Genomic DNA, 72,089 nt, shown 5'->3' on the forward strand with positions numbered 1-72,089 from the left:
TTGTTATGCTTCTCTACAGACATGAGCACCAGGATAGAAGCTAGGACATCTCAGCCTGGTACAGGTTAATGACAGCTTGACAGTCTCCATGCTCTGGCCCCAGCTTCAGTTACCAAGCCTCTGCCTATCACCTGCCTATTTTCTTTTCAGACAACTGTGTCATTTCTGGGGTCTCCTACCTGAGATTTGACCTTAACCCAACTGTGCTTACCTGACATGGATGTGAAATCCACAAATGATGTAGGTGATTCTATTGTGCACCTACACCTTTTATCACACTGTTTTATAATTGCCTATGTCCTTGTCACCTGTCCCCCAGGACTGAATTGTCTTTAGGGTAAGGACTATATTCACATCATTCATGTTGTATCAGTTTTACCCAGGAGAGTACCAGGCATAATGCAGACAAATCATCCCTGTCTCCCTTCCTCCTCTGCTCCTAATGCCCATAGTGTTAGGTGCTCTTGGTTTTCCCCTCCTCCTCCACACCTCCCTCTGCACACTACAACCACATTTAGACCCCCACACACCATGCTCCTCTACTCCCTATGACCCCATGTGCTCTCCAGTTCCAGTGGCTCCACACAGAAAGATATAGCAAGGGAGTGAGGCTTAGTTGTACCCATAAAGCCAAGCTCCTGTTCTCCATTATCACTAGATGAATTATGGATGTTGGCCTTGAATGTGTTGATTCTGCTCAGTTCTGATGGCCCCATGACAACTCAGAGCATGGTAGTCTCCCAGAAATAAAAATGCCTGCCTGCATATTACATTCAGCTAGGGGCCACAGAGCTCTGCATCACTGTTCTTGGAGCCCTTTCGACTTAGTCACAGTTCACACCTACTGCTTTCTTCTTCTCTTTGTGCCCACTCCGCCTGCTAGAGGAGCCAGTTTACGAGCCAGTTTAAGAGCCATGATGCTGAGCCAGTGGCAGGACACCTCACTTGGACTTTATAATGCATATTTTGACTATTCTGGGAGCATTTTTACTTATGTCCTGCTTCATTGTACTTTGAGTACCTGAGATTACTGGACACATGAACTGTGACTTAGTGAGGTGTTCCAAATTCAGCTATGAATTATGTAATTTTGTGAGATTTTGAATTTTATTTTTATTTAGGTTGTTCTTATAGCCACTGATTATGTCTTCTAGTTTATTTTTTTAATAGTTTCTCATCAGCATTTTTTAGATTTTATTTACTTATTTGGAAGGCAGAACTTCAGAGAGGCAGAGGCAGAGAAAGAGAGAGAGAGAGAGAGAGAGGGAAAGAGAGAGAAAATCTTTGATGTGCTGGTTCACTCCCCAGATGACTGCAATGGCTAGAACTAAGCTTATCTGAAGCCAGGAGTCAGGAGCTTCTTCTGGATCTCCAATGTAGGTGCAGGGGCTCAAGGACTTGGGCCATCTTCTATTGCTTTCCCAGGTCACAGCAGAGAGCTGGATCAGAAGTGGAGAAGCTGGGACTTAAACTGGTTCCCATATGGGATGCTGGCACTGCAGGCAGAGGCTTTACCCACTACACCACAGCGCTGACCCCATGTCTTTTAATTTCTAAGTAACTGCATCATAGTGAGGATCATTGTATATGGTAGCAGTTAACATGATAGGCTTGATGATTTACATAGGGCTTATGCATATCATTTACCCATGAGATTGTGTTCTAGATTTATGGAAACTTTGTAAGTTGATTGGAGGTAGCTTTTTGTTACTGATGAACATTAATGTAGTAAGAACATCTTGTCCTTTAAAAATAAAATCCAAATTAAGATTTATACATGAGTTTCCATCTGCCTTCACCCACCATATTAAACCATTGAACTCCAGTTGATTCTATATTAGATCTCAATGTAATATTTGCCTTTTCTTCATTCTCACTGCCACAGTACCTCTGCGTGGATCCTACTAAATTATCTTTAATAGACTAATATACCCTCTGTCTTTTATTTTCCTTACCATTGTGTCCAAAACCTTTTGTGATTCAGCCCAGTCTCCCTGCCTGTATCTGGTTGTTCAGTGTCTCTTACTTCAATTCCTAGGGAAATCAAGTGGCTGGTAGTTCTTTCCACACACAACACAGAAGATTGCTCAATAAACACTTATTAAATAAATGAATGGAATGCCTTCCATAGCAAGGGTGAACATTTGACCTGTTGGCCTGGATGGTTCCTGTTTATACACTTCAACCCTAATTGTGACAGTCTTCAAATAGATTTCTATTCCCTTGTCTCCTCTACTAGGCAGTTCTTGGGGATCACAACTCTTATTTGTTTGTTTCTATATCCTCATTTATTCATTGAACTAAGAGACTTACTCTGTCCAGATGCTGAGTTAATTTCAAGGCAAATGTGTTTTTTGTCCCCATGAAAATTTCAATTTGGCAAGAAAGAGCAATCTACCCTAAGAATATTACCTGACAGTAAACACTAGTGTGAAGTCAATGGACAAATATTTAAGCATTCCTAATCCAGCAACAACTTTAATCCCATGAACTATAATTGACAGAAGCAATCATAAACATAGAACTCCATGTCATCCAGTTATCCATTTGCATTTCTACTTAAAAATTTTAAAAATCATATGTATATCTAAGATCGCATAAATATATATATATGCTATCTTGATATTAAACATAAGAAAAAATGAAAATGACCATGGAATAATAGCAACTTTGAATTGCCTTCCTTTTTAGACAAGTTATAATCCTATGTTCTCTACAGTGTAGATTATTGTTTTAGGTACTCTTCCTCTCTCTCACTTTTTTAAAAAAAGATTTATTTATTTATTTGAAAGTCAGAGTTACACAGAGAGAAGGAGAGGCAGAGAGAGAGAGAGAGAGAGAGAGAGAGAGAGAGAGAGAGAGAGGGAGAGAGAGGTCTTTCATCTGCTGGCTCACTCCACAATTGGCTGTAATGGCTGGAGCTGTGCCCATCTGAAGTCAGGAGCCAGGAGTTTCTTCTGGGTCTTCCACATGGGTGCAGGGAACCAAGGACTTGGGCCATCTTCTACTGCTTTCTCAGACCATAGCAGAGAGCTGGGTCTGAAGTGGAGCAGCTGGGACTCAAACCAGCACTCACATGGGATGCCAGCACTGCAAGAGGCAGCTTTACTTGCTTCACCATGGCACCAACCTCCCTATCTCTTGTTTTTTTCCCCAGATGACAAATCTGGGGTTTTAGAAACTGAGCCTCAAGACAAAAGAATTTCTTAGACCAATATTATATTTTAGTTAGCTTTAACCTAGACGTTTTAATGATATTGCCATGGGCAAATTCTAAACTCTTTGCACCTCAGTTTCCCCTTAGTGAACTCCTGATTATACTGTCTCCAGAATTAATCCAAGGTGTAAATGCTATGAGGTAAGGCATTTAGTTCCTAGATCTTGCTCCTAGAAGATACTTAGCAATGTTAGTTCAGTATTCAGTTCCCTTCTTTGTTTCTATGCTTGAGGAATTAAAAGATGGTGTAAAATGATTTGAGGAGAACTATAAACATCAGTAAAACACAAATAAAAATTGTATTATCAAATCTGCATGTTAAACTCTACCCTCTACACCTCTGCTAAAAGGTATATTGCTTTCATAATCATTTATTATTTGAAAGAAGTTTCCAGGAACAATGCAACCCATAAGATGTTTCCGGAAGAAGACAGAGGTTATGAAGGAGCCAGGATTTGGGATCAGTTACAGAAGAGAGTACCACACTTTAAGATTTTATTCAGGAAAGAACACCAACTGATCCTTGAGATTTTGGGGTGGGAAGGAAAAGAAGGAGGGATGTGAACAGAGCGAATGCCCTCTGCTGGCCAGTATTTCTCCATCCACGCCACACTGAAGGCCTTGGGGCTTGCCCGCCCGTCTCTAGAAATGCGCAGCCTGGACTCCATTTCCCAGAGCCACCAGGTGCCCTGACGTATTCTGCGTTCCGATTGCCTGTGCGTGTGGACGCGGGAGTACCTGTGCCTGCATTTGCGCATGTCGGTGCCTGCCCTCTGGCGCAGAGTTGAGAACAGAGGAAGTTCATTCACGGATCGGAGTCAGCCCGAGAGGCCACGCTGCTCCTGCTCCCGCATTCCCTGCGGCTCTTGCTCTGCACACGATCCCAGGAAGTCCGCGGAGACACCCTGAGCCGCCACCCCAGGAAGTCCGCGGAGACACCCTGAGCCGCCGCCCGCTCTTCTGTGCCGCTTCATTGCCGCCTGTGGGTCCCACATGCCGGGGACTTCTGCCCCACACTCTCCGCTTTGCTCCCTGAGTGTCCTGAAGCAGGGGGACGGGCTCCCGGGACTTCCCACGGCAAGTATGGAGAACAGAAGGGGGCACAGATGAGTGTGTGGGAGAGGGGAGGGCGACAGGGCGGCTGGCGGCTCCGCCACATGGCTCACTTGCTTCTCAGTGATCCTGGTGGCTTCCCAGGGCATGGTCAGGGCTGGGACCTTGGCTCTGTGTCTCCCACCGCCACTGCCCAGCCTCCCAGTGCCCGGCCGGCCCGCGTGTTACCTGGCTCAGATTTTCCTCAATGTGCTTTATGTGGTGGTTACAAGACAGAGAGCACCGGTCAGGACAACTGCACTGGCAGGGCAGGTGAGAGGGCGGGGAAGGAAGGCGGTGAGGCTGCCACTTTGCTGTATTTAAATAAGCCCGGCTCCCACTTCGGGTGGGTCACAGAATGCCTTCTGGCTGCTGCTTCTGCGGGGCGGGGCTCAGTGGCCTTCAGAGGAGTGCGGGGGCAGCGGGGGTGGGAAGGAGGGCAGACTAGGAGCTGCTCCATGGCCCCCGTTCTGCACCTCCTCGGGCGTTGGATTCCCCACGGACACACCTGGCAGCGGTGGCCCTGCTGCTGAGTTTTCGCCAGAGGGAACAGCGTGAAGGGTGAGCAGTAACTGCGGGTTGATCCTTCTTCCATGATTAGTTAGCAGACTTTTCAATCTGGAGTTTGAGGCCACAGAATCTTAGCTGACGATTTAATTGCTGCTTTTCAATTTCTGTCGTCAGCCCTTCTTCCTTCTGCGGTTAGGAAGGATGTCAACTGTCATTGCCTGCCGCTGACCCCTTTACAAAGTGAGAGCGAACTGTGCGGCCAACAGCTGGAGCTATTTTAGTCTGGATTTGCATGAAGTGGAGAACTATAAACACAAATACAGAAAAATAGCACTTTCTCTGCCCAGTTCTTCAGTCACCCAGTGCTCCACCAGGCTGATTATTTTACAGTCCATACTTTTTTTAAAAAAAGATTTATTTATTTATCTGAAAGTCAGAGATACAGAGGGGCAGAGGCAGAGAGAGAGGGAGAGGTCTTTCATGTGCTGGTTCATTCCCCAAATGCCTGCAATGGCAGAGCTGGGCTGACCTGAAGCCAGGAGCCAGGAGCTTCTTCTGGGTTTCCCACTGGGTGCAGGACCCCAGGACCTGGGCCATCATCTACTGCTTTCCCAGGCCATAGCAGAGAGCTAGATTGGAAGTGGGGTAGCTGGGACTTAGAAAAAATTCCCCCCTCCCTTTGAAAACAATCCACCTGGCAAGGCCCATATTGGATGCCGGCACTAAAGGGGGCAGCTTTACTCACGCTGCCACAGCCCTGGACCCCACACTGAATTAACTAAGAAGTCCAGTTACTGGTCTTATTTTGGGTTCTGTGTTTAACCCATGACATTTTTTGACATAAGATGATATTAGTTCTACATTTTCATAAAGACCATGGTCTGTGGAAGCATCTGTACAAGTTGTCAATGGGAGGAGGGGTCAAAAAGAAGAGGGGAAAGAAAAAAAGTTCACCCTTCCCCCCACAGAGATGTGGAGTAGAAGATGTGACCTTGCAAACTATTGCTGAGTGAGTTCCAGTGTGATGCAGTTTTCACAGGAATAACTGAGAGATTCCAGTGTCCTGATAGAATGTCATTGTCACCAGATTACCAGCTTATGAAACTCAGGTAGCATAATGAGGCCATCTAGGAAGTAAACACAGAAAGTGATTTCTGGATAGAGGGTGTTAGGGTGACAGCATTTCTCCTCTCAACCCCAGTGTGCTGTTTGTGACCTTTTCTCTAGTGCCCTCCCTATCACAGTGCTTGTGAACGGACAAGCATTTTTGTGTTTCTGGTGGGAAGAGCTGTTTCACACCCATGAAACAACTGTAAGACCATTTTCTGAGCAACCATGTTGTCAATATGACTTTGAGAAAGCTGAGAACAGGATGCTTAGACTCATCAGGCTAACTGGCTGTCCTTGGCTCATCATTCCCCTCATGGCTATAGGTTTCTGGCAAGTTTTATAAAATGTGTAAGAGAAATGTTTTCATGAGATACATAAGCTGGTAATGAAGTAGCACCTTGACAGTAGGAACTCCATTTTGGAGCCCCTGAGACTCCATCTTGAGAAAGCACCCACCCCCCAACCATGAGACTGGTCTGAAACTATGATCTAAAGCACCATGCATTTGTGTCCCTTCCTCCTTCTTTCCTTCAATGCTGGAGCAGCCTGAACAGTTAAACTGGGCAGCTCTGGTCATTTTGGCTTTGGGTGCTTGGAAAGCAAGAGGAATTGTTTTTTCTGCAGAAAGGGATTGAGGAGGCAGTAGACAAAGTCAGCACTAGCTTTCTTGGCTCTATCTTATGTCAAATTGAGTCAGAATATTTGTGGTCAGTTTTCTTTTTTTTTTAATTTTTTAAACAGAAAGGCAGAATGACAGAGAGGGAATTTTTAAAATTTGTTCTCTTTAATTTGAATCTTTTTTCTATTCTAAGAGATTTTTGTCTTCTGGTTCACCCCCCAAATAGCCACAACAGCCTGTGCTGTGCTAGACTGAAGCCAGGAGCCAGGAGCCAGATCTCCTGTATGGGTGTAGGGGCCCAAGTATTTGATCCCAGGCCATTGGCAGGGAGCTGGATGGGAAATGGAGCCACCAGGACATGAACTCGTTCTTATATGGAATGTCAGCACTGCAAGGGATGTTTTCAACTAGCTGCACCACAGCGTGGGCCCCTTTTTAAAACTTTTTAAAAGAAATGTATTTATTTGAAAGGCAGAGTTAGAGGAAAAGATACACACACACACACACACACATATCAATCTTCTATCCACTGGTTCACATCCTCAGTGGCTACAACAGCCAGGGCTGCACTGGGTCAAAGCGGGAGCCAGGAGATTCATCCAAGTCTCCCATGAAGGAGCAGGGACACAAGCACTTGGGCTATTCTCTGGTACTTTCTCAGGCACATTACCAGGGAGCTGGATTAGAAGTAGGGTAGCTGGGACATGAACCACAGCCCATGTGGGATGTCAGTGTCACAGGCAGTGGCTTTACATAATATGCCTCAATACTGGCTCCACATATGCTGGAAACATATTTAAGGGTTATTAGAAGGTCAGTTGATTGCCATCAGATGCCATTCAGACCTGTCCTACAGAACCATTTTGAAATAAGAAACATTTCTCACATGATTGAATGTCAGTCTACAAGACTGCTTCCTAAGGGAGAGAGCTTCAGAGGCAAAGAGGGCAGTGATGTAGAAAGGGAGTAGGAGTGAAGGATGAGGGAGGAGGTGGAGGTCAGTAGAGAGGCTGGGAAGTACTCAAAAGCAAAAAGTAATAGGACGCAGGTCATTTGTGTAGATTGCCAAAATTAACCATGTATATATAGCTTTTTAAAATTCAGAGTTAATTTCTGATATAGTTAACTCTCATTTCTGTGTTTTCATATGATAATGTTTATAAGCAGTAGGGAATGGGTGTAATTAAATGCAAAACCATACTCCTATATAAGAAATTTGTATTAGATACCAGCACCGCAGGCTGTATTATTTCCTATGAAATTATTCCCATGTTTCTTGATTAACATTCTCTGTTGGTTTAAGAGGATGGCAGGTTGGGAGACCAGGGAAAGAGCGAGCACCTGTTTCCTGTTCAGTTGTGCTGAGCTGCAGGGAAACAATCAGGGAAGTTTGTGAGCAGGAAACCTGGGGTTGGAGGGTGAGAGAAGGCAGTGTAGAAGGTAAGTAGAGAGGAAATAATTGCAGAACATATACACAGATTAGTTTGGCAATACACCCAAGTGTGATTAGAGACCTAAAAGAGGGAAAGAAAAGTTGAAGACAGAGAGAGAAGAAATGGGAAATTGGAAGCATCAGAAGGGACTTTGACTCTGATCACACACACTTTTGGAAGGTGTGGGGAAACAGGCCCTTGCACTCACATTGGCAGGAGAATAACACAGTACTCTCTGTGGAGGATACTTTGGCAGATCAAAGTTCTTTCAATGTAAATGTCCTTTGCTAGGATTCAACTGCAAATTTATCTTACATATATTTGGTCAAATACATAAAGACCAAGTCAGTTCTTTGTAGTATTGTTGAAGATGGGAATAAAACAGAAGCAACCTAAATGTATATTGACAGAGAATTGGTAAAATGCATTATGGTATATCTGTTCAGTCAAATACTAAATATGTAATAGGTCTGAAAAATTATGTAGGGACAGAGTACTTATATGTAAAATAAGGTACAGAAAAAATGCCCCTTTGTAAAACAAAAGGACACATGCGTATGTATCTCTATTTTTTTTAAAAAAATTATTTATTTACTTGAAAGAATTACATGGAGAGAGGCTAGGCAGAGAGAGAGAGAGAGAGAGAGAGGTCTTCCATCTGATGGTTCACTCTCCACTTGGCTGCAATGGCCAGAACTGTGCTGGTCCAAAGCCAGGAGCCAGGAGCTTCCTTGGGCCCATGTGGGTACAGGGGCCCAAGGACTTGAGCCATCTTCTGCTGCTATCCCAGGCCATAGCAGAGAGCTGGATTGGAAGAGGAGCAGCCAGGACTAGAAATGGCAAACAGATGGGATGCCAGTTCTTCAGGCCAGGGCATTAACTCACTGAGCCACAGCGCCATCCCCAGCCACAGTGATGGCCCCATGTATCTCTTTTTATAAAATTTAATTATTCATTTTTATTTCATTCAAAAGGAGATATTTTCCATTTCTCCCTGTGAATCTGCTGATTCACTCCCCATATGGCTGCAATGGCTGACGCTGGGCCATGCCAGATCCAAGAGCCCAGAGCCCAGAGCCAAGAGCTTCAACCAGGTCTTCCACAAGGGTGCAGGAGCCAAGGATTTTGGCCATCTTTCACTGCTTTCCCAGGCACATAAACAGGGATTTGGATCAGAAGTGGAACAGTTGGGACACAAACTAGTGCCCATAAGTGATGCCAGCATTAAAGGTGGTGGCTTAACCCATTTATGCCACAATGCCAGTCCTCTGCATATATATCTTTATGAAGGCACTTCAAAAAGTTCATGAGAAATGGAATTAAAGATGACATTATTTTGGTGCACCTCTTTTCATAATACACACTACACAAATGTTTTTGAAACATTCTTGTGTGCATGGAATTTGAAATTAATTACAAGGGCCAGCACTGTGGTGCAGCAGGTAAAGCTGTCACCTGCTGTGCCCACTGGGCACTTGTTTAAGTCCCATCTGCTCCACTTCTGATCCAGCTCTCTGCTATGGCCTGGGAAAGCAGTGGAAGATGGCCCAAGTCCTTGGACCCCTGTACCCATGTGGGAGATCTGGAAGAAGCTCCTGGCTTTGGATCAGCTCAGCTCCAGCCATTGTGGCCATCTGGGGAGTGAACCAACAGATGGAAGACCTCGCTCTCACTCTCTCTGTCTCTGCCTCTCTGTAACTCTGCTTTTCAAATAAATAAAAATAAAAATTTAAAAATAAATTAATTACAGCAAACTAGATTTAATCATTTGATTGCATTTTTCATGATACTTTAAAATACTCTTGTATATATGCATATGAAATCTCAGAAGATAATGTAAGAAATAGTTAAGAGTAGTTTGTTCTGGGAAATATGACTACTATAGAATGAAGGGAGTCATGCTTTCATTTTATACTCTTCTGCAGTCTTTAATAGCTAATATGTGCATTGCTACTAAAGATGTGCTTTTAAAGGTAGATAGAGAGAGGGAGAAGTTGAGGGAGTGATTTGTTTATTTGAAATTCAGAGTGAGAGAGAGGGAGAGGTCTTCCATCTGATGGTTTACTCTCCAAAATGGCTGCAACAGCCAGAGCTGTGCTGATCCGAAGCCAGGAGCCCAGAAATTCCTCTGGGTCTTCCATGTGGGTACAGGGGCCCAGGGACTTGGGCCATCTTCTACTGCTTTCCCAGGCCATAGCAGAGAGCTGGATCAGAAGTGGAGCAGCCAGGTCTCGAACTGGCACCCATATGGGATGCCGGTGCTTCAGGCCAGGGCGTTAACCCAATGCACCACAGCGCCAGCCCTGGAATTGAGTGATTTTACCTATAAGCTAATTAAAACAGAACTCTTAGTACATTTTCCATGTAGACATTCAGTACGTGTACACATGTAACATAAACACGCATAATAGAACAACAAAGCAGCTTCTGAAACAGTTTCCTAAGATAGCTGATTTTTTTTTTACTACCATCAACCAATTAGAATTACTTTCTGCTCTTAGCAATATGAATTAACCATACTTTTTAAAGTTGGAATCTGTAGAACATTATTGGCTTTATCTGTTTATGGAACTGTCCCAGAGTATTGAACACAATAGAGGTCAGGGAAAAGGAGGTCCTTTGGAATCTGAAAGGACACATTTAAACAAAGAACCAATAATGTTTTAACATTATGAGCAGAAACTCTGATTCTTAAGGTTTGGAGAATACAAAACTCTGGATGCAGAGGCTTTAAATAGCCATGTTTACAATTATAAACTCATTAACCAACAAGAATAGGCACTTGCTTATTACTTTAATGGCCAGAGTGTTGCCAGGTTGAAGTCAGGAGCTTCTTCTGGGTCTCCCATGTGGGTGTCAGGAGTCCAAGTACTTGGGCTATCTTCTACTGCTTTTCTCAGACCATTAACAGGGAGCTGGTCAAAAGTGGAATAGCTGGGATTTGAACTGGCACCCATAGAGGTTGGCAATGTAACAGGTGGCAGCCTTGTCTACTGCAACACAACACCAGCCCCCCTCTGCCTTTCAAATAAATAGAATTTTTAAAAAAGAAATGAAAAAGCCCTTAAGGTAGTAAAAGTCATCATGACTGAGCATTGGAGAATCTTTTTATGTGATCTATTTTTTAAAAGAATTATTTATATATTTGAAAGGCAGTGTTATATTGTGTGTGGGAGAGAAATTGATCTTCAGGTTTGCTCACTTCCCACATGGCTGCAATGACTGTGGCTAAGCCAGGCTGATGTCACAGCCAGGAGCTTCTTTCATGTCTCTTACATGGGTGCATGGGCTATAGCATCTGGCTCATCCTGTGCTGCTTTCCCAGATGTAGTAGCAGGAAGCTGGATCACTTTGGAGCATTACTGTCTATGATACTCTTCTTGCAGTTCAAGGATTTAGAACCCATCTAGCACAATGTCTCATTTATGTGTGGGCCAATTATGACAGCTTCCAACTGTTCAAGGGTGAGGGAGGTGGGTCCTGAGATATTGTGTTAAACTAGATTTTAAGCTTTAACTCTTGGCTTAAGCTTTTGTTAGCAAAATTTATGTTGCCAATGATAATTCCAGTGGCAACTTTGGGTCTCTGGAATGCAACCAATGAAGGCATGCAGATCAACAGTAATGAGATCAACAGTCAGCACAATGATGTCCAGCTGAACTTAAATGGCTTTTACTGTTTATTAAAAGGATGACTGGTAGTATCCTAACATCTGGACATAGACAGTAGACATTGGAGGCCATCCCCTCTGCCACATGGAGTATGCCAAGTTTTGGCATATATATATTATATATATTATATATTATATATATTATGTATATAATCTTTTATAAATACAAATTTCATGATTTCATAGGTACAGCTTTTGGAATATATCAGTTCTTCCTCCCATATCCATCCCCCCCCCACTCCTATCCCAATTCCTACTCCCTCTCTCATCTCATTCTTCATTAAGATTCATTTTTAATTATCTTTATATACAGAGATCAATGCTATACTGAGTAAAGATTTCAACAGTATGCGTCTACACAGACATTCAAAGTATAAAGTACTGTTTGAAGACAAGATTTATCATTAATTCTCATAGTACAACAAATTAAGGACAGAGGTCCTACATGAGGAGCAAGTGCACAGTGACTCCTGTTGGTTTAACAATTGACACTTGGGGCCGATGCTGTGGAACAGTGGGTTAATGCCCTGGCCTGAAGCAACAGCATCCCATATGGGTGTTGGTTCTAGTCTTGGCTGCTCCTCTTCCAATCCAGCTCTCTGCTAAGGCCTGGGAAAGCAGCAAAAGATGGCCCAAACTCTTGGGCCCCTGCACCCATGTGAGAGACCTGGAAGAAGCTCCTGGCTTTGGATCAGCACAGCTTTGGCCAATTGGGGAGTGAACCACCAGATGAAGACCTCTTTCTCTGCCTCTCCTCTCTGTGTGTAACTCTGACTTTCAAATAAATAACTAAATCTTTGGAAAAAAAAAATTGACACTCTTATTTATGATGTCAGTGATCACCCAAGGCTCTTGTCATGAGCTTCCAAGGATATGGAAGCCTTTTGGGTCCACAAACTCCATCATTATTTAGGCAGAGCTGTAAGCAAAGTGGATATTCTCTCCTCCCTTCAGAGAAAGGTATGTCCTTCTTTGATGGCCCCTTCTTTCCACTGAGATATCACAGAGATCTTTCATGTAGGCCATTTTGCCATAGTGTCATGGCTTTCCATGCCTGAAATGCTCTCATGAACTTTTTGTCAGATCTGAATGTCTTAAGGGCTCATTCTAAGGCCAGAGTGCTGTTTAAGGTGTTTGTCATTCTATGAGTCTTTTTAATTCTATCAATTATCATTAGCAAACATTTGGTCTTATCTGTGTGATCCCTTTGAAATTTATTCCTTTCTTTATGCACTTAAAATGATCATTTTAACTAGTAAGATGGCATTACCTGCCAACTTAATGGTGTTTCCTATATTAAGGAGGCCTCAGTAGCCATGCCCTGATTTTACTGTTCTATATCCGTGACCAAAGTCCTAGTAGACAACATGGTTTGGAGAATCACAGGCTCAAAGTGTATGGGAGACTATATTTCCACTATAGCACAATGAATAGCCTTCTAATTTAATTTTACTGGCATATAGCAAGGTTTCAAAAGAGGTAATTTTTTGCATGACAGCCCTTGAGAACAAATGAACAGTACAGATGATCCTGAGAATTTAGGAGGCATGTGAGCCCATAGAGTTAGGAAGTCACTGAGAATACTAAAGACAGTGCCTATAGAGTTTATTTTGATTGATTTCAGTACCTTTTGTTGGAGGAGGATCCATATAAGCTGCAATTATTTATAGCTGACAGATGGGGACAGTTAGAACTATCACATTTTTGTTAATTAAGTCTAATGCCATAAATTTTAATGAATGTAGACATTGAGTTTTGGGGTTTTGGGGGGCAGTATCTTATTTTAGCTTGTGTCCTTGGATTCTATTTTCTCTAGCCAATTTGTAGCTGAAAAATTTATTTTGTTACTGTATTAGATCATCTCTGATTTCAGTGAAATTTTTTGAGTATATGTGACTATTGGAAATTTAGGCAGTATGATAGTTAAAGTGAGATGTGCCAAGTAAATTAGTTATTTTTCTTCTGATAAATATTTTGTAACTTTTCAAAATTTGTGTTGAGTACCCTGCTTAAGTTTTGTGGGATCCCAAAATAAGAATGTTATTTGAGCCACACTACAGGGAACATCTATGAAATTTTGTGAATAACTGCAATTTTTTTACTTTGTTTTTCTTTAGTAGAAACCTTCACTTTTTAAAAAAATATGAATTTCATAAGTAAAACTTTTGGATTATAGCGGTTCTTCCCCCATATCAGCCCTCCCACCCCCAAACCATCCCAACCCTGACTCCCTCTCCCATCCCATTCTTCATTAAGATTCATTTTTAATTATCTTTATATACAGAAGATTAACTTAATATATACTAAGTAAAGATTTCAACAGTTTGCACCCACAGACACACAAAGTATTATTTGAATAATATTACCATTAATTCACATAGTACAAGACATTAAGGACCGAGGTCCTACATGGGGAGCAAGAGCAAGATCCAAATGCCTTAAGGGCTGATTCTGAGGTTAGAGTGCTGTTTAGGACATTAGTCATTCTATGATTCTGCTGTGTGGCTTGCTTTCCATGTTGGATCATTCTCCTTTTTAATTCTATTATTATTAGCAGACACTTGGTCTTATTTATTTGATCCTTTTGACACTTAATCCTATCTTTATGATCAGTTATAAACTAAAAATGATCACTTTAACTAGTAAGATGGCATTGGCACCTGCTAACTTAATGGGATTTGGAGTCCCATGGCAAGTTTTCAGCATTACCCTTAGGGGTAAGTTCAAGGGAACATATGCCGAGCTATACATCTCCTCCATCTTTTATTCTCTTATCACTCTTATTTTTAACAGGGATAAATTTTCAGTTGGATTTAAACACATAAGAATAATTCTGTGTTAAGTAAAGAGTTCAACCAATGGTATTAAGTAGAAGAAGAAAATACTAAAAAGAATGTCCAGCATTGTAGTACAGTGGGTTAATGCCCTGGCCTGAAGCATTGGCATCCCCTATGGGTGCCAGTTCTAGTCCCTGCTGCTCCACTTCCAATACAGCTCTCTGCTATGGCCTGGGAAGGCAGTGGAAGAAGGCCCAAGTCCTTGGGCCACTGCACCCATGTGGGAGACCCAGAAGAAGCTCCTGGCTTCAGATTGGTGCAGCTCTGGCCATTTTGGCCATCTGGGGAGTGAACCAGTGGATGGAATACATCTTTCTCGGTCTCTACCTCTCTCTGTGGCTGTGTCTTTCAAGTAAATACAATAATTTAAAAAAAATAATAATAAAAAGAATAAAATAGTAAGCTGTTCCTCGACAGGACAAGGGCTGATCAAGTCATTGCTTCTCATAGTGTCAGTTTCACTTCTACAGGTTTCCTTTTAAGTGCTCAGATAATTGTCACAGATCATGGAGAAAATATGGTATTTCCCTTTGGTACTGGCTTAGTTCACTACACGTGAAGTTTTCGAGATTCCTTCACTTTTTTTTTTTTTTAAGATTTTATTTATTTATTTGAGAGGTAGAGTTACAAACAGTGAGAGAGAGAAACAGAGACAAAGGTCTTCCCTCCATTGGTTCACTCCCCAAATGGTCGCCAAAGCCAGAACTATGCCAATCCGAAGCCAGGAGCCAGGTGCCCCCTCCTGGTCTCCCATGCGGTGCAGACATCCAAGCACTTGGGCCATCCTCCACTGCCGTCCTGGGCCACAGCAGAGAGCTGGACTGGAAAAGGAGCAGCCGGGAGTAAAACCCAGCACCCATATTGGATGCCGGCACCGCAGGTGGAGGAACAGCCAAGTGAGCCACAGTGCTGCCCCAGAGATTCCTTCTCTTTGTTGCAAATGACTGGATTTTTTTATTTCTGTATAGTATTCCATATGGTACATATCCCAAAATTTCTTAATCTAATCTAACATTGATGGGCATTTAGGTTGATTCCATGTCTTAGCTATTGTGAATTGAGCTGCAATAAACATTGAGGTGTAGATAGCTCTTTTATTTGACAATTTAATTTTGCTTGGGTAAATTCCAAGGAATGGGATGGCTGGGTCATGTGGTAGGGCTATATTCAGATTTCTGAGGTATCTCCAAACTGTCTTCCATAGTGGCTTTATCAGTTTGCAATTTCACCAACAGCAGGTTAGTGTGCCTTTTTCCCCACATCCTTGCCAGCATCTGTTGTTTGTTGATTTCTCTATGAAAGCCCTTCTAACTGGGGTGAGGTGAAACCTTATTGTGGTTTTGATTTGCATTACTGACAGCTAGTGATCCTGAACATTTTTTCATGTGTCTGTTGGCCATTTGGATTTCCTCTTTTGAAAAATGTCTGTTTAAGTCCTTAGCCTTTCTCTAAATGGGTTGTTTGTTTTGTTGTTATGGAGTTTCTTAATCTTTTGTAGATTCCGGTTATTTATTAAACCTTTATCAGTTGTAGTATTTGCAAATAATTTCTCCCACTCTGTCAGTTGCCTCTTCACTTTTTCTGACTATTTCTTTTGCTGTACATAAACTTCTCAATTTGATGTAATCCTAGTTGTTAATTTTGGCTTTGGCTGCCTGTGCCTCTGGGGTCTTTTCCAAGAAGTCTTTGCCTGTGCCCATATCTTGCAGGGTTTCTCCAATGTCCTCTAATAATGTGATGGTATCGGGTCATAGGTTTAGATCTTTAATCAAAGTTGAGTGGATTTTTGTGTAAGCTGTAAGGCAGGGGTCTTGCTTCATACTTCTGCATGTGAAAATCCAGTTTTTCTAGCACTATTTGTTGAATATGCTGTCCTTGCTCCAGAAATTGGTTTTAGCTGCTTGATCAAATATAAGTTAGTTGTAGAAGTTTGGATTGCATTATGGTGTTTCTATTCTGTTCCATTGGTCTATCAATCTGTTTTTTGCACCAATATCAGGCCATTTTTATTATAACTGCCCTGTAGTATGTGTTGAAATCCAGTATTATGATGTCTCTGGCTTTGTTTCATTGTATAAGATTGCTTTAGCTATTTGAGGTCTCCTGTGCCTCCATATGAATTTCAGCATCATGATTTCCAGGTATGAGAAGAATATCTTTGGTATTTTGATTGGTATCTCATTGAACCTCTAAATTGCTTTTAGAAGAATGGACATTTTGATGATATTGATTCTTCCAATGTATAAAGATGGAATAATTTTCTATTTTTTGTGTCTTCTTCTATTTCTTTCTTTAAAGTTTTGTAATTCTCATCATGGAGATCTTTGACATCCTTGGTTAAGTTTATTCCAAGGTATTTGATTTCTTTTTCTGTAGCTATTGTGAATGGGATTGATCTTAGAAGTTCTTTCTCAGCTGTGGCATTGTCTATGTATACAAAGGCTGTTGATTTTTGTGTATTCATTTTATCTTCTGCTACTTTACCAAAGTCTTCTCTGAGTTTCCATAGTCTCTTAGTGGAGTTCTTTGGATCCCTTAAAGAAAGAATCATTTCATCTGCAAATAGGGATATTTTAACTTCTCCCTTCCCAATTTATATCCCTTTGATTACTTTTTCTTTCTAAAACTTCCAGTACTATATTGAATAGCAGTGGTGAGAGTGGGCATCCCTCTCTGGTACTAGATCTGAGTGGGAATGCTTCCAACTTTTCCCCATTAAATAGGATGATGGCTGTGGGTTTGTCATAAATTGCTTTTATTGTGTTGAGGAATGTTCCTTCACCATCCAATTTGCTTAGAACTTTTATCATGAAAGGGTGTTGTATTTTATCCAATGCTTTCTCTGCATTTATTGAGATAATAATATGGTTTTTATTCAGCAGTTTGTTAATGTGGTATATCACATTCATTTATGAATGTTGAATCATCTCTGCATACCAGGGATAAATCCCACTTGTTCTGGGTGGATGATTTTTCTGAGGTGTTGTTGGCTTCTATTGACTAAAAATTTGTTGAGAATTTTTGGATCTATGTTTGTCAGGGAAATTGGTCTGTAATTCTCTTTCTCTGTTGCATCTTTTTCAGACTTAGGAATTAAGGGGATGCTGACTTTATGGAAAGAATTTGGGAGAATTCTCTCTCTTTCAATTGTTTTGAATAGCATGAGAAGAATTGGAGTTAATTCTTCTTTAAATGTCTGGTAGAATTCAGCAGTTAGTCCATCCAGTCCTGGGCTTTTCTTTCTTGGGAGGGTCCTTGTTACTCTGAATTTCTGTCTTAGTTATGAGTCTGTTTAGTTTTCTATGTGTCCAGGAGTATATCAGTTTCTGCTAGATTTCCCAGTTTGTTGGCATACAACTCTTTGTAGTAATTTCTCTCTCTTTCTTCCTTCCCTTCCCTTTCCTTTCCTTTCCTTTCCTTTCCTTTCCTTTCCTTTCCTTTCCTTTCCTTTCCTTTTCCCTTTCCCTTTCCCTTTCCCTTTCCCTTTCCCTTTCCCTTTCCCTTTCCCTTTCCCTTTCCCTTTCTTTCTTTCTTTCTTTCTTTCTTTCTTTCTTTCTTTCTTTCTTTCTTTCTTTCTTTCTTTCTTTCTTTTTTGGACAGGCAGAGTTAGACAGTGAGAGAGAGAGAGAGAAAGGTCTTCCTTCCATTGGTTCACTCCCCAATTGGCTGCTATTGCTGGTGCACTGCACCAATCCAAAGCCAGGAGCCAGGCGCTTCCTCCTGGTTTCCCATGTGGGTGCAGGGCCCAAGCATTTGGGCCATCTCCACTACCCTCTTGGGCCACAGCAGAGGGCTGGACTGGAAGAGGAATGACTGGGACAGAACCAGTGCCTCAACCAGGACTAGAACCTGGAGTGCCAGCAATGCAGGTGGAGGATTAGCCTAGTGAGCTGTGGTGCCATCCTCTTTGTAGTAATTTCTGATGACTCTTTTTCTGTTGTTACATTTCCTTTTTCAACTCTAATTTTATAGATTTCAGTCTTCTCTCTCCTTTTTTTGGTTAGTTGGGCCAATGGTGTGTCAATTTTGTTTATTTTTTCAAAAAACTAGCTCTTCAGGCTGGCGCCGTGGCTCAACATGCTAATCCTCCGCTTTGCGGCGCCGGCACACCGGGTTCTAGTCCCGGTCGGGGCACCGATCCTGTCCCGGTTGCCCCTCTTCCAGGCCAGCTCTCTGCTGTGGCCAGGGAGTGCAGTGGAGGATGGCCCAAGTGCTTGGGCTCTGCACCCCATGGGAGACCAGGAGAAGCACCTGGCTCCTGCCATCGGAACAGCGCGGTGCGCCGGCCGCAGCGCGCTACTGCGGCGGCCATTGGAGGGTGAACCAACGGCAAAGGAAGACCTTTCTGTCTCTCTCTCTCTCACTGTCCACTCTGCCTGTCCAAAAAAAAAAAAAAAAAAAAAAAAAACTAGCTCTTCATTTTGCTGATCTTTTGTATTGTCTGCTTGGATACAATTTTGTTGACTTAATCTCTAATTTCAATTATTTCTTTTCTCTTACTGGTTTTTGGTTTGGTTTGCTGTTGTTTTTCTAGATCCTTGAGATGCAATGATAGCTAATTTATTTGGTGCCTTTCCAATTTCTTGTTGTAGGGACCTATTGCTATAAACTTTCCTCTTAACACTGCTTTTGCTGTATTCCATAAGTTTTGTCATCTTCATTTGTTTCCAGAAATTTTCTGATTTCTCTTTTGATTTCTTCTGTGACACACTGTTAATTCAGGAGCATGTTGTTCAGTCTCCATGTGTTTGCATATGCTCTAGAGATTCCTGAGTTGCTGATTTCCAGCTTCATTCAAAGAGGTATGATTTTGATTTTTTTGAATTTGCTGAGATGCTTTATGGCCTAGTATGTGGTTAATCCTAGAAAAAGTCCCATGCACTGCTGAGAAGAATGGGTATTCTGCAACTGTAGAATGAAAAGTTCTGTAGATATGTGTTAGGTCTATTTGGTCTATAGTGTCAATTAAATCTTCTATTTCTTTGTTGATTTTCTGTCTGGTTGACCTGTTCATTCCTGAAAGTGGAGTATTGAAGTCCCCCAAAACTATTGTACTAGAGTCTAAGTCTCCCTTTAAATCCCTTAGCATATCTTTTAAATAGCCCAGTGTCCTATAATTAGGTGCATATACATTTATATGAGTTACATCTTCCTTGGGAATTGATCCTTTAATCATAGTGCCCTTCTTTGTCTCTTGTAACAGTTTTTGTGTTAAAGTCTACTTTGTCTGATATTAAGATGCTACATCAGCTCTTTTTTGGTTTCTGTTGGCATGAATATCTTTTTCCAATCTTTCACGTTCACTCTGCTTGCATCTTTGTTGAAAATATGTGTTTCTTGTAAGCAGCAAATAGATTTTTTTAATCCATTCAGGCAGTCTGTGCCTTTTAACTGGGGAGTTGAGGCCATTTACATTCAATGTGACTATTGATAAGTGATGACTTTTCCCTACTATTTTTCCAAAAATATTCCTAATTTATACTTTGATAGCCTTTGATTTTTTACTGAGTGATTTTCTTCCTTTATTTTCTTTCACATTGATGACCATGTTTCTGTGTTTCTTAAGCATTTTTTTGCAGGACTGGGTGGTTGGTGACAAATTCTATCAATTTCTGTTTGCTGTGAAAGGTCTTTATTTCAACTTCATTCACAACTGAGAGCTTTGCAGGATATAATATTTTGTGCTGACAGTTTTTTTTTTCTCTTAGGACTTGGTCTAAATCTCATCACTCTCTCCTAGCCTGTAGGGTTTCTGATAAGGAGTCTGCTGTGAATCTAATTGGAGATCCTTTGAAAGTAATCTGGTGTTTCCCTCTTGCACGTTTTAGAATCTTCTCTTTAAATTTCACTGTGGTGAGTTTGATTACAATGTGTCATGGTGAGGATCTTTTCTGGTCTTGTCTATTGGGAATTCCGTGTGCTTCCTGTACTTTAATGTCCCTTTCTTTCTCCAAACCTGGGAACTTTTCTGCTAGTATTTTACTAAAAAGGCCTTCTAATCCTTTCTATCTCTTCAAGTTTTCAGGAACTCCAAGAACCCAAATGTTGTTTTGTTTTGTTTTGTTTTTTGTAGTATTCTGTAGATTCCCAATAGTATTTTTTAGATTTCTAATTTCTTTTTCTTGTCTTTGGTTTGACTATACTTTCTTGTGCTTTCTCTCCTAAGTTCAATATTCTCTCTTTTGCCTCACTGATTATGTTTTTAAGGCTCTCCACTGCATTTATTTCTTCTATTGATTTTTTTCATTTCATTTTGATTTTTCTTTATGATCTCCATTTCATGTTCTATTGAATTCATCATTTCATGTTGATTCCCCCTTAGGATCTCAATTTCATGGGTGAGATATTTTTTCATGTCCTGCATGGATTTCAGTAGTTCTTGTGTTTGCTTTTGATTACTTATATGTAATCTTATATTCAATTTTTTGAGTTCCATTTCTTAGATTTCTTCTATCTCATTCTCTTCATAATCTAATATTAATGTGTTATGTTCTTTTGAAAGCATCATGTTGTCTTCCTTGTTCTTGTTTCTTGGATTATTGCATATATTTTTCAGCATTTGTGGAGATATCCATTGGTTTCTTCTTTTTTTTTCCACTGAGACAGCTTTTATTGTACTATGACTCTGTAGTTAAGTGGGTTTTCTGATTTCTGCGACCCTCTAGATGCTGTACTGGGAGTGGCCAGAGAGTTCTGTTCAGTTCTCCATAGTTAAGGGCATGCCTAAGGTGACACACCCAGTTTTGGAGTGTTAAATCTTCTCTCTCTTTTTTTAAACCAGAAGGTAAATATATTCTGCACAACTGAACTCTTCTCCTCAATGGAGACCAGTGCCTGAGCGCTAGCCTCAATGGGTATAATATCCATATGCTCTGTCCCAAGGACCACACAAAGGATTGGTGCAGTCCTCAGTATAAGTTCAGATTCCCCAACAATGTCTCTCAGCAGGAATCCAGGAACTCCTGAGCTTATGGCATCTCCCACTGAGACTGCTTAAAGTCCCAGCCACACCATGAATTCTCCCACACACCCTCAGTTTTTTTTCACAGTCCCAGTTCAGAAGCTTCACACAGTTACAAGCTCCTAGCCCCCTGTTATTTCTTCCCACCAGAGCCAGGAGTCTCCACTCAGTTGACTACCGGGCACAGATGTGAGCTGGTACAGCTGGTACATATGTCCACAATGGCACCCACTCTGTTGGCTTGTCACAGTACACTTTTGTAAAGTGAGCAGAGAGAGAGAAATGTGTCCATCCTGTCCTTTTGTTTTTCTCCTCTAGTTTGGCTGATGCACATTTTGCCATGGGGCTTCATTCCCTCTAGGTTCTTTCTGTCATTTTTTTGCCAGTGGCTTGGGCTTCTGTGGTCTGATCTCACCTCACTTTCCTGCACTGGTGCATAAGCTCTTGGCTGTTGGAGTCCCAAACTGTGGGCACTCACAACCTCCACATAGGTCCATTGTGTCCCTCTAATTTTCATAGAGTTTCCTATGTCATTTTTTTTCCTAAGTCTTCCCTGAGACTACAATATATCCACTTTTTTTAAACTATCTTTTCTTGGGCTGGAGCAGGAGCTCCCTCTCTATTCCGCCATTTGGAACCTCCTAATAGTTGAAAATTGACCTCAAATTTTAGTCCTTTTGGAATCCTAAAATAGTCAACTTCACTCTGTGGTTATCATTCTCTTCATATCACAATGACTATATTTTTCATTCTTACTTTAGTGCTAATCAAGTATTAGAGATCTCTTATTGACTAAGTGCTTGATATTACCATTGCCAGTCATTACTCAGAAGGTACATTTAAGACACATGGATGCCAGCACCGTGGCTCACTAGGCTAATCGTCTGCCTGTGGTGCTGGCACCCCAGGTTCTAGTCCCAGTTGGGGTGCTGGATTCTGTCCCAGTTGCTCCTCTTCCAGTCCAGCTCTCTGCTGTGGCCCGGGAAGACAGTAGAGGATGGCCCAAGTGCTTGGGCCCTGCACCCACATAGGAGACCAGAAGGAAGCACCTGGCTCCTGGCTTCAGATTGGCACAGTGCACCAGCCATAGTGACCATTTGGAAGGTGAACCAACAAAAGGAAGGCCTTTCTCTCTCTCTCTCTCTCTCTCTCTCTCTCTCTCTCTCTAACTCTGCCTGTCAAAAATAAAAAATAAAAAAAATTTTAAAAAGACCCATGGAGAGAAAATTATTTGTTAAAGTCCAATCAACAACAACTGAGTGTGGCCTTTCCACTTTCTCTCTTCTCAGGACTCACCTCAGAATCTTCATCTGCAGTTACAAAATGAGCAACTCCTATTGTCAGAGGTATGTGGCTACCACTACAGGGAGCAATAACTCTTGAAAAGGACAAGGGAATCCACTACTTCATGGTACCATTCTAGTTCATTAGTGTCTGCAACTTCATCTTCTGTTTAAGTTGTATGATGCCGAGAACTAAGTAATAATTTGCTTTTGGGTCTGACTGAGGTGAAGTTACTTAAGATGGAAGCTCAAGACTGAGGTCTCCCAATTTGTAGAATAAAGTCATTGAGAGGCAATTACCAGATCAGAGATGGTACAGAAATTTGAACAGCATAATTTGTACAAATGACCAATAGCTGTGGGCCAAGAGTCAATGCCCATGACACTACCAGTCAGATCGAGAAGAATTTGATAATAATTTCATGCCTATTCTCATTTAGACAGGAAAACAAGGAAAAGTAGATCTTTAACACCCTTATTTTGTCTCATTGCCTAATTTGTGGGAGAAACCAGAAATTAAGTGCATATCTAAAAAAATGTTTTGTTAGATATATACAGATAATCAGTTGGGCTGATGAATAGATGAATTTCAGGAACTTTTGGGTAAAGAAATATCAGATAGTACGATTTAAAATATTCATAAAGATATTAGAGAATACTCACCCTGTTTTCCAGCCATACTAACCCACTAAATGTATTAAAATAATTTTCCTCACTGGGAAGTATAATCCATTGATGGCCAACAAATTGTTTTTGTAGGAAAGATCAAGTGTAATTTTAAAGGATTAAAAATGTGTTATTCAGGACTATTAATTGCTTCAATGAAGATTTTAAGTTAAAAAGAGTAAGGCAGGGACAGGCTGAGGTCAGGATCCAGAAGCTTTATGTGGGTCTCCCACATTGTAGCATTTGCCCAACTTCTACATGAGATTGTGAAGTGGTGTTAATTGTATAAATTTTCATGTAATTCAGATTTATCCCCAACTCACACAGTATGTATCAGCATTGGGTGTAGGACAAATCTGAAAACATAAAGCTTTACAAATAGCCATTTGATTTTTATTTCTGTTTCAGTATTTTGGGATGAGCTCAGCTGGGCAGTTTATATTTTCATTCTGGGACCAGAAATAAGGGTTCAGTCATCTGAGGGATGGATTGAGGCTGGAATCTTAGAGCTGGCTTCTTTTATATGTCTGGTAGTTTGTGGTGAATCTTGGCTAGATTCTATCTCTTCAACCGGTAGGTCCCAGGGTTTTCCAGAAGATAACTGTCAAAAAGGAAAATCTGAGAAGGCAAATGCTTTCTAAAATATCTGTTTCTATTTACTGATATATCATGGGGTAAAGTGAATTAAATTGTGAGTTCCAGGGTCTTGTGAAGGGATGGATATAAGGAATGGCATTATTTGGAATCATTAATGGTACAGTGTACTGCATTAAATAGACATTATGTATACTTGTTCCAATGCAATTTTGGCCAAAAATGTGAAGCTGTAAGTTGCATACTTTCTATAGAATTTCACATCTCCACAATGAAGCTGATGTTTTCTCAGTTAATATATTCTTTGCTCTTTATTTATTCTATCATTTTCTTTTTTTCCCACAGTTCAATGTAGACGCAAACCAGAGGAGTTTTCTTTTAACTCCTTCCATTCACCTTCTGTTCCAGGTATCATTCTGAGCACCTCCATATATTTCCAAGAGCAAAGAAAATTAATATATCACCTGTAAGTGGTTTTCTTTTTGTAAAAGATTAATTAATTTTTTTATTTGAAAGCAAAATTTACAAAGATGGAGGGGGGAGAGGTCTTCCATCTGCTGGTTCACTCCCCAAGTGTCTGCAATGGCCAGTGCTAAGCTGATATGAAGCCAGAAGCCAGGAGCATCTTCCAGGTTTCCCATGTGAGTGTAGGGGCCCAAGGACTTGGACCATCTTCCACTGCTTTGCCAGACACAATTTTAGGTAATTGAATCAGAAGTGGAGCAGCTGGGACATGAACTGGTGCCCATACGGAATGCCAGCACTCTAGGCACCACAGTGCTTTCCCCTGTAATTGGTTTTCTTAATTATTCCTCAGCTTGTTGTCATTTTTCATTTTAGGAGATGTGTAATAGTTTATTAATTAAAATGGAAAAATAAGCATAGAGTTTATTCTCAAGGAATACACACAAATAAGATTACTGATGCATTTGGAATGACTATGAAACATAGTCATCTAAGATAACGTTTTGAGTTGAAACTTAGAGTACATTATGCTAATTTTTGGGGGTCATGCTGTCCAAAACAGTCTTTATTGTCACATAGATGATGTAGTGGGCAGTGTTTAGTGCCACCCTGGAAATAAACACTTAACATTCTGCAAGGGTAAGAGTTACTTAATGCTAAAACACAAATTAGTTAAATTTGTTTTTGAATTGTTAGGATAATGCAGTCCTTAATAATTTTGAGGAGCTGAACTGGATTCAGGGATAGGCTAAGGAATGTGTGCAGAAAAGAATCCACTGCAGGTTGTTTTTTATGATTTGTTTATTTATTTGAAAGGCAGAGTTACAGAGATTGGGAGAGACAAGGAGAAAGAGATACACCTTCCATCTATGGGTTTATCTCCAAATGGCCACAGTAGCAAAGACTGGGCCAGGCCAAATCCAAGAGCCTGGAACTTCATCTGAGTCTCCCACATTGATGGAAGGGACCCAGATATTCAGAACATATTTCATTGTTCTTTCAGCACATTAGCAGAGAGCTGGATTGGAACTCAATTAGCCAGGACTCAAATTATCTGTTCACATGGATTGTCAGCATTGCATGTGGGGGCTTAACCTGCCACACCACAATGTTGCTGCTTACTGTAGGTTCTTAAACAAATCTCTATGAATTTCTTTCAGTAAGTCACAAATGCAGATTGTACTGCAGATTTTCCCAAGCTCTGGTTTTGGGCAAATAATTACATTGTTTTCATTTTAATTTGGTATAATGTATTTTTTATATTTAAGCTTCAATTTTATTTGAAGCCACAGAATTGGAAACCATGTAATATCTTTATTTTTTTAATGGAAACCTTTTATTTAATGAGTACAAATTTCATAAGTAAAACTTTAGAAATTTAGTGATTATTCCCACCATACCTGCCCTCCCACCCTCACTCCCTCCTCACTTCCTCATCCCTCTCCTATTCCCATTCCCATTCTACATTAAGATTCATTTTCAATTAACTTTATACACAGAAGACCAATTCTAAGTAAATATTTCAATGATTTGTATGTACACACACAGACACACACACATACAAAATAAAAAACTATTTGGGAATAAGTTTTACAGTTAATTCTCATAGTACAATTCATTGACAGAGGTCTTGCATGGAAAGTAAGTACACAGTGACTCCTGCTGTTAATTTAAAAATGAACACTCTTATTTATGATGTCAGTGATCACCTGAGGCTCTTGACATGAACTGCCAAGGCTATGGAAGCCTTTTGAGTCCACAGTCTCCATCAGTGCTCTAATGTATTTTCATTTCTTCAAATGTTTCTCAGTAGAATAATCAGAGACAAAGCCAAAAGCTATTTTCTGTTCTATGTCTTACTTGAATCTTCTCTCTTATTTAAAATTATTTATGAGCTTGATAGAGAAAGAAGTTGATGGAGCCTGAGAGAGATAAATAGCTCTCATGCACTTAGTTACTCCTTAAATAACCATACCAACCAGAAGTAGGGCAAGACTGAAGCCAGGAGTCAGGAATGGAGTCTAGTCCTCCCTCATTGATAGCATCACCATTGCTTCACCAGATCTGCATTAGCTGGGAGCTGGAAACTAGAGCTGGCACTGTAAATCCAACCTGGGCACTCTGAGGTGGAGTATCTTGGTTGGCATCAAAAACACTAAGCTAAATGCTTTCTTGCCCTCTCTTAAATTATTTTTTCTCTGCCATATTTCAAGTGACTGTGCATGGTGGTTTCCTGGAAATTCTTCTCTGTTTATTCCCATCATAGATGATTTCTAGACTTTTTCCTTGAACACTTCTATATTCTCCTTAACATAGCTCATTCAAGAGTCAACATTTTCCCCCTTTCAGCCTGCTGTGCAATTCCCTTTGACAGACATGGCCCTTTGTGATCTGAAACTCCTATTTCCCTTCAGCTTGGGCATTTTTCACTGCCTTTAGACCATAGGTTGACTGCCTGTCGAATGCCTCTCTGTTGCTGTCCAAATGCTCAACAAGTCTAAAATGAAATCATATTATTCCTTCTTCCTTCATACCCGTATACAAGATACACAACTGAAAGTCTGTTTTGTGACAGAGTTGAGATGTTGACCAGAAGTCTTCAATTACAGGTGATGTTAGCATTTGAAGACCTGGCTGTGTACTTTACGTGGGAGGAATGGCAGAACATGAACAATGCTCAGAAAATGCTGTACAGAGATGTGATGCTGGAGACCTACAGCAGCCTCTTCTCCTTGGGTGAGTGACAGCCATCACTCAAAGGTAATAGTTTCTTGCTATTTGACAAACAAATGAACACTTTATAAAGTTTAGTGATGGGCAGGTATAGAATTTGAGTCCATGAGTAATATGAATGTCTACCATCTAAGAAAGGTTTCAAATTGGAACATTTGTTGCATAGCTCATGAACCAAGCTATGTTCCTTAAATAACCCAAGATAGTGATTTCACAGTCTTACATTGTTTCCATTAATAGGGCATTGTACTACCAAACCTGACTTGATCTTCAAGTTGGAGCAAGGAGCAGAGCCATGGATGGTGGAAGAATGCCTGAATCAAAGCCTTCCAGGTCAGTCTGCACATAATGGGCAGGGAGGCCAAGGCAGAGAGAGTGCAGCAGATGTTGACTGGTGCTGTTTCCATGAATTTTTCCCAAGTCTTACTCCTGAGGACAGCTGGTTTTGTGTATCAGACACATGCATTCTGGAATATCTAGAGTATCTATTCTATTTCTATCTCTAATTCTTTTATTCTTGGTGAACATGAATATCTAGGTTAGATACAAATTCTAACTTGTCATTTTCTACACTTTTATATCTTTTGTTCCTTGTTAATTTGACAGCTTATAAAAACTTGTTTCTTACTCATTGCTCAGATTGATTTCCCACTCATGGTTTTGGCCAGAAATAAAACTTGCTATTTTAAGCTTCTTAGGACTAAACCAATAAATGTGGACTCTCCATTTCTTTGTCTCTTTCTCTCTCTCTTTTTTCACATTCTTTGTGCCTGTCAAATAAATAGGAAAATTATAGGTTGCTGGAAACATTTGAAGAATGATCCTGTGGCTGGCAACCCTCTGTTTCATTCTCTCTTTGTATCTCATTCTCTGTCTCTCTGACTCTCAGGTAAGTAAATAAGTGAAAAGTAAGAGATGGCTGGAAGTACACCTCCCTGCTGTGACATCAGAAATCATGACATTAAGCAGGAACTTGTACAGGAACATGAGAATAAGTGATCCTAGACTCACTATGAAAGTGATGAGATTCTGAGACCCAAGGTTGAGTAACCTCATGGATTTATGTTGAGTGGCTCAGATTTGTTAAAGAGTAGAGTTTGAAGTATGAGTTCTCTCTTATTTTTCAGTATCACTTAAAAACAAACAAAAAGAAAAGAAAGGCACAGGAAATGGAGTTTTCTGTGAAAATAGGGGACAACTAATCAAAAGCCTCCAGAATCACAAATTGTCACAGAATATAGAAGAATTGAGAAGAGATAACTGGGGCTGGTGATTTCAGAATGACATATAAAACACTTTTCAAAGAAGGTCAACATATCCTGGATTGCAGAAACAGGCTCTTTAAACTGGTAGAGGGGCCAGCACCGTGGCACAGAAGGTTAAAGCCCTGGCCTGAAGTGCTGGCATCCCATATGGGTGCCAGTTCTAGTCCTGGCTGCTCCTCTTCTGATCCAGCTCTTTGTTATGGCCCAAGATAGCAGTAGAAGATGGCTCACATCCTTGGGTCCCTGCACCCACATGGGAGACCCATAGCTCCTGGCTCCTTGCTTCGGATCAGCACAGCTCCAGCTGTTGGAGCCAACTGGGGAGCGAACCAGTGGATGCAAGATCTCTCTCTCTCTCTACCTCTCTTCATAACAATATCTTTCAAATAAATAAAATAAATCTTTAAAAAATAAAAAAATTAAACTGGTAGGGAGTGTATACCCAAGGCAGTATATTAGGACTTTGTACCTGTTGTAGTTCTGAGAAGCTGAAGATGTCAGGTTTCCTTAGGAATATGGGGAAGCTGTCACTGAATGCAAATAAAAGTGGAATTTTTCATTTGAAAAAATCCCATGAATGCTGTTTCCCTGGGAAGATTGAATATGAGAAAATCATAGATTCAAATCTTATTCCTCAAATGTGGTCCTGCCTAGAGTATAGACACTTTTCATTTATTTTAAAGATTTATTTCATTTATTTGAAAGACAGAGTTACAAAGAGAGATAGAGCCAGAGAGAGAGAGAGAGAGAGAGGTCTTCCATCCACTGGTTCACTCCCTAATTAGGTGAAATGGCCAGAGATGAGCCAATCTGAAGCCAGGAGCCAGGAATCTCTCCCAGTTCTCTCACATGGGTGCAGGGGCCAAGGATCTGGGCCACCTTCTACTGCTTTCTCAGGCCACAGCAAAGAGCTGGGTCAGAAGTGGAGCAGCCAGGGCTCAAACCGGTGCTCGTATGAGATGCCAGTGCTGCAGGCCAGGGATTTAACTTGCTGCACCACAGCATTGGCACCACATTTCATTCTTCTCCATCTGCAAGTAAATGAACAAATAAAACCTTCCCATATTTATGGTTGAAACATCGGAGAAGCACAAAACACACACTTGTTATAAAAATATGCTAGAAAAAAAAGACCAGGGAATAATTGGCTGCTAGCCAATTGGTGAATATTTCTACTAAATATTTGTTCATTTTTTAAAAATCTTCTATAGTTGTTTCATCTTTGTGAAAGGCAATGACAGTGAGAGGGGAAGAAGATCTATTAGCTCATTCTCCAAATGCCAGCAAAACTTAGGTCTTACTGGTCTGAAACCAAAAGTATGGAATTCCATTTAGTTTTCTCTGATGTATTACAAGGTCCTAAGCATATGACCCATCATTTGCTGCCTCCCAGTTTACATAAGTAGAGAGCTATGTTGGAAGCAGAGTAGCCACAGCTCAAGCTGTCATTTTGTTACGCAGGCATCCTAAGCAGTGTATTAACACATCCGACCACAAAAGCCATTCTGCCATACTTGTTAAAAATTCAGGTAGTAAGGCTGGTGCCGTGGCTCACTAGGCTAATCCTCCACCTGTGGCACCAGCACCCCAGGTTCTAGTGTCCCAGTTGGGGCACTGTTTCTGTCACAGTTGCTCCTCTTCCAGTCCAGCTCTCTGCTGTGACCCAGGAAGGCAGTGGAGGATGACCCAAGTGCTTGGACCCTGCACCTGCATGGGAGACCAGGAGAAGCACCTGGCTCATGGCTTCAGATTGGCGTGGTACACCAGCTGCAGTGTGCCAGCTGTAGCAGCCATTTGGGGGGTGAACCAATGGAAGGAAGACCTTTCTCTCTCTTTCTTTCTCACTGTCTAACTCTGCCTGTCAAAAAAAAAAATAAAAAATTCAGGTAGTAAACAGGATCATGAGTAAACATTGGTAAGTCTATTGGTACAATTGAATATATTAATATGTTAAGGAGAAAAAAAATAATGGTCATAACTAAGTAACTTGTACTTATTTTGATAAAATCTTATGCCACTTGTTTAACAAGTAACTTCATTTCTTTACATGAGTATGCCAGGAGAAACAGTTACATGTGATTCTGTGATGTGGTTATTTTTTTCTCATTTCAGTTGCCATGAAAAGAGATGACCTGATTTGGACAAACCAGGAAAATCAGGACAAAATTCTGAGTCAACATGTTATGAAAAATAAAACATCAACTCTCAAGAGAATTGAATTAAGAAAAAAACTTCATTTAAGTTCAAGCCATGTTCCAAATCTGATTAGCAAAAAGGGAAACTTTTTAAGAATGAAACCTGAGGAATGCAATGGATGTCACAACGTGTATCCCCTCAGTGGGCCTGATCAACTACAAGCTGCTGAAAAATGTGATGCCACTAAGGTACCTGGGAAGTCACTCCAGTTCTGTGAGCCTATTAGTCAGCATCACAAGAGTCAGACTGTGAAGAACACACTTGAAAATATTGGACCAGGGAAAGTCTTCACAAGGGAGAATATATTCTGTAAATCTGAAAGGATTCATATGGAAGAAACTTGTAATACATCAACTGTCACTGTTGAAAAGACAACTCAAATAAAAAAGACTTTCTATAAAAATTCTAATCTTAGTATGCATCAAGAAACCCATGCAAGAGAAAAAGTATATGAAAATATTAGGTATGTGGATCCCAACACTTACCAATCACATCTTGCAATAAATCAGAGACCACATACAGGGAAAAAACCCTATGCATGTAAACCTTGTGAAAAATCATTCGATTGTAAGTGCTGTCACAACATCCATTACAGTACTCACATACAGGAAAACCGCAATGTGTGTAATGAATATGGAGAGCCCACTTATCAGACGTCAGATCTCATTACACAAAAGAAAATTCACAAACAGAGGAGGCCACATGAATGTAAAGAATATGCAAAAGCCATTTTCCAGAAATCATACTTCATAACACATCAGAGAATTCACACAGGGGAGAAACCTTATGAATGTCATGACTGTGGGAAAGCCTTTGGCCGTAAGCCACACCTTATAAGGCATCAGAAAATTCACACAGGAGAGAAACCTTATGAATGTAATGACTGTGGAAATGCCTTTCGCAATAAGTCAGAACTCAGAATGCATCAGATAACTCACACAGGGGAGAAACCTTATGAATGTAATGCCTGTGGGAAAGCCTTTGGCCGGAAGTCAAGCCTCATAATTCATCAGAGAATTCACACAGGGGAGAAACCTTATGAATGTAATAACTGTAGAAAATCCTTTTGCTCTAAATCATATCTTATTGCACACCAGAGAATTCACACAGGAGAGAAACTTTATGAATGTAATGACTGTGGAAAAGCCTTTGGCTTTAAGTCAGTCCTCAGCAAACATCAGAGAATTCACACAGGGGAGAAACCTTATGAATGTGATGACTGTGGAAAAGCCTTTGGCTGTAAGTCAGCCCTCAGTAGACATCAGAGAATTCACACAGGGGAGAAACCTTATGGATGTAATGACTGTGGAAAATCCTTTTGCTCTAAATCATATCTCATTGCACATCAGAAAATTCACACAGGCGAGAAACCTTATGAATGTAATGACTGTAGAAAATCCTTTTGTTCTAAATCACATCTCATTACACACCAGAGAATTCACACAGGGGAGAAACCTTATGAATGTAATGACTGTGGGAAAGCCTTTGGCTGTAAGTCAGCCCTCAGCAAACATTGGAGAATTCACACAGGGGAGAAACCTTATGAATGTAATGACTGTGGGAAAGCCTTTTGCTCTAAATCACATCTCATTGCACACCAGAGAATTCACACAGGGGAGAAACCTTATGAATGTAATGACTGTGGAAAAGCCTTTGGCTTTAAGTCAGTCCTCAGCAAACATCAGAGAATTCACACAGGGGAGAAACCTTATGAATGTAATGACTGTGGAAAAGCCTTTGGCCTCAAGCCACAGCTCATAAGGCATCAGAAAATTCACACAAGGGAGAAACTATTTATGTGATGACTGTGAAAAGGCCTTCGGCCATAAATCACAACTCAAAATGCATCAGAGAATTTACATAGGGGAGAAGTCTCATGAATGTAATGACTGTAGAAAAGCCTTCAGCCAGAAGTCAAACCTCATAATGCATCGGAGAATTCACACACAGGAGAAAATCATTCATGTAATGACTAGAAAATCCTTTTGCTATAAATCACAACTCATGAAACACCAGAGAATTCACACAAGGGAGAAACTTTATGAATGTTATAGTGTGGGAAAGTCTTTGGCCATAAGTCACATCTCATAATCCATCATAGAATTCACACAGGAAGGAATCTTATGAATGCAATGACCATGGAAAATCCTTTTGCTATAGACCATAACTCATGACACATTGGAGAATTCACACAGGGAGAAACCTCATGAACCCAGAAACTGGAATAGCCTCTGGCCAGAAGTCGAACCTCATATTACATGAAATAATTCACATGAGAGAAGCTTTATGCATATAATGACTCTGAAAGGCCTTTGGCCATAAGCCACAGCTAATAATCTATCAGAATTCACAGAGGAGAGAAATTTCATGAATGGTGCTCAAATTCTGGAGGTAACTGAAGTGTATTAAATAGATGAGCACAATCTCTGGTGGTAGAAGTCAAAATAATGATCTGATCTGGAAAGCTGGGCAGAGTGCTAGTAGGATCAACAACAGATTGATCAGGTAGCTTCTTCCTGATACAGATCTAAGTATTAATATATGGCAATTCTTTCCTTAACAACATCAGTGTTGGAAAATACATGATGTGCACCTTTAGAAGCCATTTCTTAAGTCTAGGTGGAATGCTTTGGGTGTGTGTGTGTGTTTTTCCAATGTTTTCAATCACTAATGCCTCAATATATTTCTATAATCTAAAGCTCATTGGCATACATTCTATTTACAAATAATCCTGAGTGGCAGGAAGAGGACAGTTATTTTCAGAAATCCTGTAATATCTCAGAATTTTAATTTTGGTGTTTGATTTCTCCATAGATTATGGCTTCCATTGAGTGAGGCACTGGTTAGTTTGCTGACTGATGCTGCCATGATCTCTCATTCTGGGAAATTGTGCATTTTCTGGCTTAGTATTGTTTTCCTCTATTCCAAAAGAGTTGCTGGTTTTCTGTATGGGCTTTCTGTAATTATATAGGACTTGATCTGAATAGGGGATGTTTTGATCTGGTTGGATTTCTTTCCATCTTATTTTTCTTTTCCTCCATAACAGGACTGAGACTGTAGCACATGAGTGATTTATTTAGGACTTGAGGCCAAAGAAAGAGTGAAGACATAAAAAACATGAGGAGGGGGAGCAAGTTCACAGAAGAAAGTGCTGCTGAGTAGGTGGCTAATGTGAGCCAGTTGGTCTATATATTGAATTATGTGGTGCCAAGATATTGCTGTCAACTGATCTCCTGAGATTTGGAATCTGCGGCCATTGTGTACCACTGGATATTTTCTCTGATCTTTTCATAACCTTAACTTGAGTAAGCAGTAAGAGAGACTGGAATATTCAATACAAATTAAGAAAAGAGCTTTGTACGTTTGTTATACTAAAATGTGCTGGTCAATGAAGAACAGATCATAGAGGTCCACTCAGTAGAAACACAGTTGGTCACAAGAGTGAATGAATGGAAAATTGTGAACAAGCTTTATATTATGCATTTATGTTTAAAGTTGATTGATTTATTGAAAGGTCTTTGGTGCAATGCTTAATAAAGCACTTGGGATGTCCACACTCTAGTATGAGTATGGAGATTTGTGTCCAGTTCCACTTCTGATTCTAGCATCCTGCTAATGCACATACTGGAAGGCTACAGGTGATGGTTCAAATATTTGGATCTTGCCATTCAAATGGAAACCTAGACTCAATTTTCACCTGGTTTTAATATGTCCTGGTCCAGCTATTGGGAAACTTTACGAATTAGACAAGTAGTAGAAGAATATTTCCTGCCTCTGAGTGTCTGCCATCAAAGGCCGGCACTGTGGCTCAACAGGCTAATCCTCCACCTAGTGGCACCAGCACATCGGGTTCTAGTCCCAGTCAGGGCACCGGATTCTGTCCCGGTTGCCCCTCTTCCAGGCCAGCTCTCTGCTATGGCCCAGGAGTGCAGTGGAGGATGGCCCAAGTGCTTGGGCCCTGCACCCCATGGGAGACCAGGAGAAGCACCTGGCTCCTGCCTTTGGATCAGCGCGGTGCACTGGCTGCAGCATGCTGGCTGCGGCAGCCATTGGAGGGTGAACCAATGGCAAAGGAAGACCTTTCTCTCTCTCTCTCTTTCACTGTCCACTCTGCCTGTCAAAGATTAAAAAAAAAAGAAGATTATATAGTTTAGCTTATTTCTGTTCTTTGGATAAAGGGTCTGTTCATGGTTTCTTATGTGTCTGTCCCTGTGATGATAAGGGCATGTATATTGTGGCTTAGCCGTAAGTTTCCAAGGGAGAAGACAGTTTGTGTGGGGTCAACTGTGGCTTGTCAGGAATGGCAATGTACAACCATAAATCTGGAAGCTAAATATTGAATAAATACAGCATTGAAAAAGGTTTACTGGGGCTGGTGCTGTTATGTAGGTGAATAAAGCTGCCAGCTGCAGTGTTGGCATCCCATATGGGCACCAGTTTGAATCCCAGCTGTTCCACTTATTCAACTTTGTGCTATGGCCTGGGAAAGCAGTAGAAGATGGCCCAAGTTCTTAGGCCCCTGCACCCATGTGGGAGACCTGGAAAAAGCTCCTGAATCCTGTCTTTGGATAGGCCCAGCTCTGGCCATTGCAGCCATTTGGGGAATAAACCAATGGATGGAAGACCTCTCTCTCTCTCTCTCTCTCTCTCTCTCTCTCTATATATATATATATATATATATATATATATATATATATTTCTCTCTGCCTCTGCCTCTTTGTAACTCTGCTTTTCAAATAAACACATCTTTTTCTAAAAAAAAAGGTTTACTGAAATTTAAACCTTGAAATTTTTATATCAGATTTTGACTAGAACTTTTGGATATTTAAGTGGCTTGAATACTAGTATGGATTTATACCATACTTTAAGTATCTATGTGTGTAGAATATTTATGATGAAAATATAAAGGAGAACCACACATAGAATTTTTTCAGTGTTTCTTTTTTAAATTTAATTTAAGGTATAGAAATTTCATGTACTTCATCTATAAAGATTCAGGAATATAGTGATACTTTCCACCCTATCCTTCTTCCTACTTATGCTCTCACACTTCTTCCTCCACTTTATTCTCTTCTCATTTTTTATAAAGGTCTGTCTTTAGTCTAATTAATGCTTATGAAATTAACCCTAGACTAAATAAAGTATTCAACAAATTGTATGAAAAATTATTCATCAAGACAAGGACTATTAAAAACCATCACATTTTTACATTTTTTAAAATATTTATTTTACTTGAGAGAGTTACACAGAGAAGGAAAGGCAGAGAGAGAGGGGTCTTCCATCTGCTTGTTTACTCCTCAGTTGGCTACAATGGCTGGAACTGTGCTGATCCTGAGCCAGAAGCCAGGAGCCAGGAGTTTCTTCCATGTTCCTCACATGGGTGCAGGGGCCCTAGGACTTGGGTGATCATCTACTGCTTTCTCAGGCCATAGCAGAGAGCTGGATAGGAAGTGGAGCAGCTGGGACTCAAACCGGGGCCCATATGGGATACAGGCACTGCAAGCAGCAGCTTTACCCACTACAGCACAGTTCCAGCCCCCAAAATCATCACATTTTAAAGGGTCAATTTCACTTCTATAGATTACCTTTTAGGTTCTCTATTAATGAACACAGATCAGGAAGAATATATGGCACTTCTGGTTTGGGGACTGGCTTATTTCACTAAATATAATCATTTACAATTGCATCCATTTTGTTGCAAACAACAGGCTTTCATTTTTTATTACTGTGTGATAGTTCATAATATGTATATACCAGAATTTTTTTATCCAGTCATCAGATGGCGGACATCTGGATTGATTCCATGTCTTAGCTATTGTGAATTGGGTTACAATAAAACCTGGGGTTTCAGATCACTTTCATATGCTGATTTCTTTTGGGTAAATAACCAGGAGTGGAAGGGCAGGGTTATATTATAGTTCTATATTCAGATTTCTGGAGTATCTCCATATTGTCTTCAACGGTGACTGCACCAGTTTAAATTCCCACCAACAGTGGAATAAGGTACCTTTCCCTCACATTCTTGCCAATATTTGTTGTTTGTTGATTTTTATAGAGAGCCATTCTACCTGAGGTGAGATAAAACATCATGGTAGTTTTGATTTTCATTTCTTGATGGCTAGTGATCTTGAGCAGTTTTTATATGTCTGCTGATCATCTGAATTTTCTCCCTTGAAAAAATTCTGTTTAGGCCGGCGCCGCGGCTCACTAGGCTAATCCTCTGCCTTGTGGTGCTGGCACACCGGGTTCTAGTCCCGGTCGGGGCACCGATCCTGTCCCGGTTGCCCCTCTTCCAGGCCAGCTCTCTGCTGTGGCCAGGGAGTGCAGTGGAGGATGGCCCAAGTCCTTGGGCCCTGCACCCCATGGGAGACCAGGAGAAGCACCTGGCTCCTGGCATCGGATCAGCACGGTGCGCCAGCAGCAGCATGCCTACCGCGGCGGCCATTGGAGGGTGAACCAATGGCAAAAGGAAGAACTTTCTCTCTATCTCTCTCTCACTGTCCACTCTGCCTGTCAAAAACAAAACAAAAAAAAAAAAGAAAAAGAAAAAATTCTGTTTAGGTTTGCACATTTTCTAACTGGATTGTTTAGTTTGTTATTGTTGAGGGTCTTGAGCTCTTCATGGATTCTGGATATTAATCCTTTATCAGTTGCATAGTTTGAAAATATTTTCTCCCATTCTGTAGGTTTCCTTTTCACTTTGCTCAGTGTTTGTTTTGCACACTGAAGAAGCTTCTCAGTCTGAAGTAGTCCTGTTTGTCAATTTTGGCTTTGACTGCCTGTGCTTCTGGGTTATTTTCCAAGAAGTCTTGGCCTATGCTCATGTCTTGCAGATTTCCTCAATGTTCTCTAGTAATTTGATGCTAGTGGGTTGTAGATTAAGGCCTTTGATCTATTTTGAGTGGATTTTGTGTAAGGTGTAATGTAGGCATGCAGTTTTATATTTCTGCCTATAGATTCAGTTTTCCCAGCACCATTTGTTGAAGAGGTTGTCTTTGCTCCAGGAACTGATTTTAGCTCCTTTATCAAAGCTAAGTTGGTTGTAGATGCATGACTTTATTTCTGGAATTTCTATTCTTTTCCACCAGTTTATGTGCTTCTCTCTCTCTCTCTCTTTTTTTTTTTTTTTTTTACCAGTATCAGGCTGTTTTGGTTATAACTGCCTGTAGTCTGAGAAAGGTCTTCCTTTTCCATTGGTTCACCCCCCTATTGCCTCTGCAGCTGGCACACCATGCTGATCTGAAGCCCAGATCCAGGTGCTTTTTTCCTGGTCTCCCATGCAGGTGCAGGGCCCAAGGACCTGGGCCATCCTCCACTGCACTCCTGGGCCACAACAGAGAGCTGGACTGGAAGAGGAGCAACCAGGACAGAATCCAGCACCCTGACTGGGACTAGAACCTGGGGTGCCAGCGTTCAGGCGGAGGATTAGCCTAGTGAGCTGCAGTGCCGGCCCAATTGTTTCTTTTTAAAAAAATATTTATTTATTAATTTGAAAGAATTACAGATAGGCAGAGAGAGAGAGAGAGGTCTTCCACTCACTGGTTCACTCCCTAGACAGCTGCAACAGCTGGAGCTGTGCCCATCCAAAGCCAGGATCCAGGAGGTTCCTTCAGGTCTCCCACATGGGTGCAGGAGCTCAATGACTTGGGTCATCTTCTGTTTCCCTCCCAGGCCATAGCAGAGATCTGGATGGAAAATGGAACAGCTGGGACTCAAACTGGCACAATATGGGATGCCGGCACCACAGGTGGCAGCTTTACATGCTATGCCACAGTGCCGGCCCCTAATGCATTTCTTTTTTAAAAAGATTTCTTTATTTGAAAGGCAGAGTTTCATAGAGAGAAGAACAGAGACTTTTTATCCTCTGATTTACTCCCCAAATGGCTGTAGTGGCCATGGCTGGTCTGGACCAAAACTAGAGAAAAGGAGCCTCACAAGGGTCTCTCACATGCGTACAGGGGCTCAAGTACTTGGGCCATCTTTCACTGCTTTCTCAGACACATTAGCAAGGAGCTCAATTGGAAGAGGAGCCAGTTCTTGAACTGGCACATATATGGGATGGTGGTGCTGCAGATGGTAGTTTAATCCTCTACGCCCTAACACTGTCCCCATGTAATACATTTCACTTCTTGAATGACTTGATTTTTTTATATTGGCCCATTTTATTTAACTTAATTTGGGCTTTATAGGGTCCCATTTTATCTAGCCAGTTTGTCACCTCCAAAAATTGCTTTAGATTTATTACTTATGCAATTGGAATCTCAGCCACCAATGGGATATTTGGTCACATAGAACTGTGGAAAATTGAAGCAGTTTTAAAGTGAATTGACCAAGCAGTGTCCTTGTTTTCTATTTATTAATTTTCTTAAGATTACAAGTGGCTCTCTAAATTTATTTTTTAAAGAATTATTTGTTTATTTGAAAGTCAGAGTTACACAGAGAGAGGAGAGGCAGAGGGAGAGAGAGAGGGGGAGAGGTCTTCTATCTGATGGTTCACTCTCCAATTGGCTGCAGTGGCTGGAGCTGCACCGATCCAAAACCAGGTTCCAGGAGCTTCTTTCAGGTCTCCTACATGGGTGCAGGGGCCCAAGGACTGGGCCATCTTCTACAGCTTTCCCAGGCCATAGCAGAGAGCTAGATCAGAAGTTGAGCAGCCAGGTCTCAAACTGGCACCCATATGGATGCTAGCACTTCAGGCCAGGGCAGTAACCCACTTTACCACAGTGCTGGCCCCTCTAAATTTATTGTAATGCCTAGTTAAGATTCTGATTTCAACCACCCCATTCATTACACCCATAAATCTGTAGATATGTGGCTTTTTAGAAGCTGTGAAAGGTAATTTAGATCTTATGTTATAGGAACCCACAATTCAATTAGTGTCATTTTTATATGTTTATCTAAAATAAATTTTAGATTTCTAACTGCTTCAGGTTGCTCCTCTTCCAGGCCAGCTCTCTGCTGTGGCCCGGGAAGGCAGTGGAGGATGGCCCAAGTCCTTGGGCCTTGCGCCTGCATGGAAGACCAGGAGGAAGCACCTGGCTCCTGGCTTCAGATTGGCATGGCACACTGGCCACAGCGTGCTGGCCATCGTGGCCATTTGGGGGTTGAACCAATGAAAGGGAGGAACTTTTTCTCTGTCTCTCTCTCACTAACTCTGCCTGTCAAAAAATAAAATAATATATGTATATATATATATATATATGTATTCATGTACACAGCTAATTTATTCTTTTTTGTGTATTCTTCCTATTTCTAGTTTATTTTTGCCTGAACAGTTTTTGGTTTTTAAGAAATTTTCTTAATTTGGAAGTCACAGTGACTACATGGAACAGACAGATATATATATATATAAATCTTTATGGCAGATTCACTCCTAAAGTGGCCACATGGCCAAGGCTGAACCATGCCATATCCAGGAGTCTGGAACTCCATCAAAGTCTGCTACATGGTTGGCATTGGACCAAGAACTTGGGCCACTCTTACTGCTTTTTAGTCACATAAGCAGGGACTGAATTATAAACATTGGAGGTGGGACTTAACTGGTATTCTGGTATGAGATGCCAACATCAGAAGTGTTGTTCACCTAGTGTACCACAACATTAGCTGTGATTTTTTTTTAATCTTTTGATTTTTTTCTTTTCTTTCCTTTTTTTTCCTTGGTTTTGATTTAGGCACCTAAAGCTACGGGTTTCAAATTATATTTCTTTCTAATACCCTGCTGTGTAGATCTTCAGTGCTCTGCACTGAACACATGCATAAGTGAGAATGTACCACTTTGCCTTAGTCTCCATAATATATTGCCCTGGTTGGGATAATTTCTCATAGTTCTTTACATTGGAATTCCAAGTCCAAAATATAGACTTGATTTCCTCTGGGTCCTCTTTACCTGATTTCCAATCAGCCACCATTTTGCTTTGTGCTTGCATGGCACTTCCTCTGTCTTTGTGCATCCCTAGTGCCTTATAAAGATCCCAGTCATTTGGATTAGGGATTCACTCCATGATACCATTACAATTTAATTACCTATTTAATTGTTTTATTGGTAAATAGTTTAATTTGGGATTAGTGTTTCTTTCTTTTTTTTAATAACCAGAGCTGCACTGATCTGAAGCCAAGAGCCAGGTACTTCTTCCTTGTTTCCCATGCAGGTGCAGGGGCCCAAGGACTTGAGCCATCCTCCACTGCTATCCCAGGCCATAGCAGAGAGCTGGATCAGAAGAGGAGCAGCCAGGACTAGAACTGGTGCCCATATGGGATGTCAGTGCCACAGGCAGAGGATTAACCTACTGTGCCATGACGCCGGCCCCTGGGATTAGTGTTTCAAGATATGAATTGTATGGCCGGCGCCGTGGCTTAACAGGCTAATCCTCTGCCTTGCGGCGCTGGCACACCGGGTTCTAGTCCCGGTTGGGGTGCCAGATTCTATCCTGGTTGCCCCTCTTCCAGGCCAGCTCTCTGCTATGGCCTGGGAAGGCAGTGGAGGATGGCCCAAGTGCTTGGGCCCTGCACCCGCGTGGGAGACCAGGAGAAGCACCTGGCTCCTGGCTTCGGATCAGCATGATGCGCCAGCTGCAGCGGCCATTGGAGGGTGAACCAACGGCAAAAAGGAAGACCTTTTTCTCTGTCTCTCTCTCACTATCCACTCTGCCTGTCAAAAAAAAAAAAAAAGATATGAATTGTGGCCGGTGCTGCATCTCAATAAGCTAATCCTCTGCCTGTGGCACCAGCACACCAGGTTCCAGTCCCAGTCGGGGCGCTGGATTCTGTCCTGGTTGCCCCTCTTCTAGGCCAGCTCTCTGCTGTGGCCTGGGAGTGCAGTGAATGATGGCCCAAGTGCTTGGGCCCTGCACCTGCATGGGAGACCAGGAGAAGCATCTGGCTCCTGGCTTCAGATCAGCGTGATGCACTGGCCGCAGTGTGCCAGCCATGCTGGACATTGGAGGGTGAACCAACGGCAAAAGGAAAACCTTTCTCTCTGTCTCTCTCTCACTGTTCACTCTGCCTGTCAAAAAATAAAAAAATAAAATAAAATAAAGGATATGAATTTTGAGGACAAACGATTCAGCCTAGAACAATGAAAAGGGATCCAGTGCTCTGCCTCAGAGGTGGGCAGTTCTAAGGAGGACTGAGTATTTGAAGTTAGGAGCAGGGCTCCTCAGAGCATTTTCAATACAATCGCTGTCTTATATGGGCACCTGCATGAACACACATACACACACAGACACTTACACTTGTATACACATACACAAACCAGTATGGGATGGCTAAGCATTTTGCACAGGTAAAATCAATATAGTATCTGATATAATGAAATTAGGGAACAATTAACTGTGATGAGAAGTAGAAAAATGATAATAAAATCTGCAGTTACACATATATATGATGGCCACCATTCATTGTTCCTAAAAAGTAAACATTAGAATACATGATTTCTAATACATGATTTCTAGAAATCATGCCTTACATCAATACAGACTAGTCTACATGAGAGATGTTTTCTTAAAGACCTTGCAAATTTTAACTTGTTGCTCTAAATTAGCCATTAGGATTATAGAACACATAGGAAAGAAACAATCCAAAAAGGCATAATCTAGTGATGCAACTAAAATTTTGGCATATTCTCTCATTTATCTTTTCATTACCTACTAAATTAAGTGCATACTTCATTATCAATGAATTTTCAATTCCTTGAAATTTTACATATCATCTAAGGTTTTCAAAATTATTGTCAAAGGTGTTTTAAATACTTGAATGAATTTTACTAATTCAATGAACTTGGGGTGACTAGTACAGAATTTTTTTCTAGAGATGTATTTATTTATTTGAAAGTCAGAGTTACACACAGAGAGAGAAGGGGAGGCAGAGAGATAGAGAGGTCTTCCATCTGCTGGTTCACTCCCCAACTGTCTGCAATGGCCAGAGCTGTGCTGATCCAAAGCCAGGAGCCAGAAGCTTCCTCCAGGTCTCTCACGTGGGTGCAGGGGTCCAAGGACCTGGGCCACCTTCCACTGCTTTCCCAGGCCATAGCAGGGAGTTGGATTGGAAGTGGAGCAGCCAGGACTCGAACTGGCACCCACATGGGATGCCAGCACCACAGGTGGCAGCTTTACCTGCTACACCAGAACTCCATCCTCTAGAATTTTTTACTTGCTAAATTATAACAACACATATGACACCTTGGCTTCTTCAAAGCCTCCAAAGGATGTCAATAACAATGTGACTCTCAGAATATTGACAACTGATTGATGATGTTAATTGTTTGTCAGAGTTAATGTGTCATTACTGTAACACAATTACAAGTAATTCATGAATTACTGAGCATTTATTCATAACAATTGAAAGATCTTTATAAAGATTTCTTATAGGGTTCGGGTTCGGATTCGGGTTCGGGTTCAGGTAAGGGTTCGGGTTCGGGTTAGGGTTCGGGTTAGGGTTCGGTTAGGGTTCGGGTTAGGGTTCGGGTTAGGGTTCGGGTTCAGGGTTAGGGTTCAGGTTAGGGTTCGGGTTCGGGTTCGGGTTAGGGCTAGGGCTAGGGCTAGGGTTCGGGTTCGGGTTCAGGTTAGGGCTAGGGCTAGGGCTAGGGTTCGGGCTAGGGCTAGGGTTAGGGCCAGGGCTAGGGCTAGGGCTAGGGTTCGGGCTAGGGCTAGGGCTAGGGCTAGGGCTAGGGCTAGGGTCAGGGGTAGGGGTAGGGGTAGGGTCAGGGTCAGGGTTAGGGTCAGGGTCAGGGTCAGGGTCAGGGTCAGGGTTAGGGTTAGGGACTTCTCTATGCATTATCCTCCCCTCAACCCTGTGGTTCTCACCCTTCTCTTGAAGGGACTGTGGCTCCTCTTCAAGATCACAGCACGGGTGTTCCAGAGGCCCCGGTGCTGTTCTCCATGGCCCCTCTTCCTGGCTTCTCCTTTCCACATGGGACTGTGCTCCATCCAGCTGTGCATTCATTGACTCCCATCGTGTCCCCAGTGCTGCTGTCTGTTCTGAAAGCATTTTTGCTGCAAACCGAGGTTGTGACCTGCAACAAATTCATATTAGCCATGCCCATAAAAATGGAAAGGAGTGATATTCCTAAGGGAATTATGGTGAACAGTCCCAGGTATAAAAGATGAAACTGGAGAGGAGGAGCTTATGGAAGATGAACTTTAAAAGTTTGATGTATTCCAGCAACTGAATGTGAGCACAGATTCTTGGAGAAATAAATGAATTGGTAGGTGCTATATAGCAAAGTCATTAACTATTATTTGGGGGGATCTTCTACTAGAAACAGAATATCCCTGATGACTGGAAGATCTTCATTTTAAAAAATTAGCAATCCTGGAAATTTAAAAGCTTTGATCTCAACCACTGAAAGTACAGGAAAATGAGCAACTGGAAACATGCAGGAAGGGATGCACACAGAACTGCACCCAAAAAGATGGACGTAGTCATGTCCTTACTCATGAGTGCAGAAGGAGATGACAACCGCAGCCAGGGGCTGTATTTATGTCATGAGTACAGTTCTTCAGAGGCTGAACTAAATGGTGTCTCACTTAGGACAAGCTTCAAGAAAGAGACATATGATCTGTCACTCTCAAGTATAAGATGAAACCTGGCAATAAATATGATGAAACACCAGTACCTTGGAAAACAGGTGTAAGACTCCAAAGCCACCCTAAGAGGTAAGAGAAACTGTTGGTCAGTGAGGCGCTGATGTTTTATCCGGGGGTGGGGGTGGGGGTGGGGAAGAACTGTAGGTAGAAGACGGGGAAGCTATGCTGCACACGTGATGCTGGGGCAAGCCAAAAGCCCTTTGATTTGGACACACAGATGAAGAACCTGTGTGTGCGGCAGGGACCAGTCATATCTCATTAGAAAAATGTATAAAGTTCTAGATACGTGTGTGAAGAAGCCAGTGTATGTTCATCAGAAGAAATGAAAACCAAGAAAGGGATGGGAAAGACAGCCAATGAAAATGTTAAAAATGGTGAACACAGCTTCTGTTTAGGGAGGGATGATGTGTGATATTATCAAGGAATAGAGAAATGTTTTATATCTTCATGTGGAACACATGGAAGAAGAGGGTTTTGATCACAAGAGAAGAGATTTACGTTAAATTAAAAATTTCTCAATAATCCTTCAGTGCACAAGATCAGGCTATAGGCTTTTTCTTTGGACACCTGCTTGTGTTATGATAGGGGCCTTGCTTCTATATGTTAGAAAAAGTCTATTATGAGACTGTACATTACTACTTTTTGCTTGGCAACATATTTTTGTGATTGTTATTCAATACCCAAGCAGTCAGAGTTAGTGAAAGCCTTCCAAGAACAAGTCAGCACCTTGGTCATTATCTTGGCTCACTCACATTCATTCCACGTTTGCAAGAACACAGGAGGCCAGGATAGGTAAAGACAGATGACAGATTGCTCATTTTTTTGCCTGTCTGATATAAGAGGTGGTGGAAACCTGAATTCAGAGCACAGGAAGATCAAATTCACCTTTCTTCTCCAATGCCTAAAGATGGCTTAGGGTCTCATAGGCGCTTCCTGGAGTGATTCCAGCTCTTCACAGGTGTCTCACGTGAATGAAAAGTTCTACATAAAGCAGTAAAGGGAAACTGTGATTTTCTCTCTCCTCTGCGAATTTCAGCCCCTGTACTCTCTTCACTTTTAACACAAAGGCACCAGGTACCCCTCTCCACCCTGTCTTGTTCTCTAACTCCTTTGCAAATCCTGCCCGGGGCCCCAGGGCTTTACTTCTAGTTAAATATCTGCACATCTGTCTCTTACCCATTTCTTCACCCTCTTCCCGCAGTTAACCAGCAGAGTCCCTTGATAGGCAGTATCTTTTCACAGAGCCCACTGGGCTGACTGTGAGGCCTCCGGACCACTAATAGAAACCCTGTGGAAGTGCGGCATACACCTGTTCTCAGCCTGCACTTCCCAAGATACTCCTGCAGAGCCAACACTTGGTGGTAAAGCTGGCAGCCCTAGCTGGGCTTCCTGGTTCCAGGGTGGCCCCATGCCTACTGGAGTCTGGGATCTGGGGCGTTCGTTTTCCCCCTTTCCTCATCCATCTGCGTGACAAGGCACCCGCAAATGGAAGTTTTTGCAGTGATGCTGTTGGACAGGAAAAGGGCCATGTTATCGAAACGAGAAGTCCAAGGGTACAGGGACATTCGAGACCAAGGCGGGTGGGTGTGGGCAGCGCCAACCTGCTTGAGAATAAGGTTGCGTCTTCCCTCCTCCTTGGCGGTGCCACGAGAGGGTCAGATTGCAGAGAATCCGACAAGAACCGGAGCAGGTTTCCCCGGCGCAAGGGCAGGAGCAAGGGACGAGAAAGGGTGGCGTGGAGAGCGGTGCGCGAGTGACAGCCGAAGGAGCCTGTGGCCCCGGCAGCCAAGCGTGGACAGAGACCGGGCAGCGGCAAGCGCGGCATGTCAGGGGGGCCCGACCCCCGGGAAGGCCGCTGCCACCCACTCCCCGCCCCCGGGGGCCGATCCCACCCGCCGCCGCCCGGGATGCCCGCGTCCGTCCCTTCTGCCCGGCCCCACTCACCCCAGGCAGATGGCCCGCTGCCTCCCTGCCGGGCGCCGCTGGCCCGCTGAGTCCTCCGCCCGTGTCGGAGCCCTGAGCCGGTGGCCGGCGCAGCCGGTGGCCGGCGGAGCCAGTGCCGGGCGGGCGGGGCGGGCACAGGAAATCCCCGCCCGCTTCCGGGGCTGCGGCGGCGGCGGGCGGGCTGGGCAGACCCCGGCTGCGGGGCTCCGGCCCCTCCCTGACTGGCGGCCTCCGGCCCCTCCGGCCAGGCTCTTTGCACACAGGGTCGTCCATTACCTGGGTTTGACAGCTGCGGCTGGAGCATCGCTGCGGGAACGGTGGCGCGGGACGCGTCTTTGCTTCCTGGGGTGGGGACGAAGGGCGTGCGGGCTGCCGATGCTTCGCCATCGCTTTGCACAGGTGGTGGGGCGCGGTCACCGCCGCCGCACGCGTGCGGCTGGGAGTGGGGATGCGTTTCAGTGCGACCTGCATGCCGGATTTAGGAGACTTAAATTCAAGAATGTAGAACAGGTCATGGGTGACATTGTTGATAGACTGGATTAAACATAGTATCGAAAATAAATATCAGCATATTATTAAAATTAATTCCACTCACATTCAGTTTTTTTTTCAGCTGTGGTTACTAATAGTATTAAGATTGCAAATGTGGCCTGCATTGTGTTTCAATTGAAGCATTAAGATGGATTTGACTGAATAAATTGAGAAGGACCTACAAAGCATAGAATAAAGCCTTTACTGTTCGAATCTGTTTATAACCTTCGCATCATGTTCACACTGATTATTACAGCAACTCTGTAAAAAGTGTTTAATCATAAGAAAAAAAAAAAAAAAGGCAGGCGCTGCGGCTCACTAGGCTAATGCTCCGCCTGCGGCGCTGGCACACCGGGTTCTAGTCCCGGTCGGGGCGCCGGATTCTGTCCCGGCTGCCCCTCTTCCAGGCCAGTTCTCTGCTGTGGCCCGGGAGTGCAGTGGAGGATGGCCCAAGTCCTTGGGCCCTGCACCCGCATGGGAGACCAGAAGAAGCACCTGGCTCCCAGCCACGGTGGCCATTGGAGGGTGAACCAACAGCAAGAGGAAGACCTTTCTCTCTGTCACTCTGCATGTCAAAAAATTTAAAAAAAAAAGTTTTTAATCATAGGCTTAAGAAATAAACGACTCCATTACGGTCATATAATGACAATTATTCCTTTGATACTTATTTCTGTTAGGTGCCAGACCCAGTAACTAAATGCTGGGCATCAAAGAGAAGACGGAGTCTGAGGAAGCATGTGCCAACACTGGCAGTAAAGTCGAACAGCTGGTAAACACACAAACAAGACAAGTGTCTGCTAATACTAACTGATAGAATCAAAAAGGGAGAGAAAGGTCCAGCATGGGAAGCGGGATACACAGCAGACTCATAGAATGGCAGATGTCCGAATAGCTGGTAAAACAGAAGAACAGGGTCTGCACTGAGCGCAGAGAGAAGTCACTGTGTGTGGTGGGAAGGGCAGGGAAATCTCTGGTGAGAAAGAGGAGGGTGCACTAGACAGGCATTTGCAGGCATTTGGGAAGCGCATATACCAGGAGCAGATCATGGACTAGGTGAGAGATTGGTAGAGTTTGAATTTGTGTTGCAGATCCTGCAACTAGAATAGGGATCCCTTTCACTTAGGCTGCTGTTGGTGCTGGATAGAAGGTGCACATTGACCAGGCTGGGCTAACAGTACCAGTGTCTCCATGGCTTACCTCCGTAAAGGCTTGTGTTTCATACAAGATAGTGTGTAGTGGGTTGATGGGGACCGGTAGATGAAATCTTTGCTCCTTGCACTCACAGAAGAATCAGACTTCTTCCATCCAGTAGCTGCCCATCCTCTGTGGCCATGAAATAGTTTAATCTATGGGCCTAAGATCAGGGAAGAAAGCTGTGGCAACTTGTCTTTTCTACTATGGGCCAGCATATACCACAAAATAGGCCTTGACTAATGCAAGACGGTATGTCATTAATATATATATATATATATATATATATATATATGTAGTGGAATGAGAAGGCCATGCCAAGGTGGCCACTGGCAAGCGAGCGTCAGTTAGTCAGGAATGGCTTTGAAACTGCCTGGCGACAGGCTGTGATTGGATGGCTCTGGAAACTGCCTGGCAACAGGCTGTGATTGGTTGGGGTATAGACCGCCCCTTGACCAGATTGGCTGGTCTTGGCTATATAAGCTTTGTATCAACTGTAATAAACGAGTCTGCAGGCTGCTCGCCTCAAGCCTGCTCTCACCGGACTCCCGGGGTCTGTGTGTTGACTCCGCGCCTCTTGCCCCCACCACGCTGCTCTTCTCAGAAACGAACCCACTGCTACATTGTAGAGAATTCAACGATTCAACGGCTACATCTGGCGCGCCAACGTGACTGAGAAAGAGACAGTGTGTCGGACTCGGCGAGGTCCCCCCTGGATTTCGGCAAGTAGGCCCCTCGGTGTTTGGTGTGCTGTTCGGTTCTGTGAGGGTGAGCACAGAACCCCCTCCTACGCCCCTTTCCTTGTCCTTGTCCTCGGTCTAAGTGACCCCAGGTTAGCACACACCGCCCTGAAGCGTACGTCGCTTCTCGGCTCCTCCTTTTACTTTCGGTTCGCCCGGCGAATTCACATAAGGGACTGATCATCCCAGAATTCGGAACCAAGTCATCTTCCCTCACTCGAGAGAGGTGACACTCCGGAGACACCGTGTGGGCATACGGCCTTGACCTAACAAATCAAGGAAGTCCCCCACTAAGCACAGGACATACGTACGATCTGATACACCACTGTCTGTTTGTCTAGCATAGGGAAACCTCCCACAAAATGCCATCCACAGCTGAGGTGCTAGGAATTTGCTTTGTTACGGTAGCAGTGCTATACGTGTCTTTCCTCTGGCTAGAGTTGGCGTACCGTGCCGCTCTTAAGCGCTCAGACATGGGAAAGATACCCCCCTCTCAGAATCCTGTGCAGATTATCAAAGATAGTGAATCTGTGAGTGATAGGAGCCTGACACTCCAGGTCCCTGTCTCACAGACAACGGTTGCTGACTTAGGGAGAGAGAACTCCTACAGTGAAAAAAACAACGTAGCAAACAGGGTAGCAATGCCTAGTCAGCTACCCCCCACATACCCGTGGGATGAACTAAGAGGACCTTTACACAATAACTCATGCGAGGTCATCCCATCCGCACCCAGTGAGGATCCCCACATTTGTGGCAGTCCTCAGGCACCCCAAGCTCTTAGGGCAGCAGCTGGACCCCGTCCCACCTGCACATTTGCTGTTAATACAGGAGCGGATGCAGAATTCAGGCCCTGGATTCCAACGCCCATAAATGACCTTACTATGCTAAAAAAGGCTTCTCAAGAGTCAGGTCCTGACTCTCCCTACTTTGAACAAGTGCTCAAACAATGGGCAGCAAACCTCCAAACTCATTTTGACTGGGTTGCACTGCTCAAGGCATGTTTGTCAAGACCACAGTTTTTACAGTGGAAAGCCTCCTATGAGGAAGAGGCTGAAACTGTGGCGAGGAATAATGCTGCCTATGGAATAGCAGTAACCTTTCATATGCTTACAAGCCGTGGCACCTACATATATCCTCAAGAACAGGCCCGCATTGGAGTAGTTGCCTATTTTGATCAGGTCAGAGATTTGGCACTTAAAGCCTTAAAAAATATAAATCCTCCTGATTATAGTCAGCTCTTTAGAAACCTAGTTCAAGGCCCAAGCGAATGGTTCCCCGATTTCCTTGCCAGAGTCTTGGAGGCAGTAGAGAAAAGATTACTGCCTGGCCCTGATCAAGACAATTTGGTCAAACAATTAGCTTGGGAAGGTGCTACCAAAGAGGCAAAAGCAGCAATTGCCCCAGTCCGTAATGAAGACATTTCTAAATGGATAATAGCCACAAAAGAGGTAAACCCTGCTGATACTCCCATACAAGCCCTGACTGCGGCCATTAACAAATTGAGCACAAAGAAGTCTAATAACCCTCCAGTTTGTTGGGGATGCCAGGAAATAGGACACCTACGGCGAAACTGCCCAAACGCTGCAAAATGGGGCAAGCCCAAAACACTGTGTCCCAGATGTAAAAAAGGTTTTCATTGGGCAAAAGATTGCAAGACCAAGCCTTTAAACTCCCAGTGGGGCGGCCCTCAGCCCAGCAAGTAAGAGGGAGTCCCACTGCCATTAACTGGTCGATGCCCATCTTCAATCTGAGACCAAAATTGACCCTATATTTAGATGACATTGCCTTTGTAGGTTTAATTGATACAGGAGCAGATGTTACTGTTTTAAAAGCTAGGGATGCAAGAAAAATACAACATTGGCAGACAGCACCTGGACCTGACCTCCAAGGTGTTGGAGGATTAAAATTGGCTGATCAAGTCATCACGCCCGTAACTTGGCGAAATGACAATGGAGATACAGGAACCATCTTTCCACTAATTGCTGAGGTTTCCATGACCTTATGGGGGAGAGATGTGCTCTCACAAATGCAAGCGGTCCTTACTACGGATCACAAATCTCCACAAGCCAGCAGCTTTAATGGAGAACCTACAAGTAAGATTCACCCCCAATTCTAGGGGCCACTGCTCACCTCATACAAAAGCCAAGCCCAATCCCCATTGAATGGGAAAAAACAGGAAACATCTGGGTAGAGCAGTGGCCAATATTACAACCCAAACTTAGCATCCTTAAAGAATTGGTACAGGAACAATTGGAAAAGGGACACATAGAACCCTCCACTAGCCCTCATAACACGCCCATTTTTGTGATACCAAAGAAACAGGGAAAATATAGGCTTCTACAGGATTTGAGAGCTATTAACAAAAATATAAAAAAGATGGGAACATTCCAGGCCGGCATTCCCCATCCAGGGGCCATTCCTAATGGATACCACATAGTTACCATTGATATCAAAGATTGCTTCTTTTCCATCCCCATTGCAGAGCAGGATAAGGCTTACTTTGCCTTTACAGTATGGGAGCCCAATTTCCAGCTCCCTGCAAAAAGATTTCAGTGGACAGTACTCCCACAAGGCATGAAAAATAGCCCTGCCATTTGCCAAAGATACGTTTCTCATGCGACCAGCACACTTAAAGATCAGTGCTTGGTCATACATTATATGGATGATATCTTACTTGCTCACAAGAATGCAGCAATTCTGAATGCCTGTCTAAGTGAGACAGTAAGAAATTTACAATTCCTGGGTTTGTCTGTTGCCACAGAAAAAGTACAACATTTTCCTCCCTTTCAATTCTTGGGTTATCAAATCTCCTCCCATATATCTCCACTGGGCCCAAACCTGAAAGTCAAGCATAAATACTCACTTAATGAACTTCAGCAACTATGTGGCCAAATCAATTGGCTGAAGCCCTTCCTTCCCCTAACACCTGCAGAACTTAGACCGCTATACGATTTATTAACTAAAGGAAACAGCCCTTCCTCAAAAATCACATTGACACCAGCAGCCAAATCCACCATAGCAAAGATTAACATCCAGTTGTCAAATTTAAAAACCTGTAGATATGACCCTCAGGTGCCTCTATTTGCCATAACCATATCTACCTTCAAGGCCCCCTTAGGAGTTATTTGGCAACGACATGGACCACTTTTTTGGGTGCACATAGCCTGGAGCGATTGTCGTAAAATAGTAAACAAAGTAGATGCCATCCTTATGATGGGACTTAAATTAAGATATTATACCAATAAGATATTTAACGCAGAGCCAGACATAGTAGTCCTACCACTATCACAATTGGAACTGTCGACATTGATGCAGGATAGCACGCTCTTTCAAACTTTAATGATAAATTTTCCAGGACAGATTGACAATCACCTGCCAGCAGACAGGCTACTCCAGACATTAAAAACCTTAGAGATAGACTATCCAAAACATGCTTTCCCTGCTAATCAACCTATACCCATGGCACCATGTGCGTTTACGGATGCCAACAAGTCACTCTTTGGAATAGTGATCAAATCTTTAACTGAAAAAGATAAGATCCATGTAGAACCCCATGGGGGATCAGTACAGTTGGGAGAAATAAGAGCAATAGTCAAGGTTCTACTCCTTAGCCAAGATGGACCAGTAAATATATTTTCGGACAGCAAATACTCAGTACAGGTAGCAAAGACGATCCCTTTTGCAATCTTTAACCCGACCAGTAAACCAATTGACCAGATGTTCACAACACTTAAAGAGCTAACTGAGAACAGAAAATACCCATGGTATATCTCACACGTAAGATCACATACTGGGTTACCTGGCTTTATTTTCCAAGGCAACAGAAAGGTTGATCGTCTTATCTCCTGCAACACGGCTTCCATTGGACACTTAGAACAAGCCCGTATTTTACACCAAAAATTTCATATGTCAGCAAGCAACATAAAATTGCTTTTCCCAGAGCTAACAATGAGCCAATGCAAACACCTAGTGCACTCTTGCAAGAATTGTGCACCCCTCGCCCCATTAGGCCCACTGCAACAAGCAGGAGTGAACCCACGAGGCCTTGCTCCTAATAAACTATGGCAAGTGGACATCACCCACATTAATTCCTTTGGTAAGCTTAAGTTTGTTCATGTGGTGGTAGATACTTATTCAAAGGCTGTATTTGCAACAGCCCAATCCGGAGAAAAGGCTAGTAATGTGATAAAGGCAGTTAAATCAGCCATGCTGGTCCTTGGTGTCCCCTGGACCATAAAGACTGATAACGGGCCAGCGTATACATCACAGGAATTTACTTCCTTCCTGAAATCTTGGAACATACATTCTGCTACAGGTATCCCATACAACCCACAGGGACAGGCAATTATTGAAAGAACTCATAGGACGATTAAAGATCTCTTACAAAGGCAAAAAAATAATCATATACCCTCAGACCCACAGCTTGCTTTGACTGAGGTCCTTTTCACTATCAATTTTCTTACTTTTGATTCCCAAGGGATCAGCCCAGCTTATAAACACTGGGGATCCTTTCCATCCCAGACCCCAGCCCCTATGGTTAGATGGAAAGACCCCCTGACAGGAGAATGGAAAGGACCACACCCCCTGCTAACCAAGGGTCGAGGATATGCTTGTGTCTTTCCAGAGAATGCGGAACAGCCCATTTGGGTACCAGCCAGAAACATCAAGCCTGCAACTGACAGCCAACCAGAACCAGCTGAACAAGACCGAGACTCCGCCTTGTTAGCAGACGCACCTGCCCTATCATCCTACCCTAAGAAACTGCCCAAAGCCACATCTGTTACCATTGTGTACCCCACTAGCTCTGGTCAGCCACTCCAATAGCCCACAGCCTGTGTGCGGTCATGCCATTCCTGATAACCATTATTCCTCATTCCTACCCCTATCTGAGCAAGCAATCCTGTGGTCTCTCGATTTGAGCGCTGGTTAGTCAACGACGGGTAAGATCCCCTGGGGGACAACCTAAGACAGGCACAGCTGCGTACGGAGACCACATGGAAACGGGGTCAACAATGGTATGGCCAAGAATCATGCCTCCCGTTGCTCAAAAATAAACGAAAAGGGGGAAATGTAGTGGAATGAGAAGGCCATGCCAAGGTGGCCACTGGCAAGCGAGCGTCAGTTAGTCAGGAATGGCTTTGAAACTGCCTGGCGACAGGCTGTGATTGGATGGCTCTGGAAACTGCCTGGCAACAGGCTGTGATTGGTTGGGGTATAGACCGCCCCTTGACCAGATTGGCTGGTCTTGGCTATATAAGCTTTGTATCAACTGTAATAAACGAGTCTGCAGGCTGCTCGCCTCAAGCCTGCTCTCACCGGACTCCCGGGGTCTGTGTGTTGACTCCGCGCCTCTTGCCCCCACCACGCTGCTCTTCTCAGAAACGAACCCACTGCTACATTGTAGAGAATTCAACGATTCAACGGCTACATCTATATTTTTTTTTTTTTTTTGACAGGCAGAGTGAATAATGAGAGAGAGAGACAGAGAGAAAGGTCTTCCTCTTGCTGTTGGTTCACCCTCCAATGGCCACCGTGGCTGGGAGCCAGGTGCTTCTCCTGGTCTCCCATGCAGGTGCAGGGCCCAAGGACTTGGGCCATCCTCCACTGCACTCCCGGGCCACAGCAGAGAACTGGCCTGGAAGAGGGGCAACCGGGACAGAATCCTGCGCCCCGACTGGGACTAGAACCTGGTGTGCCGGCGCCGCAGGCGGAGGATTAGCCTGTTGAGCCACGGTGCCGGCCTAATAAACATCTATTCAATACTTTGATTGCCATTTCTTTATCAACCAAGAAACTCTGGTGATGTATACATATTATTCTTGCATTAGTTCGGAGGCATTAAGTGAGCCAAGAGGCAAAATAAGGAGTTGAGCTATTGTCTGACTTCTAATCTGGTACACCTGTCACCAGCATGGAACCTTACCTTTAACAGTAACTATTTGTACAAATCCAAACTATGCAATGTTGCAAGTGGGGTAGTTAAATATGCAGTGAGTAGCAGGCAGATGATTCCATCTTTTTAAAATTTTCTGTTGCAAGACTTTCAAGATCAGTTTTGAAAATGAAATGTAGGGAGGGTATCCCACACAGCATCATAAGGCAGAAGTGGGGGCTGGCATTGTGGTACAGTGGGTTAAGCTCCTTCTTGTGATGTGGGTATTCCATAAGAAAGCATCTGTTTGAATCCTAGCTGCTATACTTCTGATCCAGTTCCCTGCAAATACACTTGGGAAAGCAGCAGAAGATGGTCCAGGTGCTTAGGTCTCTTGTCACCCGTGTAGGAGACTTGGATGGAATTCCTGGTTTCTGGTTCCTTGGCTTCAGCTTAGCCCAACCCAAGCTGTTGCAAGTATTTGGGGAGTGAACCGGTTAATGGAAGATCTCTCTCTGTCTCTCTCTGTCTGTGTGTGTCTCTCTCTGTATCTTTTCAAATAAATACATCTTAAATAAAAAAGGCAGAAGTGGACATGCTGTGGCATGTTGTGGAATGAAGAACACTCATATGTGGGAGTGTCATTCTAGGGTAGGGTAGAAATGAAGCCAGGAAATTGATAAAACAATGGGCCAAAGTTTTTTTTTTTAAGGATTTATTTATTTATGTGAAAGGCAGAGTTATAAAGAGGCAGAGGCAGAGAGAAAGAGAAAGAGAGGTCTTCCATCCAGTGGTTCACTCCTCAAATGGCTGCAGTGGCCAGAGCTGGGGCATTCCAAAGCCAGGATCCAGGAGCTTCTTCCAGGTCTCCCACTCAGGTGCAGGTGCGCAGTTATTTGGGCCATCTTGTATTGCTCTCCCAGGCCATAACAGAGCTGGATTGGAGATGGAGCTGCCGGTATTCAAACCGGAGCCCATATGGGATGCCAGCACTGTAGACGGCAGCTTTACCTGCTACGCCACAGTGCCAGCCCCCCCAAATTTTTTTATTTGCTGTTGCAGGTGAAAGGGAGTCACTACATTTGTGTTTAAGAAAATTATATGCTTTATGGATTTAATTACATTATTGTAATGGAACTTAGTGGCCCTGGGCTGCCACGCTGGTGGAGTTCTGATAACAACAGATTCTAATGTGTATCCTCTTGAGGCGGATAGGAGCTTTCTAGTCATTAGTCAATAATTATAGCTAACATTTGTAGGACACTTTACATTTTTACAAAGTGCTATTTTTGTAGATGATATTTGTAACTCAAGGAAGTTAATTATCTTTATCTCTAATTTGTTGTCAAGGAAATATTGGCTCAGATATTTTAAATTCCAGAGCCACCACTTTTTTGTTTCTAGAACCCAGGTCTCAGTTTCCTAGTCTTAAAATGAATATCATTACATCTACTTCACAGGGTTAGCAGGAGGATAAAGGAGATGATAAAAATAGATAACAGGGGCCGTTGCTGTGGCGTAGTGGATAAAGCTGCTGCCTGCAGTGCCAGCATCCCATATGGATGCAGGTTCAAGTCCTGGCTGCTCACTTCTGATCCAGCTCTCTGCTATGGCCTGGGAAAGCAGTAGAAGATGGCCCAAGCCCTTGGACCCCTGCACCCATGTGGGAGATCTGGAAGAAGCTCTTGGCTCCTGGCTTCGGATCGGTGTAGTTCTGGCCATTGCCGCTAATTGGAGAGTGAGCCAGTGGATGGAAGACCTCTCTCTCTCTCTCTCTCTCTCTCTCTCTCTCTCTCTGTCTCTCTCTACCTCCCCTTCTCTCTCTGTGTAACTCTGACTTTCAAAAAAAATCTTTTTTTTAAAAAGACAACAATACATAGTAATAATTTATTGAATTGAACTAGATAGTAGTTGACAAGAAGACTTTTGTAGTGTGATGAAGGGAGCTGGAAATGTAGGGGCCTCAGCTATATGAACTGTAACATCATATTTCCTAGTTGAATTAGCAGGGAGCTAGATTGGAAGCAGAGGAATCTTATTCACAACTCAAATGCCAGTGGCCAGGTTCAGGCAGGACCAAAGCCAGGAGCCTGGAACTCCATGTGGATCTCTCACATTGGTAACTAGCACTCACACCTGTGTGCCATGACGTGCTGCCTTCTGTGATCTGCATCAGCAGTGGTGGGAACAAACGGCCCTGTCTGTGACTGGATCCTTAGTACTCTGATGTGGCATGAGGGCATCACATCTGATGTATTAATGGCCACCCCATATTATGTCTTCTTAATATGATAATTTTCATCAATATATAATGTCCTTATTTCTGTCCAGTGATAATCGTTGTGTCTGGCATACATTATATGATAGTTGTATGGCCTAACCAGCTGGATTTTGCTCTGTTATCAATATATATGTCCTTTTCTGTCCATCATTTTGAAGCAATTTATGTATTTTAATCCAAAGAGATTTTCTGTAGAGAGCAGTTTTAAGAAATACATTCTGACAATACATGCATTCTCACTGGGGAGTCAAACTATGATATTGGTTCTGAAATTTAATCTTTGTTGTCTCTTTTATTTTATACTAATTTGTCTCTCATTTTTACCATTGTTGCATTTTATCTATCTAGTTGAAATTGTGTAGTGAACTGTTTTGATTCCATCCTCTTTTTTTTTTTTTTGGACAGGCAGAGTGGACAGTGAGAGAGAGAGACAGAGAGAAAGGTCTTCCTTTTTTTGCCATTGGTTCACTCTCCAATGGCTGCCGCGGCTGGCTCATTGTGCTGATCCGAAGCCAGGGGCCAGGTGCTTCTCCTGGTCTCCCATGGGGTGCAGGGCCCAAGCACTTGGGCCATCCTCCACTGCCTTCCCGGGCCATAGCAGAGAGCTGGCCTGGAAGAGGGGCAACCAGGACAGAATCCGGCACCCCGACTGGGACTAGAACCCGGTGTGCCGGCGCCGCAGGCGGAGGATTAGCCTAGTGAGCCGTGGCGCCGGCCATGATTCCATCCTCTTATCTGTACATATTTTTGATACTTTATGTATGTATTGGGGAATACTCATCCTACCAAAATTGGTACAGGAGATTAAGGAGCATTATATATGGAGGAAAACTACTATTTCAAGAAAACATAAGATTGGGTGAGAACTTGGACTTTTATTTGATATACCTTTTATTTGATATAATTAATACTATAAATATGTACACAAAATTATCTCAAATGTACTAATATTGAGATTACATATAGCATCCTAAATATGTAGTTATTAGGTGAGTTGCAATAGCTTACAAAAATTTTATTTCTATATGCCTCACTCCAATCCTTTGTCTTGTCACAGCTAGCATCTTCATATGTTGTATATAACAAAATACCTATTTATAATTATTTTTATGTATTTTCCTTTTAAATGTTATAAGGGATAAAAAGTGGACTCATGGCTTGTGGGTGTGTCTTTGTGGCAGTACTCAAGTCCTCTCTCTTTTTTTTTTAAAGGGAAAAGTTTTATTGGGGAAAACCTAACAGACTGGAGGGAAGGGGCAAAGAAAGAAAAGAGGGAGGAGGAGAGCGTAAGAGAGATCAAGAGTCAGATAGAGAAATCGAGAGAGAGAGAGAGAGAGAGAGAGAGCGAGCAGGAGACAGAGAGAAAGCGAGCCATGTGTTCAGGAACAGTTCCTCTTAAAACTTTGCTGGGGGACAGGCAGGGAAGTAGGAGCAGTGAATCCCACTAGGATGAGGGTTGGCCTGACACTGGTGGTTAGGCCATGGGGTCACCTGGCTTCCAGCCACGCCGGTGGGAGCTGGAGCCTAAGATGGCATCCGGGGTGTAGATTGCGCCACGGATAAGACTGCGCCATTTTACTAACATTCCCCACTTTTGTTTTTTATGAAGCAAGAGTTGAATGGGATTACATTAGCCCCCAAAGTCCAGGAGGGGTAGAGGGTCAGTGAACTGTCTTTAGAGCTATTAAGTCATCTCTTGGCACATCCACTCCCTATTTAGGATTTCCTAAGTTTGAGTCTGGACTGGAATCTTTTTTTTTTTTTAAGATTTATTTATTTTGTTTGAAAGTCAGAGTTACCCAGAGAGAGAAGGACCAGCAGCAGAAAGAGAGAGAGGTCTTCTATCTGCTGGTTCACTCCCTAGATATCCACAATGGCCGGAGCTGTGCCTATCCAAAGCCAGAAGCTGGGAGCTTCCTCCAGGTCTCCCACGTGGGTGCAGGGGACTTGGGCCATCTTCTACTGCTTTCCTAGGCCACAGCAGAGAGCTGGATTGGAAGTGGAGCAGCCAGGACTAGAATTGGCGCCTATGTCAGATGCTGGCACCGCAAGCGGAGGATTAACCTACTGCGCCACATTGCTGGCCCCAAATTATTATTTTCTTTCATGAATTGACTTTTGTGATTAAATGTGAAAAGTTACCATGAAACACATGGTCTGTGCATTTCCTTTTAGCATTTTTACTGTGTCACCTTTTAAATATAATCATATGGACTGTTTTGAATGAATTTTTGTGCAAACCCGTTCTCCATTGAGTTGCCTTTCACCTTTTGACAAAGTAAGTTTACTGGGCCTACTCTGGTCTGTTTTATTCTCTCTGTTGAGTTCTATTTACCCGTCTTTGTGTTCCTTCACCAGTGTCACAGCTTCTTCATCACTGTGGCTCCATGGTACATGCTAGGATTTAGATGTGTGAGGTTTTTGTACTGATTCTTATTCATTTTCTGAATGCATATTTTGACTTTTTTTATATTCTCTAGGATTTCAACTGTACCCAGAACAATTCTAAGTGATATAGTCTTTGAAAATGTTCATATTCCAGTTTTAAATTTTTATTTTATGTAATAGAGTATTACTAATATATAGATCTGTTGACATTTGTCTACTTCTTGTTATTTCCCTCTATTCTGATTGAGGCATAGGATAAGTGGAATGTATTTCTATCTGAATTTCTAAAATCGAGGCCTAGAATAATCCGAACACAGAATTCAGGGTTACCAGGAGTGCCTCCAGGAGGCGGTCGGCCACTGCGCACGGAGATTGCTCAGCTTCTGTGCTGCGCTCGCAACCGCCAGGGGGCGCCGGACCGTGGGGCGCAGAGAGCTCCGAGCGCCTGCGCTACCCCCTGGCGGCCGCTAGGGGGAGCCTGACCATGGGGAACAGAGCGCGTTGAGCTCCCGCGCTGACCCAGCTGCCGCCCCGGAAGTCCAGCCCACTGTCTCCGTCCTGCCCCGGAGTCGCTGTCTCACAGCAAGAACCGCACCTGTATTCTCAGGACCGGGAGAGAGGCCTGCGCCGAGGGGTTACTGTGTGTCCCCTGGTCGTCTGCAGGGGCCCACCTGAGGAGCCAACGAAGAGCAGGCCTCCATGACGCCGCTGATCGCCAGGCAGCCCGAGGACCCTCCCTCCGCAGAGAACAGTTCCCGGGGGTCTGCCCACCCCCAGGGTCCCCATGGAGGCGTGGGCCACGCCCCCCACAGCGCGCTGGGGTGAGTACCCTCCCTCCTCAGGGAACAGTTCCTGGGGTCTGCCCACCCCAGGGTCCCCATGGAGGCGTGGGCCGCGCCCCCCACAGCGCGCTGGGGTGAGTACCCTCCCTCCTCAGGGAACAGTTCCCGGGGTCTGCCCACCCCAGGGTCCCCATGGGCTGCGCCCCCCACAGCGCCCTGAGGTGTGAGGACCCTCCCTCCTCAGGGAACAGTTCCCAGGGTCTGCCCACCCCAGGGTCCCCATGGAGGCGTGGGCCGCGCCCCCCACAGCGTGCTGAGGTGTGAGGACCCTCCCTCCTCAGGGAACAGTTCCCGGGGTCTGCCCACCCCAGGGTCCCCATGGAGGCGTGGGCCGCGCCCCCCACAGCGCGCTGGGGTGAGGACCCTCCCTCCTCAGGGAACAGTTCCCGGGGTCTGCCCACCCCAGGGTCCCCATGGGCTGCGCCCCCCACAGCGCCCTGAGGTGTGAGGACCCTCCCTCCTCAGGGAACAGTTCCCAGGGTCTGCCCACCCCAGGGTCCCCATGGAGGCGTGGGCCGCGCCCCCCACAGCGTGCTGAGGTGTGAGGACCCTCCCTCCTCAGGGAACAGTTCCCGGGGTCTGCCCACCCCAGGGTCCCCATGGAGGCGTGGGCTGCGCCCCCACAGTGCGCTGAGGTGTGAGGACCCTTCCTCCTCAGGGAACAGTTCCCGGGGTCTGCCCACCCCAGGGTCCCCATGGAGGCGTGGGCCGCACCCCCACAGTGCGCTGAGGTGTGAGGACCCTCCTTCCTCAGGGAACAGTTCCCGGGGTCTGCCCACCCCAGGGTCCCCATGGGCTGCGCCCCCACAGCGCGCTGAGGTGTGAAGACCCTCCCTCTTCAGGGAACAGTTCCCGGGGTCTGCCCACCCCAGGGTCCCCATGGGCTGCGCCCCCACAGCGCCCTGAGGTGTGAGGACCCTCCCTCTTCAGGGAACAGTTCCCGGGGTCTGCCCACCCCAGAGTCCCCATGGGCTGTGCCCCCCACAGCGCCCTGAGGTGTGAGGACCCTCCCTCCTCAGGGAACAGTTCCCGGGGTCTGCCCACCCCAGGGTCCCCATGGAGGCGTGGGCCACGCCCCCACAGCGTGCTGAGGAGTGAGGACCCTCCTTCCTCAGGGAACAGTTCCCAGGGTCTGCCCACCCCAGGGTCCCCATGGGCCGCGCCCCCCACAGCAAGCTGAGGTGTGAGGACCCTCCCTCCTCAAATAACAGTTCCCAGAGTCTGCCCACCCCAGGGTACCCCGTGGAAGCTTGGGCCGGGCTCCGCCACTGTGCACAGGTGTGTGGATTTGCGTCTGTTTATGGGTGAAATCCTGGCAGAGAGACTCATGGACACCCTGCATCGGGCGAGGTGAGAGTTGGCAGCGGCTGCCTGCAGTCGTCCTTCCCTGTGTGTTTCAATGACTTTTTTTTTTTCAGCATGAAAGTATTGGCAAAGTAGATGTTTTAAAATTCAAAACGCTATATAATTATATATTTATATCTGTTAAAAGAGCTTTGGGGGCTGGTGCTGTGGCATAGCAGGTAAAGCTGCCACCTAGGACACTTGGCGCAGGTTAGAGTCCCGGCTTCTCCGCTTCCGATCTCACTCCCTGCTAATGGACCCGGAAAGCAGCGGAGGATGGCCCAAGTGCTTGGGACTCTGCACCCATGTCAGAGACCGAGATGAAGCTCCTGGCTTCTGGCTTCAGACTGTCCCAGCCCTCCCTGTTGTGGCCATTTGGGGCCAGTGGATGTGTAGCAAGATTCTGTACAGAGATAAGAAATTGTGGTCTTTTATTATTTATATATAAGGCTCAGGTGGAATTTCTTATCCAAAAGCCTGAGCCCAGAACAAAGAGGGGTATTTTAGCCTCTTTGTTTCCCTTATATGGCTACATACACACATTTGATTGGATATTCTAATGTTACATGGCGGCCACAGGTATTGATACAATACTGTGTATGCATACATAGTTACTGATTTTTTTTTTCTACACATGTACTGAGCTGCAGAACCTGAAATGTTTACACATAAGCAGATAGGGTGGTTGGTACAGCAGGTTCTTTCCCTTAGCTTAGAATAGAAATAAAAAGCCAGGAAACAATTTTCAAAGAGGCAGAAACTTTTATTTGACAGAAAAGAAGCTTTTATTTGATTGACAAGCCACAGAACTTGTCTGAGAGGAGACCAGGCGGAGTGCCCGAGTAGGACACTGGCTTTGAGGAAGTGTCCTGAGTTTTTAAGGCATTACTGTTTTGTTCCCTTGGGTCATTCTGTGGGGGTGCCCATTGGGTGGGAGTTTCACAGGCTGTATGTTGATTGGCTAGGGGCCCATGGAAATAGTGTTTGGGGTCTCCTGGAGATGGCCTGTCTCTCCCTTAGGGTCTCAACCCCCTCCTCCGCTAGCTATTATGATTTAAGGGGGCCGGCTCTGTGTCATAGTGGATAAAGCTGCCGCCTGCAGTGCCAGCATCCCATATGGTCGCCAGTTCGAGACCCAGCTGCTCCACTTCTGACCCAGCTTTCTGCTATGGCCTGGGAAAGCAGTAGAAGATGGTCCAAGTCCTTGGGCCCCTGCACACTGTGGGGGACCAGGAAGAAGCTCTTGGCTTCTGTCTTCAGATGGGTGCAGCTCCAGCTGTTGTGGCCATTTGGGGAGTGAACCAGTGGATGGAAGACCTCTCTCTCTCTCCCTCTCTCTCTTTCTGTCTCTCCTTCTCTCTGTATAACTCCTACTTTCAAATAAATAAATTAATCTTAAAGTATGATTTAAAACCACAAGGATCACACAAAATAGCAGGGATCTCCTATGGGGGAGGTTGAATCTGGAGAGGCCTAGAGGAAACTTCCTGAGCCTGCCTCGAATTTGAAAACCTGTCTTTAAGTTTCAAATCCCTGGTGGCAAACACCCCAGCCCCAGGGCGCTTTTGCCTGAAGATCGTTAAGGTGGTATAGTAGGAGTGGCTAAGACCCTTTTGCATCACATCATTTTTTTTTTTTCAAAAAAAAAAAGATTATTTATTCGAAAGTCAGAGTTACACAGAGAGAGGAGAGGCAGAGAGAGAGGTCTTCCATCCGCTGGTTCACTCCCTGGTTGGCCGCAACGGCTGGAGCTGTGCCGATCCAAAGCCAGGAGCCAGGAGTTTCTTCTGGGTCTCCCACGCAGGTGCAGGGGCCCAAAGTCTTGGGCCATCTTCTACTGCTTTCCCAGGCCATAGCAGAGAGGCTCTGCACTTGCTTCGTCAGCTGCCTACATCACGTGGTCTTTATGTAGAATCCTCAGACAGGTTCGGCTGGCAAACTCCACTTCATCGCGGAAACCTAACAAGGTAAAGCTGCTATGCCAGGATGAAAGCGCAACTCCAATTCCAGCTTCTATGGGGATGGCATGGAGGGGGTTGTAACCTGTCTGTTGGTCTTCATTGCCCCTTGCCCGCATCCGCTCTGTACCTCAGCTATATATACACTCCCTTTTACAATAAAGTGAGATCCTGCTTCTCCCCACCCTGTCTGATTGTCCCCCGGAGTTCGGGGAAGGCTGAGTGGCGGGTGGCGCACTTCCCCTCCTCGGCCAAGGCAAGCTGAGGGCAGCCTGCCTAATTCTCCAGAGGTGACAGGAAGAGTCACCGCAGTCTTCTGGAGCCAGCCTGACTCTCCCCAGGGGCTCAGCCCCTTCCTTTGTCAGCTCTGAGTGAAAGAGTGTAACCACCCTGAAGGTGTGAGTTAAAGCCATAAGGTCACACATGCAGCCCAAGAAGCTGTTAGTGGGTGAGATGCGAGTTGGTCTGGAAACAAGCTTTCCAGCCACAGCTGGCAGCCTGCTTGTGAAGAACATCCTACCCATATCTGAGGGGCCTACTGAACCCCCAGCACCACTAGACGGCCTCAGATAGCAAGTACAGTTGACACAGTCATAGGCAGGCAGATCACAGCCACATTTCATTCCCAGGACAGATCCTTTTGCTTTCTTCTGACCTTAGGAAGGCTTCTACCACAGCTTTAATCCTGTCAGTAAGAAATAATTTTAATTAAAAGCCAAAGGCCTCTACTCCAGATGAAAGATCTGTCCTCTCTCTCTCTCTCTCTTTCCCCCTCCCTCTTCCCCTCTTTTAGCCTGACTTTCAAATAAGTAAATTAAATAAGTTTATAAAAAAGCTTTATATAAAATAAATGGTTCATTTGAACAGAGGAGTGATGTATGTGTCCAGAAGTGCCAGAGGGAAACTGGGTTTTGGCCCCCTCAAGGACTGAGCAGGGAGTTTTTCCGCAGCTGAAGCAAATGGAGGAAGTATCTGAGAGGGCACAGCCAGGGGACTGCCCCTTTGTGGTACTTCCTGGGGAGGTCCCAAGCTATACTGGTACTCAGCAGGTGGGCTACTTGTTATCCTCTAAGGCTGGATTTTAAATTCTTCTGAAAGTTAAAAGAAAGAGCTCTTTAAATATTTGTAGAAGTGCATTTAAAAGAAATGGATTCAAATTAAGTATTATTTGACGTGCTAATAGATAACTCAAAACATTTTCCTCTTTGGGGCAGGCCTCATGGGGATACCAGACCTATGCTGTGCATTGGTGAGACAAAAGCTTCCTGAGAACTCTGCAGAGGAGGGGCTTCAGGTAGAAAAATGTAATTCAAAATAACCACTATTTAACTCTGCACACATGTCCACTCATATGATATCCACAGGGTAGTCCCTAGTAATAAATATCTACACAGTGGTCTCTAATACTTACATAATATCCACAGGACATGGGTGCAGGAGCACAAAGACTTGGGCTATCCTCCACTGCCTTCCCAGGCCATAGCAGAGAGCTGGACCAGAAGAGGAGCAGCCAGGACTAGAACTGGCGCCCATAAGGGATGCCTGTGCTTCAGGCCAGGGCCTTAACGCACTGCATCACAGCTCCAGCAACCTTATTCTCTTTGTATTCTGCTTTTTTTTCTTCATAACTGTTGTGTAGATTGGCCTTTTACATCTTTACAAAGCACACAAGTCTTTGTTTGATCATCTCTTTTTAATTATTTGGGATATATACCTAAAAATGGAGCTTTTGTTCCATGTGGTAATTGTATTTTTTTAAAAGATTTATTTTATTTATTTGAAAGACAGAGTTACAGAGAGAGGGAGAAGGAGAGGGAGAGGGAGAGGGAGAGGGAGAGGGAGAGGGAGAGGGAGAGAGAGAGAGATCTTCCATCCTCTGGTTCACTCCCCAGATGGCCACAACAGCTGGTGCTGCACCGATCCGAAGCCAGGATCCAGGAGCTTCTTCCTGGTCTCCCACAGGGTGCAGGGGCCCAAAGACTTGGACCATCTTCTTCTACTGTTTTCTCAGGCCATAGTAGAGAGCTGGATCAGAAGAGGAGCAGCTAGGACTAGAACTAGCGCCCATATGGGATGCCGGCACTTCAGGCCAAGGTTTTACCTGCTGCACCACAGTAGCAGCCCTGGTAATTGTATTTTTAATGTTTTGAGGAAATACCAAACTATCTTATGTTATTTATATTGTCACTAGCAGTGTTTATGAGTTTAAATTTCTCCACCTTCTTACCAACACTTGGTACTGTTCTTTTTATTATAGTTATTCTAATGGAAGTGAAGAGACTATCTCACTGGTTTTCAATACGTCTGTAATGACTAGTGAGTTTAAGCGTCTTTTCATGTCTGTTGAAGTGTGTGTTCAAGTTCTTTACCGTATTTTGAATTGTTTGTCTTTTGTTGTTGAGTTGTAAAATTTACTTAGGTATACTCTGGATAATACACCCTTTTCAAATACACAACATGTGCGTTTTATCTTCCATCACTTGAGTTGTAGTGAAATACAACAGCAGATACATATTTGGTCTCTTCCCTGGTCTTGTGGCACTTCGCTGTTATTTTATGCAGTGGTTGTTTTGTGTGCCAACAAAACAATTGATGTATGGTGTCTTCTGGAAAGCCCCAGGGTGGCTGGTTGCCAAAGGAACTAACCCTGTGATCTGAGGTTTGCAATTTACAGTGTCCCCCACCTGACATTTTGGGAGGGGAGAGGGACTGAAAATTGCCTTGATCACCCATGGCTAGAGATCTAGTCATGCTGACTCCTTAATTAAACTCAGTAAGAATCCAGAGGACAGGGTTCAGAGAGTTTCTGTATTAACATGTGGAGGCACTGGAAGTGAGGCAACCTTGAAAATTTATGAAAGTTCTGTAGTCTTTCCACCTACCTTACCCTATGCACATCATTGTTGGTTGTTCATTTGTAGCTTTTCTGGTATGCACTGTAATAAATCAAGAATGGCAAGTGTGCTGTTTTCCTGGGTTGTGTGAGCCACTGTAGCAAATGATCAAACTAGAGAAAGTATTTGTGGGAACCCCTCATTTGTGTCAAAGTCAAACAGAAGTCGTGTGGTAATCTGGGACCCTATTTTTTTCCTCAAAGAAAGCTTTTATTTAAGGAATACAAACTTAATGGATTTCATAAATACAACTTGAGGAATATAGTGATTCTTCCCACCACACCCATCCTCCCAGCTGTCTTCCTCCTCCCACTCCTATTCCCAGTCTTATTTTTTTCTTTTACTATTTTTACTATTTTTCTATTTTCAATTAACTTTATACACAGATGATTAACTAAACTGCTCCTCAACAGTAGAGATAAGGGCTGCTCAGAGTCGTTGTTATCTCGAAGTTGCTTTCACTTTTTTTTAAAAGCAGTATTTTTTTGAGAAACTTAACTAACTTTAAATAAGAACCCAAGAATGGTACATCTTTTGCAAGCACTTGGACATAGCTATAACTTATGAGACTTAAGAAGATCCTCCACTTAATACACTCTAAGTAAATCTTTGAGAATAAGTTTTATTGCTAACTCTCATAATACAACTCTTTGAGGACAGAGGTCTGGCATGGTAAGTTAGTGCACAGCTTGGGACCTATTAATAGCAATTTGCTTCAGAAGTGGGAACAGTCTTTTATGACTGAGCCATTAATCTGGAATTGGACTTGACTACAGGACTCTCTAAACTACCCCCTACATCTCATCATGAGGTGTTCTATGTTGACTCCTGAGTCAATAGTAGTAGGAGAAAGTGTTTTTTTCCTTGTCTAACAGTTTTCTTGGTAATGTTTTCTGATGGACAATAGTTTTGAGGAAATCCAATGTGTCTGGTTTTTCTATTGGTTGCTTGTGCTTTTGGTGTCAGAAATGTAAAACCCAAAGTTATGCAGATTTATCTGTATGTTTTATTATACAGTTTATACCTTCAACTCATGTTTAGGGTCTTTAAATTTATCATTGCTTTTTTGTTAAGATTTTAAATTGAGAAATATGAATCTGCTACATTTGTGTTTGTTTTTCAGTTCAGCTTTGGCCATTCACATTTCTTTGTAATTCCATGAGAATGTTAGGATGGGTGTTCTAATATACATAGCCCAAGGTCTGTGTGATTGTGATATCAATCACATTGACTATAGATTGCTTTGGGTGGTATTGCAGTCTTTAAATATTTAAGTCTTCTAGTACATTAGCATGATGTGTCCTTATATGTATTTTCTATTTATTTCATTTCCATCACTGCTGTTTTGTAATTTTGGGAGTGTGAATCTTGGGTTCGGGTTCGGGTTAGGGTTCGGGTTCGGGTTCGGGTTGGGTTAGGGTTCGGGTTCGAGTTAGGGTTTAGGGTTCGGGTTCGGGTTAGGGTTAGGGTTAGGGTTATGGATTACAATGGCTTCCCCCCCCATAACTTCCCTCCCACCCGCAACCCTCCCCTTTCCCACTTGCTCTCCCCTTCCATTCACATCAAGATTCATTTTCAATTCTCTTTATATACAGAAAATCAGTTTAGCATATATAAAGATTTCAGCAGTTTGCCCTCACATAGCAACACAAAGTGAAAAAATACTGTTGGAGTACTAGTCATAGCATTAAATAACAGTGTACAGCACATTAATGACAGACATCCTGCATGATATTTAAAAAAAATTGATTAATTTTCTATGTAATTTCCAATTTAACACCAAGGTTTTCTTTTTCATTTTCAATTATCTTTATATACAGGAGATCGATTCAGTATATACTAAGTAAAGATTTCATCAGTTTGCACCCACACATAAACACAAAGTGTAAAAATACTGTTTCAGTACTAGCTATATCATTACTTCACATTGGACAACCCATTAAGGACAGATCCCACATGGGACGTAAGTACACAGTGACTCTTGATGTTGATTTAACAATTTAACACTCTTGTTTATGGCGTCAGTAATCTCCCTAGGCTCTAGTCATGAGTTGCCAAGGCTATGGAAGCATTTATGGTTCGCCGACTTTGATCTTATTCCGGCAGGGTCATAGTCAAAGTGGAAGTTCTCTCCTCCCTTCAGAGAAAGGTACCTCCTACCTTGATGGCCCCATTCTTTCCACTGGGATCAAACTCACTGAGATCCTTCATTTAAGTCTTCTTCTTCTTTTTTTTCCAGAGTGTCTTGGCTTTCCATACCTAAAATACTCTCATAGGCTCTTCAGCCAGATCCGAATGCCTTAAGGGCTGATTCTGAGGCCAGAGTGCTATTTAGGACATCTGCCATTCTATGAATCTGCTGTGTCTCTCCCTTCCCATGTTGGATCCTTCTCTCCCTTTTTGGTTTTATCAGTTAGTATTAGCAGACATTAGTCTTGTTTGTGTGATCCCTTTGACTCTTAGATCTATCAGTGTGATCAGTTGTGAACTGAAATTGATAACCTGGACAAGTGAGATGGCATTGGTACATGCCACCTTGATGGGATTGTATTGGAATCCCCTGGCATGTTTCTAACTTCATCATTTGGGGCAAGTCCGATTGAGCATGTCCCCAATTGTACATCTCCTCCCTCTCTTTTTCTCATTCTTCTATTTAACCGGGATCACCTTTCAGTTAAGATTTAAACACCTAAGAATAATTGTGTGTTAATTACAGAGTTCAACCACTAGTACTAGAACAAAAAAAATACTAAAATGGATAAAGTTTTACATTGTACATCAACAGTCAGCACAAGAGCTGATCAGGTCACTGTTTCTCATAGTGTCCATTTCACTTCCACGGGTTTCCCCTTTGGTGCTCAGTTAGTTGTCACTGATCAGGGAAAACAAATGATATTTGTCTCTTTGGGACTGGCTTAATTCACTCAGCATAATGTTTTCCAGATTGCTCCATCTTGTTGCAAATGACCGGGTTTCATTGTTCCTTACTGCTGTATAGTATTCTATAGAGTACATGTCCCATAGTTTCTTTATCCAGTCTACTGTTGATGGGCATTTGGGTTGGTTCCAGGTCTTAGTTATTGTGAATTGAGCTGCAATAAACATTAATGTGCAGATGGCTTTTTTGTTTTCCAATTTAATTTCCTTTGGGTAAATTCCAAGGAGTGGGATGGCTGGGTTACATGGTAGGGTTATATTCAGGTTTCTGAGGAATCTCCAGACTGACTTCCATAGTGGCTTAACCAGATTGCATTCCCACCAACAGTGGGTTAGTGTCCCTTTTCCCCCACATCCTCTCCAGCATCTATTGTTGGTAGATTTCTGAATGTGAGCCATTCTCACCGGGGTGAGGTGAAACCTCATTGTGGTTTTGATTTGCATTTCTCTGATTGCTAGTGATCTTGAACATTTTTTCATGTGTCTGTTGGCCATTTGGATTTCCTCTTTGGAAAGATGTCTGTTGAGGTCTTTGGCCCATCTCTTAAGTGGGTTGTTTGTTTTGATGTTGTGGAGTTTCTTGACTTCTTTGTAGATTCTGGTTATCAACCCTTTATCTGTAGTATTGTTTGCAAATATTTTTTCCCATTCTGTTGATTTCCTATTCACTTTCCTGACTGTTTCTTTTGCAGTACAGAAACTTCTCAGTTTGATGCAATCCCAATAGTTAATTTTGGCTTTAACTGCCTGTGCTCCTGGGGTATTTTCTAAGAAGTCTTTACCTGTGCCTATATCTTGCAGGGTTTCTCCAATGCTCTCTAATAATTTGATGGTGTCAGGTCGTAGATTTAAGTCTTTAATCCATGTTGAGTGAATTTTTGTGTAAGGTGAAAGGTAGGGATCTTGCTTCATGATTCTGCACGTGGAAATCCAGTTTTCCCAGCACCATTTATTGAATAGACTGTCCTTACTCCAGGGATTGGTTTTGGATCCTTGATCAAATATGAGTTGGCTGTATATGTTTGGGTTGATTTCTGGTGTTTCTATTCTGTTCCATTGGTCTATCCATCTGTTTCTGTACCAGTACCATGCTGTTTTGATAACTACTGCCCTGTAGTATATCCTGAAATCTGGTATTGCTCTGGCTTTTTTTTTGTTGTACAAGATTGCTTTAGCTATTCGAGGTCTCCTCTGTCTGCATATGAATTTCAGCATCATTTTTTCCAGATCTGATAAGAATGCCTTTGGTATTTTGATTGGTATTGCATTGAATCTGTAAATTGCTTTTGGGAGAATGGACATTTTGATGATGTTGATTCTTCCAATCCATGAGCATGGAATATTTTTCATTTTTTGGTATCCTCTTCTATTTCTTACTTTAAGGTTTTGTAATTTTCATCGTAGAGATCTTTAATGTCCTTGGTTAAGTTTATTCCAAGGTATTTGATTGTTTTTGTAGCTATTGAGAATGTGATTGAACTTAGAAGTTCTTCCTCAGCCATGGCATTGTCTATGTATACAAAGGCTGTTGATTTTTGTTCATTGGTTTTATATCCTGCTATTTTGCCAAACTCTTCTATGAGTTCCAATAGTCTCTTAGTAGAGTTCTTTGGGTCCCCTAAATAAAGAATCATATCATCTGCAAAGAGGGATAGTTTGAGTTCTTCCTTCCCGATTTGTATCCCTTTAATTTCTTTTTCTTGCCTAATAGCTCTGGCTAAGACTTCCAGAACTATATTGAATAGCAGTGGTGAGAGTGGGCATCCCTGTCTGGTACCAGATCTCAGTGGAAATGCTTCTAATTTTTCCCCATTCAATAGGATACTGGCCGTGGGTTTTTCATAAATTGCTTTGATTGTATTGAGGAATGTTCCTTCTATACCCAGTTTGTTTAGGGTTTTCATCATGAAAGGGTGTTGTATTTTATCAAATGCTTTCTCTGCGTCTATTGAGAGAATCATATGGTTTTTCTTCTGCAGTCTGTTAATGTGGTGTATCATGTTGATTGTTTTGCTAACATTGAACCATCCCTGCATACCAGGGATAAATCCCACTTGGTCTGGGTGGATGATCTTTCTAATGTGATGTTGCATTCTATTGGCCAGAATTTTATTGAGGATTTTTGCATCTATGTTCATCAGGGATATTGGTCTGTAATTCTCTTTCAATGCTGCATCTTTTTCCAGCTTAGGAATTAAGGTGATGCTGGCTTCATAGAAAGATTTTGGGAGGATTCCCTCTTTTTCGATTGCTCTGAATAGTTTGAGGAGAATTGGAGTTAATTCTTCTTTAAATGTCTGGTAGAATTCAGCAGTGAATCCATCTGGTCCTGGGCTTTTCTTTGTTGGGAGGGCCTTTATTACTCTTTCAATTTCTGTCTCTGTTATGGGTCTGTTTAGGTTTCCTGTGTCTTCCTGGTTCAATTTAAGTAGGTTGTATGTGTCCAGGAATCTATCCATTTCTGATAGATTTCCCTGTTTGCTGGCATACAAGTCCTTGTAGTAATTTCTGATGATTCTTTTTATTTCTGTGGTGTCTGTTGTTACGTTTCCTTTTTGATCTCTGATTGTATTGATTTGAGTCTTTTCTTTTTTTAGTTAGTTGGGCCAATGGTGTGTCAATTTTGTTTATTTTTTCAAAAAACCCCTCGTTTGGCTTATTTTTTGTAATTTTTTTTTTGGATTCAATCCTGTTGATTTCTTCTCTGATTTTAATTATTTCTCTTCTCCTACTAGCTTTGGGTCTGGTTTGCTGCTGATTTTCTAGATCCTTGAGATGACGTGAAAGCTCATCTATTTGGTGCCTTTCCAATTTCTTGATGTAGGCACGTATTGATATAAACTTTCCTCTTAACACTGCTTTTGCTGTATCCCATAGGTTTGGGTATGATGTGCTGTTATCCTCATTTACTTCCAGAAAATTTTTGATTTCTC

At 43.2% G+C, this 72,089-nt stretch overlaps 1 protein-coding gene and 1 long non-coding RNA gene across 2 annotated transcripts; one reads left to right on the forward strand and one right to left on the reverse strand.

The window, feature by feature from the left end:
- Nucleotides 1–4,226: 4,226 nt before the first annotated feature.
- LOC133750383 (zinc finger protein 345-like) lies at nucleotides 4,227–34,207 on the forward strand. Its single transcript, XM_062179978.1, has 7 exons — nucleotides 4,227–4,298; nucleotides 22,739–22,795; nucleotides 24,401–24,458; nucleotides 27,067–27,193; nucleotides 27,431–27,523; nucleotides 30,568–33,156; nucleotides 33,698–34,207. Exons 2-6 carry the CDS (start codon nucleotides 22,773–22,775, stop codon nucleotides 32,451–32,453), a joined length of 2,187 nt encoding a protein of 728 aa, XP_062035962.1. The 5' UTR covers nucleotides 4,227–4,298; nucleotides 22,739–22,772; the 3' UTR covers nucleotides 32,454–33,156; nucleotides 33,698–34,207.
- A 3,998-nt stretch (nucleotides 34,208–38,205) lies between these two features.
- On the reverse strand, nucleotides 38,206–46,259 carry LOC133750384 (uncharacterized). The gene is made up of 4 exons (XR_009864705.1): nucleotides 46,179–46,259; nucleotides 45,120–45,215; nucleotides 43,452–43,660; nucleotides 38,206–38,336 (listed from the first exon to the last, which is right to left on the reverse strand). It is a non-coding gene; the product is annotated as an uncharacterized LOC133750384 (long non-coding RNA).
- Nucleotides 46,260–72,089: the final 25,830 nt, after the last annotated feature.

Source organism: Lepus europaeus, chromosome 21, assembly GCF_033115175.1.
Source record: "Lepus europaeus isolate LE1 chromosome 21, mLepTim1.pri, whole genome shotgun sequence".
In the NCBI taxonomy this organism is placed as follows: Eukaryota; Metazoa; Chordata; class Mammalia; order Lagomorpha; family Leporidae; genus Lepus; species Lepus europaeus.

Coding starts and splice junctions, on each gene's coding strand:
- LOC133750383 (XM_062179978.1), top strand. CDS start 22,773: ATGAGCAACTCCTATTGTCAGAG. Junction 22,796..24,400: donor AGCAACTCCTATTGTCAGAG/GTATGTGGCTAC, acceptor CTTCTGTTCCAG/GTATCATTCTGAGCACCTCC. Junction 27,194..27,430: donor CAGCAGCCTCTTCTCCTTGG/GTGAGTGACAGC, acceptor TTCCATTAATAG/GGCATTGTACTACCAAACCT.